Source organism: Paramisgurnus dabryanus, chromosome 17 (assembly GCF_030506205.2).
Source record: "Paramisgurnus dabryanus chromosome 17, PD_genome_1.1, whole genome shotgun sequence".
NCBI classification, from domain to species: Eukaryota; Metazoa; Chordata; class Actinopteri; order Cypriniformes; family Cobitidae; genus Paramisgurnus; species Paramisgurnus dabryanus.
Genome location: NC_133353.1, coordinates 1017031 through 1084256, shown reverse-complemented (window position 1 = coordinate 1084256; position 67226 = coordinate 1017031). Strand labels below are relative to the sequence as shown.

The following is a 67226-nucleotide window of genomic DNA, read 5'->3' as shown; positions in this document are numbered from 1 at the left end:
CAAACAAAATGTGAAAAAAACTTTCATACAATCTATATTTTGTATTCTGTTTATAAACTCTTAAATATCAGTATTTTTCTTCAAAAATATTTTTTTAACAAAAAGCTGAAATAATTGCATTTTTGTGAAGGAATTTTGTCAGAGATCAGATTCAGAATGATTATCAAAACATACACGGAGTGAAAAATTAACTCTTTCCCCGCCAGCGTTTTTAAAAAAAGTTGCCAGCCAGCGCCAGCATTTTTCATGATTTTCACAAAAGTTGAATGCCTTCCAGAAAATGTTTTTATTTAAATATATAAACAAACAATATATCAAATGAAAGAACAGACCCTCTGCTTTCAAAAAAAAAAAAAAAAAAAAAATCGTTTCATCCTACCTTCATTAGTTCTCTTTTTATCACCTCTCAAATATGGGTAGGTTTCTTCTAAAACACCCAATTTTGAGCAAAAAGCTGAGATAATTCAATTTTTGTGAAGGACTTTTGATAGAGATAAGATGCAGAGCGATCTTTAAAACATACACGGGGTTCTTTCTCTTTCGCGTGAGGCACTACTTCCGGGTTGTATAAGTTTTAGAAGTGCGCCACCTGGTTGATAATAGCGGTATTGTGGAAAGCCGAAAATTCTCGTCATTGGGAGGGAAGTGTTTTCTCTTAATTGAGGAGTTATCTCGTCAATGACGGGGAAAGAGTTAACAAATATTTTTTTGCTTTCGTTTTTGTTTTAATTGGGTAAGTGCGCCATCTAGTGGATTATCGCGGTATTATAGATAACCATAAAAACTCATCAGGAACACGACGAGATAACTCGTCAATGGCGGGGATAGAGTTAATGTTTGCTAATACATTACAACTGTTAATTGTTACTTAATTTTAGTTGTTCTACCTGATGTTAATGTTAAATTAAATATGTATTAGTAAATGTTGAAATTAACATGTATGAAGATTGATAAATGCTGCTACAGTACAATATTTTCAAGGAAAATATATATACAAGAAACAAAAGCAAACAGAAGTGTGGGTGATATAAAGCATTAAACTCTTTCTATATTTAAGCTTTCACATTAAGATGTGCATCTGTGTACATTTCTTTGTTTTCCAGCCTCGTGGTTTAACCGGCTCATCTCTGTCAGCATATGACTCACGCTGTCTGTTTTGTTCAGATACTTGCCTCTTCTACACAGCAATCATTTCTGTGAAAATCAAACACAGCTGCACAAAGGTGAGATAAGATACGTGGCCGAAATTGTTGCACCGGCAGAACGTTCCACATGAAAAAAGCTTTAAATGCCCTTTTATCCTGTGCTGATGTGTTAGCCAAAGATTCTTATGAAATGCCTCAAGACCCAAACTTACCATCTTGAACACATTGTATGACAAAATCAAGTTTTTATTGTTATTTATGTTTCCTGTCACAAACATGTAACCAATCACATTAACACAGTATGGATCAGAGTTCGAGGCATAGATATGTATGGATGCCACATAAACTCACCGCTGAAATGACATGGTTGACGTTGAAATGTTCAAAAGTTGTTGATGTCCCCAGGGCAACATTATGTTGAAAACATGCATTAAACATTCACAGGTGGAAAATGTAAGTGAACCCTTAGACTAATTACTTTATTGAAAACTAATTTGTGTCAGAAACTGGCAAACTGGAGTCAAATAATAAAATTTGTTTAAATGCGTGGTTTAGTGCTACTTTGATTGATTAAGAGACACTCAAACATTTTAAGATTGCTGTCCTTAAGAAGCATCAGCTCTTATAAACCATGCCTAGCAAGAAGGAGCTCTTTTAAGATATCTGATCAAGAGTTGTTGCACTCCATAAGGTTGAAAAGGGATACAAAACAATCCCAAAATGTTTAGACATCCATCAGTTGACAGTTAGACAAATTGTTTATAAATAGAGACAGTTTAATACTATAGCTACCCTTCTTAGAAGTGGGCGCACAGCCAAAATGACTCCTAAGGCACAATGCAGAATACGAAGTAAAGAAGAACCCACGAGTAACAACTTAAGGCTTGAAGACATCATTGGAACTGGCATACATCTCTGTTCATGAGTCTACCATACATAAATCTTGGAACAGGCAGGGTGTCTATGGCAGAACACCACGGAGGAAGCCTCTGCTCTCTCAAAAAAACATTGCTGTGAGCCTGAAGTGCACATTGGCAAACCCCAGTGCTACTGGGAAAATATTTGATTGACTGGTGCAACAAAAGTTGAATTACTATGGCACAAAAAGGGCACAGTTTACCAACAGTAAGCATAATCCCAACAGTGAACTATGGTGGGGGCAACATCATGATTTGGGCATGCTTTGCTGCCCCAGGGCCTGATCCACTTGCCAACATCGAGGGGAAAATGAATTCCCAGGTTTAACAAAGTATCCTACAGAACAATGTAAGGGTGGCTCTCCGCCAGTTGAGGCTCAGTAGAAGTTGGTTTATGGACAATGACCAAAAATGACCAATGACCAAATGACCAAAAGCATCAAAGTAAATCCACCACAAACTGGCTTAAGAAAAACAAAATGCGCCACTTGGAGTGGGCTAGTCCAAGCCCAGACCTTAACCTGTGGTCCGGTTCACACCAGAAATCATACAAATGTGTTTGAGTTTAACCGGTTTTGTAAAGGGGAATGGGTACAAATTTCTTCTGAACGATGTTCAGGTGTTGCTTGAAGTAATTGCTGCCAAAGGAGGTTCAACAAGCTATTAAATCCAAGGGTTCACTTACATTTTCCTGTGAATGTTTAATGGGTGTATTCAAAAAAGTATTCAAAAAAACGTCTCGGTTACGGATGTAACCCTCGTTCCCTGAAGGAGGGAACGGAGACGTCACGTCGTGACCGACGAATTGGGAACTTGCAGAGACCAATCTGCTTCGAATACTACTAAAACGCCAATGAACTTGGCATTGAGATATTTGCATAATGCTGGCGCCGCCCCGCCAGGTGCGTATATAAGCAGCAGGTGCAAATAGGGAAATTAGCTTCTTTTTCGCTGAGAAAGCCGGAAAGTGTGACCGGCCGTGACAGCAGGTGGCAGCACCTGTGGCGACGGGACGTGACGTCTCCATTCCCTCCTTCAGGGAACGAGGGTTACATCCGTAACCGAGACGTTCCCTTTCAGTCGGTCACTACGACGTCACGTCGTGACCGACGAATTGGGAATCCCTACCAAAACGCCACTAGGGGCTGACCTCTTCCAGTGTCTGCGTAAAGCCCTCCGGTTCCACTTAAGGAGGAGGAGATAGGTTTTAAGGCAGAAGGCCGGGCACTAGATGTTCCTTTAACCCCACAGAAGTGCCAGCGACTGGGAAGCGCCCTACCTGAGCGGGATAGGAACGCTGCGGAAGCCACCGCCCGTCTTAAGGGCTAATGGTGGGCGAAAGTCAACCGTAGTTGAGGAATAAAGACAGCAGTGGCTGTGTAAGCAAAGCAGTGCTCTGCTATGGGAAACGTGGGCTGGTAGGATTAACCCCACGGAAAAATACTCACAAAGGAACCCGGTGGGACACAATGTGGAGCCCGAGCCAGACACGTAGGTTCGCGAGGATACAGCTAGTGAAAGGCTGACAGCCAATGCTCCGCAACAAAGGCTGCCAAGGCAGCGGAGGAAGAACAATTCAAACCATTACGCATTTTTGTTCTGAAGGCCTTCCATACTGACACAGTTATGAAGCATCAGTTGGAGGCTGCAAGCCGACCTGCGAGACTGCTCTCCGTGCTCCCCCTGGTGAGGAAAGAACACGAGAGGATACAGGCTCGATACGAACACTGTAAAATCTAATGAACGTATTAGGTGTCGCCCAACCAGCAGCTCTACAGATGTCTGTTAGCGAGGAACCACGAGCTAAAGCCCAAGATGAGGCAACACTCCGTGGACGGAGCTCGTGCCGCGTCGATTGTGTTAGATACCGCTTGTGGTAAATCACCTAAACCTTGCGCGCGCTCAACGACCACACATGGAGATCCCACAGGTCGGGGCGCGGGTGCCATAATGTGCCCCCTCCTTGAGAAAGAAGGTCCTTCCTCAGGGGAATCCGCCAGGGAGGGGCTGTCGCGAGGAGCATTAATTCTGGAAACCAATTCTTGCTCGTCCAATATGGGGCGATCAATAAAAGGCTCTCCTCGTCCTGCCTGACTTTGCACAGTGTCTGTGCGATTAAGCTCACTGGGGGGAATGCGTATTTGCGCATCCCCCGAGGCCAGCTGTGTGCCAATGCGTCCACGCCGAGGCTGCCCTCGGTTAGTGAATAAAATAGGTGACAGTGGGTATCGTCCGGCGACGCAAACAGGTCTATCTGCGCACGACCGAACTTCTTCCAAATTAGCTGGACCGTCTGGGGGTGGAGTCGCCATTCGCCGGGGCGCGCAGCTCGAGAAAGCGCGTCCGCTGCTGTATTGAGCGAGCCCGGAATGTGAATGGCACGAAGGGACCTCAGATGCTTCTGACTCCAAAGGAGGAGATGACGAGCGAGATGCGACAGGTGACGAGAGCGCAAACCGCCTTGACGGTTGATATACGCAACGGTCGCAGTGTTGTCGGTGCGTACTAGTACATCCTTCCCTCGCAGCTCCGTAGCGAAGCGTACAAGTCCCAGATATACTGCCCACAACTCTCGGCAATTGATATGCCAGTGCAACTGGGGTGCTGTCCACACCCCTGAAGCCGTAAGCTCATCGTACGTGGCACCCCAGCCCGTGTCGGACGCATCTGTATGTACAACAGCATGCCGAGCGATCTGTCTCATGGACACACCGGACCTGAGAAACGCGGGGTCCGACCACGGGGGGAATGTTAGGCGACACGCAGGTGTAATAGCTACACGATGGATGCCGGCGCGCCACGCTGTCCTCGGGACTCGATCGTGAAGCCAACGCTGAAGCGGTCTCATATGGAGCAGCCCGAGCGGTGTCACAGCCACTGCTGCTGCCATATGCCCCAGGAGCTTTTGAAATTGTTTCAGCGGGATCGCATGCTTCCCTCGAAATGAACCGAGGCAAGTCAGAATTGACTGGACGCGCTCTTCTGTCAAACGCGCCAATAAATCGATCGAGTCCAGTTCCATCCCGAGAAAAGAGATCCTCTGCGTGGGGCAGAGTTTGCTCTTTTCCCAGTTGACCCGAAGACCCAAACGGGCGAGATGCCGAAGCGTTAAATCTCTGTGCTCACAAAGCGTCCGTCGAGAATGCGCTATTATAAGCCAATTGTCGAGGTAAGCCAATATGCGAACGCCGCTCTCTCTGAGGGGTTTTAACGCCGCCTCCACTACTTTCGTGAACACACGGGGAGAGAGGGATAGCCCGAACGGTAAAACTTTGTACTGGTATGCCCGTCCCTCGAATGCAAACCGGAGAAACGGTCTGTGACGAGGGAGAATTGTATATTTGCTTCGGTGTTATCATCCTGAAAGACCTCCTCTGCAGAGATTTGTTCAGAACGCGCAAATCCAAGATCGGTCGCAACCCCCCGCCCTTTTTGGGTACTATAAAATACGGGCTGTAGAAGCCCGACCTCATCTCTGTTGGAGGGACCGGCTCGATCGCGTCCTTCGCCAGCAGGACTTCGACCTCTGCACGCAGTACATGTGCATCGGACGCTTTCACCGTGGTGAAACGAATGCCCGAGAATTTGGGTGTGTGCCGGCTGAATTGTATTTCGTAACCGAGGCGGACAGTGCGTAAAACCCAACGAGACGGGCTGGGAAGCTGAAGCCAAGCCCCCAGGGACCGTACGAGGGGAATTAACGGCACTACCGGGGTACCCGCGGGGGGGCGGCGGAGCGGGACAGGTGGTACTGCCGGTACGTCTGCTGAGACAGCATAAGTATCTACAGTATGTGTGTGTGTGACACTGACCTGAGCCCGCTGAGGGTGACGGTCGTCTGGTCTCCTCAGCGGAGAGCACAGACTCCGATGAGGGTGCTGGTGGTCCCGTCTCCTCAGCGGAGAGCTGGAACTCCTCAGGACACCCGCTGGCGATAGAGGAGAGGGAGGAAGAGCATGTGAATGCCCGCTCACATCTCTCTCGATCCTCTGAAGACCTGGAGAAGGAATAGGAATGCACTCTTTTTGTGGTTTTGTGGGTGCCGGCTGAGAAGCCGGCGGAACAGAAACAAAACGAAACCAAAGATTCTCCATCCGGCCCTCTACCGGTGGAGGGAGCGATGCCGTCACCGTCTCCCGAAGAGTGATCCCATCCAATTCCAGGTCGCCCGTCTCAGGGCCGCTTCGATTTCCGTTTACCACGGGAAGCGGGTGGGGCGGGCGGGGCGGGCTGCCGACGGCTGTTCCCCCTCCGTGGCCTGGAAGATGTTCTAGTGGGGGGGGGGGGGTGGAGGCAGGCGAGTCGTGTCCTCCCTCGTGCAGATCCCTGAAAGGCCTTTGCTTGGTGAACCTGCAGCAACGCCATTGCGTGCAGGGCTGAAGCCGCCTCTCCACATGCCTGGTGGGCAGTGCCCGTTAAACCGGAGGACTGTCTGCAGGCACGAGAGGGGAGGGTTGGGCGGTCCTTCCAAGAGGGAGCGTGAGCCGGACACAGCTGCATCGCGACAGCGCGCTCCACGGGAGGGATCCCCGTGTAACCCTTAGCGGCTCCGCCGGTGAGGGAGGTGAGGGGGGAGGGCTGAAACGGCCGTAATCTTGTAGAAAACGGCGACTTCCAGGTTCTAGTCAGCTCCTCGTGCACCTCGGGGAAGAAAGGCACCGGTGGAGAGGGTTGTGACACCCGGGCAGCTCCAAAGAACCAATCATCCAGGCGGGACGGCTCGGGCTGAGGGGGGGGAACCCACTCTAAACCTACGGTCTCCGCCGCTCGAGCGAGCACGGCCACCATCTCTGGATCGAACTCCGGCGTCCCAACCCGACCAGAGGGAGGAAGGGCGTCGGGGTCCACGTCAGGGGGAGGAGGCCCACCCTCGGATGCTGCGGCGTCGGTGGACCCGGAGGGCGGCACGATGGATTCTAGAGACATCGTAGAACACGACGCTGAAGTCTCCATTGGCACATCAACCGGCTGTGGATGAGTAGGCTGAGAGCATGAGGACGAATCCCCCGACCGGCTCAGCACAGTGATGCGCAGGTCGTCCTTTGAGAGCTTCACGGCCGCAACGTGGCGGCGTTCAGCACTCGCATGACGAGGGTTGCGCTTTTCCCGGAGGAAAGACAACCGTCTGCGCAAATCCACAAGGGACATGTTCTCGCAGTGAGAACACTTACCCCCAGCGAACGCTGCCTCTGCGTGCTCGATGCCCAAACACGAAAGACAACACTCGTGACCGTCCTTCGGACCCATGTATTTGCCGCACCCAAGATCGCACGGACGAAAAGCCATCCTGAAAAGGACGCTGATGTCCGGATATACGAGAGAGTGGCTGCCTTTAACAAGGCACAAAGCTCTCTCGTATCACTCTTTTAGGGAAATTCACTCAGATGCTCAGTTGATGATGCGCACAGGGAAGGCAACGCACACACTAAACTCAAAACAACAAACAGGTGTAGAGCCGTGGAATTAAGCGAAGCGTCCGCTGTGGTACTGCTAGTCCAACCAACTTTAGCAATCGAATCCCAACAGAGTAAAGTAGCTTCTCAGTAGCAGATACTGCCGGCTTTCGAAGCGATAAAAAGCTAATTTCCCTATTTGCACCTGCTGCTTATATACGCACCTGGCGGGGCGGCGCCAGCATTATGCAAATATCTCAATGCCAAGTTTATTGGCGTTTTAGTAGTATTCGAAGCAGATTGGTCTCTCTAAGCGAGTTCCCAATTCGTCGGTCACGACGTGACGTCGTAGTGACCGACTGAAAGGGAACAACAATTGTTTGTGTCGGGCCGCACCAATGTGCTTCTGAGCAGATTCACCCCCTGCACACCACAGGAAAATCTGATAAGATAATAGGTGCAACCACAAAGACGATCAAGACTTTACCTAGGATTGTCATAAGTGGGAAAATCGGCCCAAATCAGCCCTATTATCTTGTGGTGTGTACCCAGCTTTTCGCATACTTCCTACAGATGGTCTGAGAAACCATGGCTGCTTTGAATGGCCAAGGACCACCCAAGTGGCCGTATGACTGACATGTAAAGCAACCAATCACGTTTCGCTTTGTGCCGCATTATGTTTAGGGGCTTGGAGATGTCGGCACAATAACAGACCGGTGTGCAACCATCATTCACGAACATCTCTAAAGTTTATAACAACAATAGCAAACATGTTAAATTACTTTGCATACTTCTAAACATACAGCGTTTATTCGATCTTGATGAAGCATATTGTCACAGATGTAAACATGAAAGCTTTCTTTTGTTTCCAACATGACGGCTTTACTGTATGTTGTTTCCATGCTGATCCTTAAAGATTCCAATACATACATCTCCTGGAAACCCTGTATAATTCAACCATTCAGAGGACGACTTCAAAATCTGCTAAAGTGTTTTCAGAAATGTGTTTCACATGCATTAGACATTCAGCCAATAATGGCCTGTGACATCTGAGGCTGAGACTGTGTTGTTTAAAGCAGGCAGATTTAACAGCAGCTAGTTACAAGTGGTCCCAAAGATAAAAACACAGTATTATGATTGTTATTATTATTATATGTGCATAACAGCAAGCCGGCCCACATTGCACAGCGGTCCACCAGGAAAACTACAGATGCTTTAGATGGCCGGTCCTCTCCTGACCGCACACTTGTCGAACTGCCACTGGTACATCTCTGCTGTTTCAAATATGTCCAGATAAGCTCCATCCTGACAAAAAGAGAGTCATACGAGCAGATTTCTGGCTATGCTATATTTTCTACAGGCTGGATTGTTATTTGCCGTAAGATTTATTTCAGCAGAGTGAGAGCGTGAGATGGAGCCCAAAAGCGTGTGTCTCACAGTAAATGCGTGAGAGTTGGCAACCCTGTGTTAAAGGTTCTTAATGAAACCATACAGACAAAAATGCTTCTTCTATTGAATTGTTTACAATCAAACCTCTCCAACTGGTTAAGAACAGCAGCAGCTGGCTCATCTTCCAGGAGCCCAAAAGGGCATATGTAATGCCGCTCTTCATCTCTTTCCACTGGATACCGATTGAAACCTGTGTCAGGTGTAGTCACCTACAGAACTTTCATTGGTACTGCAATGACATACTTTCACACTTTCCTTCATTCCCACACCCCATCTAGAACCTTACGCTCAGAAAATGAGCGGCGCTTTGTCATACCTTCACAAAAGGGCACTAAATCACATTCCCGCTCATTTTCCTTCACTACTCTCTGCTGGTAGGATGATCTTCCTATAGGAGTCCGGTCAGCCACATCTCTTGCAACGTTCAAAAAACAACTAAAAACTAATTTCTTCCAAAAATACTTGACAAATTGATATTGACTGCATTTTCCCCTCTTCTATCTTTCTCTGTCAAGAGGTACTGTTTCAAAGCAATGAAGCACTTTTTGTATTATTGCCTCCCTATGACAAATCGCTTTATTGTTTCCTAATCTTTGTAAGTCCCTTTGGATAAAAGCATCTGCTAAATGCCTAAATGTAAAGAGCACATAGGTGACAGGTTAACAAAGGTGAATCGTAGTGCATGAGTTTGTATAATGATTTGCTAAAGCTCTGGGGAAACACAGCAACAAACTTCACCTCCCACCTAAACAAATCCCAGAGGGCAGCCAGCTACCACGCACAACACCACCAATTTACTGCATAATGTCTCTGGACGCAAGAGAGGCGTTCCTGAGGAGAGCAAACTGCATCACCCAAACAATGTGTTTTGGAGTAATTTACTGCAAATCTATTTGCAGACGAACCACAGTGGAATTCATAAAGACAAAACTGTCACTGTCAAAACCAAGATACATAAAACAAACAAACTATCACAAACTGGAATGTCAGACATAGACGCATACAATCAGAGCCTCCACACTTGTTAAAACATGTAAACAAATATATATTTGTAATAAGGTTTTTTTTTATTAAATGTGCAACAGTTGCCAATGAATAAGGTTGATGACCAGTGGCGGCCAGTGACTTCCGGGGCACAAATAAAAAATATGTTTTCGGAGTGTCGTGTGTTGCTCGTAATGTCAAAATATGTGTTCGTTGCGTCATGTGAACCTGTATGCATCATGCCTCGTCAAAATATGTGCCTGCTGCACAAGCATCGAAAGGGTTTATGATAAAAGAGACGCTCACATATAGAAAATACACTAACTTAACACTAAACTCTGATTAAGCATGAGATTAAGCTAGTATCTGGCAAACGCAAGCGTCTCTTTTACATAAATCCATTCGAAGCGTCTGCAGCAGACACTTTTTTTTAAATGACGAGTGATGCACATAAGTTTACATGACGCGCCAAACATATATTTTGAAATTGTGAGACACACACATGACGGGCTAAATACATATTGTGACGAGCTTCGCATCGTGCACCCTCGAAAAAGAAGTCACCGGCTGCCACTGTTTATGACAGTATTGAATGAAAGGTTCAATCTGAAAGAGAGATGGTTAAATTAATTTATTTTAATTTAAAATTTATTAGAAAAATCCTGCATACTGTATCTTATGGTCTCTCTGTAACAGACTGATCTCATGCAAAGTCACGTTATCACTGTAAAAAAATTCCGTAGAAATTGCAGCTGGGTTGCCGGTAATTTACCGTAGATTTAAATGTATGTTTGTTATTGGCAACATTTTGTTCAAAGTTAAATGAACATTAAACATTTACAAGTCTTTGTCTTTTCAGAGTAAAACTAAAAAAAACAGCATCAAGCAAAACATTCTGGGAAACAAAATCTGAAGGAAAAAACAGAAAAAGGTTGATGATGATTTCTGGTTCCCAGAATGCTTTGCATGAGGCTGTTATTGTATAGTTTTATTCTGTAAAGATAAAGACTTGTTAATATTTAAAACTTATTTAACTTTGAACAAACTCTTGCCAGTAAATAACATAAATTTAAATCTACGGTAAATTACCGGCAACCCAGCTGCAATAACATTGCAATTTCTACAGAATTTTTTTACAGTGTAGTCACAAAATGTTTTATTCATTTATTCGTGTCAATGGGCGAAATTCTGCTTTTATTCATTTCACTTGCACGATTTCTATAAATAGTTTTTCTTGTCCGTGGCATGACTTTCTTTTTCGTGGCATTTTATGTATTGTTCAGTCCTTGCAGAAAAACGCAGAGTCAAATCCTTGATCTTGCAGCACGTTTTCTTAAAAAATGCGATGGAATATGCAGGATATTTATGCAATTTTATGCGATGAAATTGCGGGAACTTGCAAAAATTGCGGGAACTTTCAAAAACTGTGGGAAAAAAACGTTTTCAGCTTTTGCCGCTTTTTAACTCTTTCCCCGCCATTGACGAGATATCTCGTCAATTAAGAGAAAACGCTTCCCCGCCAATGACGAGATTTTCCGTCTTTCCGCAATACCGCTATTATCCACCAGGTGGCGCCCTTCCACAACTTTTTAAACCCAGAAGTATTGCCCTATGGCAAGTGGCTGCATGTCCGTGTCTGTTTTAAAGATCACTCTGAATGGGATCTCTATGAAAAGTCAAAATGGGTCTGTTCTTTCAATTGGTATATTGTATGTTTATATATTTAAAGAAGAAAATTTTCTGGAAGGCATTAAACTTTGGTGAAAATCATGAAAACGATTTTTTTAAAAACGCTGGCGGTGAAAGAGTTAATGATGTTCACGTCACATAATCACATCACTGAAACATGCAAGCCCCGCATATTTTGCGCACGGATATCTGCAATTTATGCTGCGAAAGTGCGGCATTTTTTTTTAAAAATGCGTTCCCCACATAAGTATGCAGCCTTTGGCTGATTATGCATTAAATCATGCAATCGCATAATCGCGTTTTTCTGGAGGGACAGACTTTTTTCTCATAGTTTTTTTTTCCCTATTTTCTTACCACGTTCACTTGGGGTTGAGTTAGAATCACTTTCTGTTACATTTTTAGACATCCAAACCCCAACTCCAGGTGAGAATAGTTTTTAAAAGCAGAAGAAAAACATGTAGAAACCAATACATAAAAGTACATCCTAACCCAAACCCCAAATCTAAACCCAAACCCAAGTGACAATAAAAAATAGGGGAAAAAATGAGAAAACAATACATAAAATGACACGAAAAAGAAAGTCATGCCACGGACACGAAAAAAGCTGATTTTCGTGGCATGTACACGAATAAATTAATAAAAATGATTGTGACCATAACACGACTTTCCGTGAGATAATGTTGCTCTGTAACTTTTTTATGAGGGGGAAAGATTTGTATGCATTCTAATGCATTCTTTGTACATTTTACAACAATCTGCTTTTGTGACACTGACAAATAGGTTTGGGCTAGGTTACGGGTGGGGAGTAATTATTGCTTTTTTCTAATAATTCTAATCATTTTTTGTACGATTCACATCATACAAATTCATAAAGATAAGCCACCTTGTAAAATAATCTCCAGTGAGATCAGGCTAAAAAATATCAGGCTGCGAGGAAACATTGTTTATTTGGTATAATGAATCCATCTATATTTCTTTGCACTCAGAGTTTGCGGAGATGACGAACAGGCACCCCTGTAAAACATGACATTTTTTAGCTGTCTGACAGTCTGCATATGCATTTTAAAATTATACAGCTGAGCTCAAATGTAGCTGCTCTTCCTGCAGGCCCTGTAAGCGATAATCCGATTGGGAAGATTACACAAACACATTTCTCAAACCTTTCATTTCAACCAAAAGCACACAGAAGCCGAGCAGCACATCTGTCTGGAAAATACTGTTTTATTTCCTTCGCTCATAACATCCAATATTGTCTGTGAAAATTCATGAAAGTTCAGCTTAGTGTTGAAATTCTGCACAGAATCGCTTACAGAAACAAGATAAGTGTCTACCCTGTTTTACATTGAACTGGTTTAAAGTCAGTGCTGAAGGATGGTTTTGATCAGTGCTGGGGAGAAATTAAAAGTAGTAATGCATTTGATTTTTTTAAGTTGCAGTGTAGCGTGAACAAATGCTACATTGCCATTTTTAATGTCTATAACACTTGCTCAGCTTTTTAGCCAAGTATGCTGAAGAAATAATGTAATATACTGTAATATTATACAGTATAATGTTACCCAGCTAAAGTCATTTGAGATAATGCAAAAACATTATTTGTATAAATATAACCTTGATATCTTTAATATTGACTGAGTATGTGAAAAAATTTTATCAGAGTGAAATCAGTAATTGAAATCACTCGTGTATGACCGAAATTTGTCAAAGAGACGTGACGTGGAGCAGAGTTGTCTGGTGGCTGAAACCACGCTCGCCTAGCTCTACGGTAGTGACAGCAGTGGCAGTTTACCTGTCACTCAAATGGTCATGCCCTTAATTATGCAAAACTCTTTCCCCACCAGCGTTTAAAAAAAGGTTGCCAGCCCCACAAATTGTTTCATGTTTAATGCCTTCCAGAAAATGTTCTTCTTTAAAGTGCCCATCTTATGATGCTTTTCCACAAGTTAAATAGGTGTATGAGTTCCATAAAACATGTTTTAAAAGTTGTTTGCTCAAAATAGCTTGTAGGAAAAGATTCTTACCCATCTCTAGTAGCCTCTATTTTAGTGCATTTGAGAGGTTTTCTACACCTGGTCACTTCATGCATTTTCTCTGATCGGATAGCCATCCGATCGTTAAAAGACCAGGTGTAAATGCCCTCCGAAACGTTTTCGAGACAGATTTAAATCCAATCGCTCAAACCACGAGGTGGTCTGGGACGCATTTCAGAAGAAACTGGAAAAGTGTAAATACATCTAGTTGATGAAACCACATTTTTCAGTGCTTAACTCCTCCCAAACGTAAGCACGTCACCCGAAAGTTAGCCGTCAAAGAGGTAAACAAACAAAGACGACACGCTCATTGCTTTGGAGCGACAACAGTGGGCAAAAAAAGCTTCCTAGAACCAATAAAAGAGTCTAATGACAAACTCGTAAAAGTAAAGTTAAACTTTGAAAGAGAGTTTTGTGAACGATTTTCCCGTCATGGACCGCTTCGTCACTCTCCTGCTGCGCTGTACTGTGAGCTTCAGCTCATGCCGAGCAAGGAGACGCACATCCTCTGCTCAACATACAGCACAACATACAGTAAGTTTTTAGGCGGAGTAATAAATAGTGAATTTGCATTTTGGGCGGGAGTAAAAGATCAGATTCAAATCCGTTTTGCCAAGACGCATTTATGCGGCCAAATGTAAATGGAACAGTTTTAACAAATCAGATAGCTATCTGATTAGAGAAAACACATGAAGTGACCAGGTGTAAAAATGCCCTCAGATTGTGCCGTTTTGAGGTGGTCATTACATATTTATGAACTGCTGCTCCTTTGGCCACGCCCCACTACTAATGTCATGTGCGCATGCGCTATGGTATCGTGAGCAGACCATACTGTGTTATTATTTTTATAAATTATATATGTTATTATTAACGGTTTATGTTGCCAACAGACAAATCAAGCAAAAAAAGAATCACTAATAAGTACATTCCAGGAGAAGAATCTCATGACACATAATGATTCGAGAGTATATTGTGATGTAGCAGTCTTAACAATACACTCGTTTTGCCCTGGACAACGTTAACATATTCCCATTATAAAACATTTTTAAAACGCATTATTTTCGCAAATTACAGAAATTAAGACCCGGGGTGTATACAGCTTGTGGACTGTGTGCTAATTGCTAGAAGCTAGCGGCAGGTCCAGACCCTATCTTGGGAAAGTGATAAGAGACTGGGGGATACGTTAGGCTCGTCGGAAAAGCTGGGTCGGTAAGGCCTTACCTTTGTGTTGATATAACGATCGCAAATCGAATCCAGTCTGTTTCAGATGTGTGAATAACCCATGAAAACTGTCTAGAATACATCCAGTGACCATTTTTGTCCACAAATGCGAATAATCCATGAAATATAGATATATATTCTGTTGATTACATCAGATTTCGCATAAACGTCTTGTAGTAGAATATAATATACAACCAGATGACTATTTACGTCATAACAATGAGATTACACTTTAGGTTTCAATAAACACGCGGTAAAACTTTGTTATTAAAAGTAGGCAGGAGAATAATACATAATATCCAAATAGCGGCTGTTATTTCTGTGAGACATGATAACAGTATAGAGCAGTGTTTCTCAACCCTGGTCCTCAAGGACCCCCTTCCAGAAAGTTTAAGATGTCTCCTAATTTAAAACACCTGAACTAACTCATCAGCCTCCTTCCAGAATGTCTCCCTAACAAGCTAATAATTTAAATCAGGTGTGTTAATTAAGGAGACACCTAAAACATTCTGGAAGGGGGTCCTTGAGGACCAGGGTTGAGAAACAATGGTATAGAGGATATCAGCGAAGTGACTGCTCTCTACTTACCTGGTGGGTGGAGACCTACGAGTGGGGTGGTGGGCGGGAAAATTCAATCGGAATGTGACGACAAGGCTAGTTAGGTCACAACGGAGCTGATTTTGAAACATTCAGAAACCCGTATCTCACTCAAAACAGCATGGATGGATTTTTTTCCAAGTTTGTATGCGTGTGGAAGCACCAGAGACACAAAAGAACACCCCAAAACCCAGAGAAAGGGAGTTTTTCATAATATGGGCACTTTAAATATATAACCGTACAATATATCAAATGAAAAAAAAGCTTTCTGCTTCCAAAAAAAAACCATCCTTCTACCTTCATTTATCACCTCTCAAATATGGGTAGGTTAAAAATTGAGCAAAAAGCTGAGATAATTGCATTTTTGTGAAGGACTTTTGATAGAGATCAGATTCAGAGCGATGATCAAAACATACACGGATTCTTACTGTTTGCCCTAACGGGTTGTTTACAGGTTCTATAAGTTGGGTAATATGGTATAATACAATATGTTTGCGTGGTTTATGGTAAAAAAACCCTGTTATTTTCCACATACCGTACATTTTTGTAGATCCAAATTTCACTCCCTTCCTGAAACATACAGATTTGAAAAGCTCTGTGTCCGTGATTGGCCAGCTAATTTGTAGGTTGGGATAGGCCTAAATACCTCTGACGTCAGCCAGAAATGTGACGGAAAGTTGGCCCTTGGAATTCTTTCTTTAGCTGAACACAAGGTAATAATTTTATATTGAAATGCCATTATGCTATCTTCTTACATGGGGCTTAACATGACAAAGCCCTATAAAGCACACACATCTATCAAATAGTCATCCAAATGACTCCAGTGGGTTAATATGAATGAGAATTCTTAACTATTCCTTTAAGCTTCAGTGAAGTTAACTATGTTCAGTGTAGCTTATAAAAAGGAACTAGATTGAATTGACCTACTATATATTGCGAGTAGTTTGTAGCCTGGCAAACTACAGTCCTAAAATAACTGGTTTCAGTCCATTAATTTTACTAATGTTTTTTACGGGTATTTGTATCGGTCATAAAACTATAAGCACTGATTATAGACTGATTGTTACTGGTTGGTTAAACTGTGTGCGGTGCAACAGTTTTGGACTGTGATCAGCTAATCATGAGCTTTGATTGCACAGCAGACACCATTATTTGCTCTCTCTCTCTCTCTCTCTCTCTCTCTCTCTCTCTCTCTCTCTCTCTCTCTCTCTCTCTCTCTCTCTCTCTCTCTCTCACACACACACACACACACACACACACACATACCTACTTATCTACCAAGTGGGGACGTATGACTGAACACCCTACCTTTGGGTACACCCCTTTCTGAAGGGTCTAGAGACAAAATAAAGATATCCCTGCACTACTGGAAATGCCCTCATTACAGATATCAGTTGATATTTTCAATAAAAGCTGTCTTTCCAGACCTGACATTTTGCCTTCACTTTGGGGACAGTATTTTTTATGTCCAATTTGAGGACAAACACAAACTCTGATCTAGTCGACTTTTGAGGACAATGGTGATACACAAACTCTGATTATGTTAACCTTTGAGGACTCTAAGATTATGATGTATATGACTCACTCTAATAAGCAACATTACAATTCAAAGTTCAAATACTGACTTGAAAACAGCCTAGTGCAGATATACAGCGGTTACAGTTAAGTTCTTCTATTATTTAGTGATTATTGATTGGTAAGCTGATTTTATGAATATATACTACTTCAACATACATAAGACAGGAATTGCCTAGTTCAGTGGTTCTCAACTACATTCTTGGAGACCCACTGCTCTGCACATTTTGTATGTCTCTCTTATCTGACAGACTTAGTTTAGTTCATGGTGATCTCTACTAATGAGCTAATGATTTGAATCAGGTGTGTTAAATAAGGGAGACTTAGAAAATGTGCAGAGCAGTGGGCCTCCAGGAATAACGTTGAGAACCACTGGCCTAGTTAATGTCAATAGACCAAAATGATTGCTTTCTTGAAATCCAAGACTCTGGTGATACACAAATTCATATTTTAAGTCACTTTGGGCAGTCTGGTCATACACAACTCAATTCATACACAACAACATAATATAAATTCACTTTGGTTGAAACACAAACTCGGATTTTAACTCACTTTGGGGACTTTGGTTGATACACAAACTCAGATTTTAACTCACTTTGGGGACTTTGGTTGATACACAAACTCAGATTTTAAGTCACTTTGGGGACTTTGGTTGATACACAAACTCAGATTTTAACTCACTTTGGGGACTTTGGTTGATACACAAACTCAGATTTTAACTCACTTTGGGGACTTTGGTTGATACACAAACTCAGATTTTAAGTCACTTTGGGGACTTTGGTTGATACACAAACTCAGATTTTAACTCACTTTGGGGACTGTGGTTGATACACAAACTCAGATTTTAAGTCACTTTGGGGACTTTGGTTGATACACAAACTCAGATTTTAAGTCACTTTGGGGACTTCGGTTGATACACAAACTCAGATTTTAAGTCACTTTGAGGACTTCGGTTGATACACAAACTCAGATTTTAAGTCACTTTGAGGACTTCGGTTGATACACAAACTCAGATTTTAAGTCACTTTGGGGACTTTGGTTGATACACAAACTCAGGTTTTAAGTCACTTTGAGGACTTTGGTTGATACACAAACTCAGGTTTTAAGTCACTTTGAGGACTTTGGTTGATACACAAACTCAGGTTTTAAGTCACTTTGAGGACTTTGGTTGATACACAAACTCAGGTTTTAAGTCACTTTGGGGACTTTGGTTGATACACAAACTCAGATTTTAGGTCACTTCTGGGTCTCTAGTCATACACAAACTCAGATTTTAAGTCACTTTGAGGACTACAAGAAAACAAGGAAAAATGACTTCCAAACCATTTATTTAACATGCAAATGCATGCTATAAATGTCAGAAGTTTTAGGCAATACCGGTAACAGCACTTAACCATAAACACAGTTACTTAAAAGTTAAGTGCATTTTAGTTTGCCAATAAAAGTGTCAGTATAAAATATAGGACAGTATAATCAATGAAACTGATATGAACTCTTTCACTCTTTTCTTCACCTTTACTTTCTTGCCTTCTACCTTGCTCCTCCCACTTCACTTTCCTTTTGCTCCTCCCTCTTCTCTTTAACCTTTGCTCCTCCTTTTATCTCTTTACTTTCAGTTCACTCAATTAACTTCTGTCTACATTGAACAATTGTAATTACAATTAAAGGAAATAAACAATACTGACATATTTTAAAAGTGCATATAGAACAGAATATGTTGACAGAAAAAATAGCAACATGTAAACATATAACAACATGTAAACATGCATGTAAACAAAGAATGAAAATGAGACATTTGTCAGTGCAGCTTGTTCTTTTTGCTTTCCTCAGCTTTTTACAGAAATTATCGTCTTACCATTACATTCAATCCTCTCTCTTCTCCTGTCTTGCTTACCTCATTAATATTCTGTTTCCTCCTGTACTCAAACAAATTCTCCCTCTTCATACACCTTTACTCTTCCTTACTATTTTCACTCATTTTTAAAAAACAGAGCATGATGTGTAAAGTATAAAGACAGTTTGTCTGAAAGGAACCTATTATATATTACAAACATACAAAATGATGAATCGTTTGCAGAAGAAAAGCTTTTGTTTACATCATATATGTGTGTACTGTGTATAATAATTATGTAGCTCATACACACACATGAATGTATAATTTGAAGAAACAAAATCTATTTATATTTTAAGTGTTTATATAATATAAATTACATATAAACATAAAAATGTATATACACATGTAAATATTTATTAAATATAAACATGCATGTGTGTGTATTTATATATAGATAATTATTATACACAGTATACACACATATGATGTAAAAAAAAACTTTTATTCTGCAAACGATTAGTCATAATTCATCATTTTGCAGCCCTAAACATGTTAAAAAGTTATTCTAGAAAAGGATACATTATTTTATGTTTTTGTAACATGGCAACTTTTCCTCACCATGCTCTGTTTATTACAGTAAAAAGAAAAAAAGTGTTTTTAATTTGCTCCCCTATAATCCACCCTGTTTTTTTAAAGTGGTGATCCTGTTTCGCACATAATTTTTCACACCAGTCCACGTACGTTCCTTCAAGGCTTCTGGCTCTGCGTGAATGCATCTCTCGCAGTCTTGCTTACCAGGAACTTTGCATGTCTTTATGAACTTCATCATGTGTTTTTCAACAGCTTTTACCTCAACTTCTTCCCATTTTCTTTTCGAAGGTATTGATGAACCTATAAAGTGAAAAATCATATCCTTATTACAACTAAATTCAATGGGATTTATTTATCAATCAAATGTAGAAACAAGCGCAGATCCATGCGCAAACATAATCTTACAACACCACTCATGTGTGATTCATTAAACTTTCATCTGGCCAATTCCATCACACAAATGAAGGGGTGTTGATAAATGTGGCGAATGAAAACTATAGTAATTTAAATATTATACCCATATTAATGAAGCCCCTTGAGAATATGACATGAGGAAACATAACCTGGCCACACAGAGGAACATCTACATAGATATTGAACTTTGACATTTCAAGTTCAAACAAAGTAGCTTGAAAAGCAAATTTCATGCAGTTGGGAGCCAGATCACTAAAAAGTAGAGCTGCAACTAACGACTATTTCTTCTGTCGACTAATCTAGCGATTATTTTTCCGATTAGTCGACTACTCTAACGATTATTTTTTTTATTAATAAAGTGTTCTTTTTTTGATTTGCTATTTAATCTGTTGGATAATCTGTTTTCTTCTCTCTGTCTGATCTGACAGTCATTGTTTGTTTTATTGTATTTTAACACAACTGAATTCTATTTTCACATATTATCTGTTGTCAGACATATTGAGGCGTTTTCGCAGACAGGGATTAGACTAGTCCTAGACTAAAATAAATATAAGAGCTGTCCAAACTGAAAACATCTTCCACTGACATATCTTTAAATACATCAGTGCCCTTAGTTTGGCCTCAAAGTGCACACAAGTAATGTTTTTAGTAAGGCATGTTTGTTTAAACTAATTATATTTCCTAATTAAACTGAGGTCTAGTCCTGGCTTAAACTAATCTCTGTCCAGGAAACCACCCCAAAGACTATTAAAATAGTGACAAAACATGACCCAATAACCTTGTGTTTAATTCAACCAGCTGTTACTTTAACTACTAAGTTACTAAAATTTTTATTTATAAACGCGACATCGCAGACAATTTGGCGCAAATTAAAAAAATTGCCATTACACAGAGTTACTACAGAAGACATGCGCGGGCATAGGAGAGAGCTCGCACACAAGCACATAGAGAACCAGTGTGTGTGGGAAAACACTGCTAACCTTTCATGATAAACTCGAATCAGTCGTCTTCTCTGTCAGTAACATCTGATGTTTACGTGAAAATGCAAGTACACAGAGGAATCCGCACGGAAAACACAGCCAACTTTTAATTCTTTCACTCAGTGTCATGTATGAGAGGCGCTGTCTAGGGGCTTCACGCAGAGAAAGAGAGAGAGCGCACGTGCACAAGAGAGGCACCACTGAGCGCTCACAACAATAAATTAAGCCGTTTTAAATGAAAATAAAAATGTAAATGTTGCGACCATTGTTGATTTTGTGGCGCACACAAACAAATCAATGTATGGAAAACACTTCGAGGAGCAGAAGCAGCCATTACGCGAGATGAATGTAAACAGCGTGACGCGTCGACGCTTTCTACCCATGTCGACGTATTTTCGTAGTCGATGTAATCGATGACGTCGATGCGTCGTTGCAGCACTACTAAAAAGAAATTGATATTACACCAAAACGCCAACATTGTAATTTTTAGATATGTGACCGAACACGGAAAGTAGGGACACAAGTCTGGTGATCTCAACAGATTCTGCAAAAAATATAAAAATGCTTTTCTATCATTAGCTCAAAAGTTGTTCTGCCGACTTGTGTCACTGGTTTCCGTGACGGGGCACATATTACTGTTTCTAAGACTTGTATATACCCAATTTACCATATTACAGCTGTATAGTAAAATCCTTTTTATAATTAAATATTCTGCATTGATGCATTAAAATATAACAATGTAAATAAAAATCATACTGTGTATGTGAATTTCATTGCAGGTTTTTACAGTGTAGGCAGAATTAGTGAATAAATGACAAATCACATAATATATGTTTATCTATTTCTTCAAACTGACTGTACAACAAACTCAAATTTTGAAAAGCTCCTGTCTTGCTACTGTTGCCTATAGGTATTGTATTTAGTAATTCAGGGTTTGTCATTTCTTGCTGTTTGTGTAGTTTAAAGATTTTTTTTACCTTGATCTTTCTGTGAAGCAGATGGTTGATCAGTCTCTGCTGGTACTGGTGATGTTGTCTGAGGTAGGTCACTACAATCCTCTTCATCACTTGACATTGTATCACCTTCAGCCTCAAGTTGCTCTATAACAATAAAAGGAATCTGTCAATGTATTTTTTGCAAAAGATGATGAAAGATAAATACAGATTTGCAAATATATAAAGCACAGACTCGCACAAAAATCTAATTTCATACATACCATTTGGGTCGATTTCAATGTCATCAAGTCTCTTTCCTTTAAAGCTGGACAGTGTTCCTTTCTCCATTGCCATTAAGACCTTACTCATTTTTGCCAGCTGCAATGTCCCCTCTGGTAACCGGTAATACTGTCTGTGGATCCTTATATCGTGACCGAGAAAATCAGCCAGTTGATCTGCTTCATTTTCATCAAGGTTGAGAATCTTTGACATGGTAGCTATGTGTTTCCTGAGCCTGGTTGAGGAAAGAGCTTCAGGATTCTTAATGCCACATTCACGAGCAGCTTTACTTATGCACTCTCCTCCTCTGTAGGCAGACATTGCACCAGATCTGGCAAACATAAAAGGATTCTCATTTGGGACACCACAAGCCTCACGTGTTTCAACAAGCAGCTCCATGGCAGAAACCAATGAAGGTTTGAGGAGGACAGGGACCTTTCTCCCTCGCTTACCACGGATCTCTACTCTGGTAAAGTGTTTACACAGCTTCCTCTCGAACTCAGAAAGACAGATGGCTATGTCTTCATGCAGCTCAGAAGAATCCCGGCTTTGAAAAGCTGACAAAAGCATCCGTGACACCTCACCTTCTCTTCGTCTATTGAACATGATAACTTGGGAGAGTGTGACTTTGGCCAAAGCAGCATAGCTGTCTGCAGAGGGGCAGTTTTTAAGTTTATTAAGGAATTTATCCCGTTTCTTTTCTAGATGTGCGTGCAGGACTTTGACATCCTGAGTGAAAGGAATGATCTGTGGTGCATTCCACTTGGCTTCCTTCAATGTAGTTATAGCACCAGCAGAAATGTATTCATTCCACCTTGCTTCGTGTACTTTTCTGAAGTCTCGAGCACACTCCGCACGCTCATGGTCTCCATACATCATCGCATTACTTTCAACAATGCTACAGATCTTTTTTAAAGAATGTCCAAGTTTGAGGGCTAAAGAGGGAATGCGGTAAGAGTTCTTCTCTTCGTCAAAGCCAGACACAACTTTCACAGCTGATATGACATGTTTGAAGTTTGCTGGTATCATGAAGTCCTCCATTGTTTTCAGTGGGGTTATCCTTCTTGCTTCAAGAAGAAGTCTGCCAACTTCTCTCATTTTCTGTCGGATGTAGTCATGTTTGGTCACATCAGATCCCATCCTGTTAAACATGTGCTCTCCCAGTTGCATGATGCATCTGTCACTATGAATCACCCGTGAAACTTCGTCATAGTTCATCAGGGAAAGTACTTTCTTGAAACCTTTACTCACCTCTAAGCCAACAGGTGTTTTTAAGGCACAAAGAGATCTTACTCTTTTTCTGCCCTGAGCTTCATCATCCTTCGGTTTAAGTGGACAGTTTTTAATGTGTTTCCATAGGCTGAGCTTGTTGTAAAGGCCTTGACAGTGAATACAGTGGATAAATTCTTTGGGGTTTTTGCACTTTTTTGGACGGTAGCAGGCAATCATCTCACCTTCCCCTTTTCTCACCACATCTGTGTTGTGGGCAAAGTTGCCCCTTTTTCTAAGAAGGTTTAACTGGACTCTTCGTTCTTTGGAACGTTTTGGGAAAGCTACAGCCTTTGCAACCTCTACTTCATTGCGATGTACAAACTCAAGGTGTCTTGCCATTTTTGCATATGGCTTAGAGCAATAAAGGCAATACTGTTTTTTGTTATATGACCTGCTCTTTTTTTGTGGTGATGGCATTGACTGAACCAAAGTCTTTTTGTCAGAGGAGGTTTCGGTCTCTTCAGTTTGGCATTTCATCCTTTTTGATGACATTGCTGTCATACAATTGGCAGATGAAATACCTGCCTCTTCAGCTTTCCTTTTTGAAAGGGGTGATTTAGTATGTCTTAAACGTTTGTTGGGTCTAGGATCACTACATTCAGACTTATTGTTTGATCCATCTGAACTCCTTTCAGCCTTGCTTTGTCCAGAAGCACTTCCATCTGATTCATCTGAGCTGAACTGGGGTATGTAGTCAACATCACTGTAATCCGTAACATCTGAATCACTGTAGGCACTCCCAGAATACTAAATGAGAAAAATGTTACACTTTCTTAAATCATGCAAAATTATTTCTTTAACTAAATGTTTAAAAACTTCTAGACAACTGCCAGAATCCAACTGATTTTCAACAAGAGGAACTCATTTAAGCATATAAAGTGCATGGTTAATTACAAACCTGTCTTTTTCTTGATTGCCTTAATGAGTGCATCTGGAAAAAGAAAAAACAAAACTAATGTACATAAAATTGTATATAATAATTAAATGTAAATAATAATAATTAAAAAAATAAAACACTTAAGAGTAAAAAAACAGTTATTTCAACTAGATATATTTCAAACTGTAGCTCAGCAAATAAGGCCTTAGTAGATGGCACACTTGGCACGGTTTGATAATCACAAACAGAAACGCTGTACAATACAACTGTATCATAAAATCTTTTTACACCATGACATAGATGATAATAATATTCTGTGAATTCACATTAAACCGTCTTTACTAATCTCAATTACCCACCTCCATTAAAGACAGTGTCTCAGACACCTTTGATGAGGAAATCACAGGGGTGGAAGCAGCACAGGGCAAGGGTGTAGAGGGCTGCACAGGAGAAGAGGACGATGATGTGGTCTTCACAGGTGATGAGGGCTGCACAGGAGAAGAGGACGATGATGTGGTCATCACAGGTGATGAGGGCTGCACAAAGGCAGAGGAAGATGATGTGGTCTTCACAGGTGATGAGGGCTGCACAGGAGAAGAGGACGATGATGTGGTCTTCACAGGTGATGAGGGCTGCACAGGAGAAGAGGACGATGATGTGGTCTTCACAGGTGATGAGGGCTGCACAGGAGAAGAGGACGATGATGTGGTCATCACAGGTGATGAGGGCTGCACAAAGGCAGAGGAAGATGATGTGGTCTTCACAGGTGATGAGGGCTGCACAGGAGAAGAGGACGATGATGTGGTCTTCACAGGTGATGAGGGCTGCACAGGAGAAGAGGACGATGATGTGGTCTTCACAGGTGATGAGGGCTGCACAGGAGAAGAGGACGAGGATGTGGTCTTCACAGGTGATGAGGGCTGCACAGGAGAAGGAGAAGGGTATGAGGGCAATAAGGCTTTTACAGAGGTAGACATAGCACATGGTGCCTAAGACGGTGCATTAAATGTGTATGCTATAATACTGTCTGTAACTTTAAAAGTATAATTGAAAAAAAGTTAAAAATAAAAGCAGCATGGAAACTGTTCAACGACTATTAACACTTTAAATAATAAAGTCTTAATTGACTGAGGTGCTAATCAAGTAATGTGATGATCATATCCAAATATTACTCACCATGAAATATTCTTGTGATTGCTCTATGGCAGTCTTTTTCGTTTTAATTTGTGCTCTGTTAAAGCGCTCATGGCAATCTTTGAGTTTCTGAGGATATATGAAAAGGTATTTAACTTAAAATAAAAGTAAAATGTACATAATGTTAAAAGCTGTGACACTCAAAGACATTAGGCAAAACCAATCAAAAATATAGAAAATAAAAGGTAAATATAAAATATCGCTTAATTTCAAGTGCTCTGGTTTAGATTAAAGGAATAGTCTACTCATTTTCAATATTAAACTATGTTATTACCTTTACTAAGAATTGTTGATACATTCCTCTATCATTTGAGTGTGTGCACGTAAGCGCTGGAGCGCGCTGCGACACTTCGATAGCATTTAGCTTAGCCCCATTCATTCAAATGGTACCACTCAGAGATAAAGTTATATATAGTAGTTATAAGAGCAAGTTTGGTGGTACAAAATAAAACGTAGCGCTTTTCTAAGCGGATTTAATAGAGGAATATTGTATGGCGGAAGAGCACTTTTGGGAGTACTTCGACTCGCCTGAAAAATGCGCTCCCCTTCTCCCTCTCATAATGGGAGAGGGAGAGTGTTACTGCGCCGAGTTGAAGTACTCCCAAAAGTGCTCTTCCGCCATACAATATAGTTACTCTATTAAATCCGCTTAGAAAAGCGCTACGTTTTATTTTGTACCACCAAACTTGGTCTTATAACTACTCGTCTTAAATAGGAAAAACGTTGATGTGTTTGGTCACTTCTAACTTTATCTCTGATTGGTACCATTGAATGAATGGGGCTAAGCTAAATGCTATCGAAGTGTCGCAGCGCGCTCCAGCGCTTACGTGCACGCACACAGATGATAAAGGGATGTATCAACAATTCTTAGTTAAGGTAATAACAGTTTAATATTGAAAATGAGTAGATTATTCCTTTAAGAGTCTTCCATAAATCTGTTAGAAAAGATATAGCACATAAAGTAAGAAGAGTCTATGGGCCAGATTTACTAACAGCTTGTGCCAGCTCAAACCATCATTTTGTTAAATAACGACTGTTGTGATTTACTAAAGACTTGAATGTCTTTAAAACACAAAATCGATTGTGGGACCATTGTCATGTTTGAATAGAAAAGAGCTCTGCCCGAACTGCTGCTATAAAATTAAACGCACACAATTTTGGAAAATATCATTATATGCTGTAGCATTAAAGGAACACGCCCACATTTTGGGAATTTAGCTTATTCACCGTATCCCCCAGAGTTAGATAAGTGCATAAATACCTTTTTCATCTTCGTGCGTGCCATAACTTTGTTGGACGCAGCCCCCGCTAGCTTAGTTTAGCACAAAGACTGGAAGTAAATGGCTCCAGCTAGCATACTACAAGTGACAAAATAATGCCAACATTTTCCTATTTATATGTTTAAATAGGAACATGGGCGGAGTGACTCTGAGGGAACTCTCTGCTCCTCACCACTAGATTTCTGTGAGCAAATCACTCAAGTAGCAGTGCTTTGTCTTCTGAGAATATAGTTACCAGTATGTAAATGATTAAAAGATGGCTGTGTCTCATATGACCAAGTTATTTGTACACGGTGTGACTATACAAATCACAACATATAAATAGGAAAATGTTCGCATTATTTTGTACCTTATTGGGAGCAGTATGCTAGCCGGAGCCATTTACTTCCAGTCTTTGTGCTAAGCTAAGCTAGCGGGGGTGCGTCAGACAGAGTTAGGGCAAGCGCGGGGATGAAAAAGGTATGTATGGACTTATCTAACTCTGGGGAATACAGTGAATAAGCTAAATTCCCAAAATGTGGGCATGTTCCTTTAAGATTTGTGCTCACAGAAATGAGTAGTTAAATATGTTCACTAGAATTTGCCGTCCCATACTTTTGTCCATATAGTGTTACTAGTTATCTGATGAAGTAAACAGCCTAAGATACTTTCTGCATGTATAGAATGGTTACCATTTTATCCTCTGATGTTCTTGCTTTGCCTGACTGTTGTGGCTCAACTTGCTTATGTGGTTCATTGATGTACACCTTATACAGGGCAGATGAGGAAACAGGAGGAGCCTGATGGAACTGAAAGTCAGAAAAGAAGAGTTAGGGGGTAAATTTTGTACTGTATTTGCTAAGCTTTTGTATGGTTTTGTTTTATACTGTGATGTATAAAAGACAGTGAGATGCAGTAATATAAGGTACACGTTCATCTGTCCTAAAGTAACTTTAGCTGAACCTACTTTTTAAATCTGTCAGTATTCCTCCGTTTAAAAAAAACAAACAAGAATAAGTTTACTAAAAAAATGCACGATTTAGAAGTTGTGGCATTGTTTCACAGAGGATTAAATGCTTGTCCAATATGTCAAAAACCTCTCAAATTGCTAGTTTCCCACATGACTGTATAGAACCCGAATATAGGTGTTTTGTGTACTTACCAATTTCTGCAAATCCAAACTGCTGACTGGACTTTTATCACTGGATTCTGTTGATGATACCTAAATGAAAGATTTGAGAAATATGAGAACACAATCATATGGTATCAAATCAGCATAAGAGAAAAATGTCATCATGAAATATTGTTAAAGATTCTTAGGATATACTTGACAGTACCTTAGCTCGCCAAGGCCAATCTGAATCTCCATAACTGTAAGTGATTTCTTCTCCTGGTTGAATATCTCGTACAGCAAAAAGACACAGATGAGGTTTTTTGTTCACTTCAACAGTTCTTATTTTGCATGTAGGATTTCTGTGCTCATCATTTACAAGTCTTCCCAAGGACCCATCTTCCTTGGATGCATCCATGCTATAAATACATAAAAATACCACCAAGCATAAGAGACTGATTTGTAATCTTGTACAGCAGTTGTTTCCTTTATGCCTGTACCTCGTAAGAGTAACTTCTGTAAACATATCTTAACAACTACATGAAATCAAAATGAGTTTTTTGGGCTTTAAGGCATTTTACATCAGTGGGTCTGGTTATATGGTCTGCTCTACACATTTTGGGGCAGATTCCTGAACAGGGCTAAAGTCTATTCCCAGACTTAAATACAAGTTTGAATTGTCTGAACAGAAAACAGCTTGCACCGAGATATCTTAGAGAGCGCCTTTTTCATTGCTAAAAACAATATTATTTTGTGTATTTGGTATAATATAATGTGTTCATGTGGTTTATGGTTAAAAAACACATTATTTTAAACATAAGGTTTATTTTTGTATTTCCAGATTTCACTCTCTTCCTGAAACGCACGGATTTGAAGAGCTGTGTGCCTAATTGATCAACTAATCTGTATGTTGTGATTGGTCTGATTAGCTCTGTCAGCTGGAAACGTGAGACTTCTTACCATGATTGAAAGATTCAGTTACTAACAGGAGTTAACTTACAGGCTGAGTTCGAAGCAGGATGAATTATGATAATTTCTACATCACCAATCCCAGGAAGTAAACCTTTTGCCTACAATCCGTGTGTTTGTTGTAATCCAAGAAAAGAGATTTACGTTGGAGACGATAACTCGCGTCATGGTTTACTTTGGGGTTTGTAACTTTTGCATATTGTTAACATGAACTAATACACACTTACACACCAAAGGAAATTTAAAAACAATAGGTGCTCTTTAACATATCAGTGCCACTGTTTTTATCACAAGATGCACAGCAATGTTTTTTTTTTGTAAAATGTCCTAATATTACTAAGCCCTAGTCCTGGATTAATCTAAACCCTGTATGGTAAACTGCCCCTTTGTGTCTGCTTTTTTACACACAATAAAAATCATCAGCTGGGTACTGAGTGCGTCATACCAAATGTGCAGAGACGAGGATAACCAGGACCCAGGAGTTTTGGTGAACTAACCCTTAACCGCCCTATTACTTCAAGACAATAACTCTATACTCACCACCAATTTTTGCCATGCCACTGAAAATCAAACAAGAATGTGTTCTCAACGTCATTGTAGAGTTTAGATCGATCAAGGCTCTCCTCTGAAGTCAGAAGTTCACCTCTGTATTCAAGGACAAAATCACCTCTAAAAAATGCTTCAGTGGTGAAAACTCCACGTCCTAAAAAGAAAAAAATACGAGTAAGTTCTGCTGTTCCTTTAAAGTGAATTATTATTTTCATGAGCTCTTATCCAAAAACAATAATAAAAATAGCTAGATCTAAAGTTTTATCTGTGGTATCCAACAATTTTGGACATAGCCCTAGTTGGATCTTTCATTTTGTTGTTGTCGGCTGGATTAAAAGGAGCGGTGAATCAAACAATAAATTTTACCTTGATAATTTATTATATAAGAGGTCATCATACTTAAATGAACATCCTGCAAGTTTCAAAACTGAAACCGTCTGTGCTATTGAAATATAACATTTTTTTGCACCAAGCCAGGAAAATGGTCTATTCAGGAATGTGCTGAAATATGATGTCAGAGTAGAATTGAAACACCTCCCCAAACCCATATACAATGACCACTTTTGTAGCCCCGTCCACAGCTTTGCGTGACATGTGTGGGTCAGGGGTAAAGCAAACCATGCAGTGTCTCAACAATCATAAGGGGTGGCACGGTTCTTGAAAAAAATCCGAACCGTTCAGTTCGGAGCGTGTGCGTTGCACGGTTCATGGCATGCGCAATAGCCTCGTGCCCTGTATGTGACCTTGCCTCAGATGGCGTGTTTCCCTTTCGCGAAAGAAAAGTTGACTGGTGTGGAGAGTGAGTGCTGCAGGTTATGTTACATGTAGAAATGGCAAGTTGGAGAGAAAAGGAAGTCTGCCCGGAGTTGGATGACGCGCCAGTTTGGTGTGTGGAAACTTTTTATTTCATGTTCCCTACGATGACAGTGGAAAAAAACAATAGATAGAACTGCAGTCTATGGGTTGAATGTGTTCGAACAGCCACAGAAGATTGCCTTCTCTCCGCCCATTTATCAAAGCTAAGGTACTGAACGACTTTTCTGACTTCTGCCACGAAAACACAGTGAACGTGCGCTATTTTTAGCCTTTTATTGATAAAACTAAAGCGGCTGATTTCCGCGTAGTTTCATTTTGCTAGCGTGAGAAAGTTGCGCGATCTTATTTCATAAATTGCCTCTCAAAGTAATCAGGACAGAAGTGGTCAAAAGTGGACAAGAGAGACGGATTTAAATATTACAGGTGTAAACGTTATGTTTCTCTCTCCTGCACATATACTCTCTGCAGTATTTAAGCAGCCTCTCAGTAATAAATCTAAGAGCTACACTGAAGTTGGCAGTTTGATAAATGCAAGTTATCTTTGTGTGATAAAAAGGCACATAAGATGGATATACACATTCTCCTTTTTTTGCCAAATAAATGAAAAGCATGTTGAAATCATCAATGTCTTACCTCTTGCTGTATCAAAATCTCACCTGGCTTTCCTCAGAGAGGGTCTCAATAATGTGCTTAAAGTCAAATTCAGTTTGTGCATGATTACATGATATAACTTTTTTAATAAAGTATCCTAAATTATGGATAATTACTACATTAATAAGATAATACATTTCTGGAGTGTTAAAAATTAAAAGTAAAAATAACAACAAGAACCATACAGAACCGTGAACTGTGGCCAATAAACCGTGATACGAACCGAACCGAGGGTTTTGTGAACCGTGCCACCCCTAGTAAACATGTCTTTAAAGATTGCCAAATGTAACCAAAATGACTTTTGAAAACATGTTTCCTAAGAGACTTTTATTTTGACGCGGTGATCTGTTATAAGTGCCCAACAGAGTGTTCGGTTGTGGAAGAACCGTCTATGGGAAGAACACAGACGCTGTTTAACGGAGGCTTGGAACATAACATTAGGAATGCGTGGTTAAAGTTTGTTTTTGAAGAAGTTCCAGCTCGGGTGGGGAGTGTTTGTTTACTTTGTGTACCACGGATTCATTTGTAAAGAAGCCATGAGTCGGTGCTGGATTTGCAGAGAAACTGTGATTAAAAGCACCACTAATATTGCATCTGGCAGGAATGACACAACAGTATACACAGTGAGTAAAACATTTTACTTTATTTAAGTTACTACGCGTCACTACTGTTTAGTAAAAGATCGCTTGATATGTCCTGTTGTAACATCAGTGTCTAAACACGTATATTTGACTGTTTTAATTTACTAAAAACATTAAACCATTAATAAAGGTGCAACACTTAACAATATGACTGTAATATAACGATAGAAATATACAAAGTTAGTCATAAGGATTTATCAGCCGCGGTTTAGATTCTGATGCGTGCTTACTTGTGTTGTTTACGGTAATTTAGTCACGTTGAGTTTAAAGTTCTTTTATACTTTACTATACGTATTGTCATTTATGGGTATCATCTTTAGCACCCAGAATCTTTTGTAGCTCAAACATTTGTGTTCGGCTGCTATTTTTACACATCAATGTTTTTAAAACATTTCCCCACATGTAATGACAGGGATCATAGCAGTGGGCGTTTACGTCCAGGTCTTCACTGCGGGCCGCCCCTTCAAACAAACCATTATCCAGAGAGCAACTAATCCATGTTACAAAATAACCTATTATTTATTGCCTTTGATGTTTTTGAATGGAAAAACCACTTGAATCAGACAACAGTATAAAACAATAAAATCGACAGATTCATTGCCCCTTTAAGTCAGCAGGATCTATCACAAAAGTCCACGTAGAGTGCACGTGACACAATTTCCATCATGCATGCACAGACGGATTTTGAAGTAGGTAGCCCAGGCGATGTGTTGCATTTTGTCGCAATGCGCATGCATCAAAAGTTTGTATGCACATACAAATAAACTATGCTTTGCAACTTACATTTGCGTACATGAAAGAAAACGATCTATACTACAGAATTTATCTTACCTTTATATTTGCTGATAACTTGCTCATAAAGCTCAGGCTTGTCTGTTTTACAAGTAATGTGATGCTCAGCATCCTGTTGAGGTCTTTTTCGTTTTTTCTGCCTTGGTATACCCAGCATCATAGCGACTGCAGTGACATGCAATGACTGAAAATAATCAAATGAATCAATCGATTAATCAAGCATAATATTAAGGTTGCTAAAATTGTTTACCCAAATAGCAAACAAATGGTATAACATATGTATCTAACTTATGTATATGCATGCATGTATACTTTTGTAAATATACATATAGCTTAGATATACACACACATACACAACTCTAGATAACTTATACATACACAATTTAAAATCTTTAAAAGATATCTGTGGCTATTCGTGCCACTGTTTGCATGATAAGAAAATCGCATGATTGAAACTCAGATTAAACAATAAGAATTAATTACTAATTACCCAATCTATTACTGCTATTTCACATAATTTTACTAAGCACTTAGTCGTTTATGGACAACATTAATAGATCAGTAAAGTAAGTTATGTTACTCTGTAACCGAATGTTTGTTTACTGAACAATGCCAATATCGATATGGGCTACTCGGGAAGATAATATTTTTGACCACAAACCGTCAAATAAGATAAAATATTTCACAAATCGTATGTTACTCCAGCTTATCTTTCATATTTTGCACAAATATGTTATTATACATAGGACTGAACTCACCTTTCCTCCTTTAATGGGCGCGTGTAGTCTGTTTCGCGGGAAATTGGGGCTAACAGCGGTGATGTCATTATCACGTGTCTGCATTTCCGGGGAAACGAATCCACTGCTGCTGACTTGCGTAGTAAAAGTGTCGTTGATAGGAAGGCCGAAAGCATGTCACGTTGAAGTATCGCGTGAGCGATTAGAGCACGTATTGAGAAAGTTTGATCTCGCGGTACTGTGATGTCATATCTTGTTCGATCTGCGCAGCGCTGTATGAACACAGCTTAGTGTTGTTGCTGTTACGCCACAGACAAGGGGATCAGCACAGCACCTCGTGCTACTGTCCAAAACAACTGCTATTTACAGAGAGATTCCTCTAAATGTAGACAAATCCACATGGAAATTAATTGATGGAAGGTGCTTTTAAAAACATTTAATACATACAACAAAACAGCTTAATGAAAGCTCTGTTTCTTGAGAACATTTACTGCTCCACCTACAATATCTTATTGGACTGTCTTTTTTATTACCTAATAAAAATTAAACATGCAACAAAGCTTTTTTAAACAAATAAAGTAAAAAATATAATATAATAACTTTTGACCCAAATTAAACACAGCTGAAACAGCTAATCAAGGTGTTCAGGGTTGCTTGATAATTACAGACAGGTGTATGAGCAGGGTTTAAGACACCTGACCTAGGGTTTAGGAATACACAATGTGTAACTTCAGATTATGAATACCCAGGGTTATCTCTTAACCCCTGGTTAAGCACGAACAGTGTGACACGTGAAACAGATAACCCAGGATTCCGTTAACCCGGGGTTTAGAATAACCTGGTGTTAACTTTTCCAGTGTGAAAAGCATGTTTATATGTTGATAACCTCAAATGACACAAAATCTCCTGTTCATTTCTTCTGGTTGTGAAGTTAGCAGTTTGATGTGCTGCTGTGATGTGGAGCATCAGTGGCTAAAACAAGTGGGTTTCAATGTTTACATGCACAACAATATTCAAATAACAATACTGCGAAACTATGATGTAAACAGTGGTTTTTAATTACTCTTATTTGGCTAAAGTCATAATCAAAGTAAACACAAATCAAATTCATATTCATATTTTAGCTTCATTATCAAAGTGCATCATGACCTACACGCATTTCAAATACAATATGTGGGAGTTTTGTGACAGGACACATATACACACACAGTGGTCAACCGTTTGGCTGTAAACAGATGGCTTCAAGCAGAAAAGGCCCTCTAGCTAGGTTTCCAACTGTCCCGTATTAGTCGGGATGTCCGTATTTTGGGTCTCATTGATTTTGTCCTGTATGTGACCTCCCATGTCTTGTTTTTGACTGCTACGTTGATCTAAACAGTGACTGATACAACAGGCTTGCTCGACTTCATGTGGCTCCACAACAACTGAGAAGCAGATGACAACAAAATCCAACAAGAGTGATTTGAGAATTCAGACAAAGTGGACTGCTATCGAAATGCTCTCGCGGTCATTCACCTGTCTGTTCATGCGGCACCGCATGAAGTCAAACAAGTAGCAAGCAGTGCTGAACACTTGAGAATAATCTCAAACACAATCAGTATACGCTAAAGGGGGTCATATAATATGATTTCATGTTATCCTTTTATTATTTGTGCAAAGATCTTCATAATTAAAATGCTCAGTCTCAATTACAAAGAGATCACTGATCCAGACCTGCATAATAAATCGATCTTAAAGGCCCCAACCATACATTTCCAACTTTGCTTGGACATTCTCACACTTCTAATTCACATCCTGTGTGTTTTAATTAAAGTATTTGAAGTTGACTCTGCAAAACTACAGCTCACAGAATCATTGAATCTATGTTAGTTTTAGTTTGTCACATGTAAGATGAACATGAAGGGGATAACGTTTAACTACCCTTAGTGCAGGAGTCACAAGTGTTTTGTCTTATAAGGTAATGGTTCAATTTAAATACTGTGTTAAACGTACCTGCTGTACCAACAAACTGTTAATAAACCTATTGTATGTTGCCAAGGCATAAGAGTTATTATACAATTTTAATTAAGAGATTAGCTATCATTTGGACAAAATACACTGTATACACACAAAACCATGCCTGCACTGCTGCAGCAGACCACCTTTTGTCCTGTATTTGGTGAGGGTGACAAAGTTAGCAACCCTACATCTAACACATATAACAAATAATTAACTGCACTTTAAGCTTTCGTAATATTTAAAAAAATAATAATAATATACTATCACAACAACGATGAACTTTATGTTGTTCAGGAGTAACATGGGGATTTAATGATGTCTGCAATTAATGGATTTATTCTATAACATGTAAAATGGGAACATGAAGGCATTAAAAGCAACTTATGTAAACACCTTAATTTGAATACTGTATTATTTAGAATAAGGTCAGTAATTAGATTATACTGTCCATGTAAACATAATCACTGGCTGACCCTGCTAACTTTACTTCAGTGGACTGCACCTTTTAAATTAAATGATAAAGTTCTCTAAACAAACAGCTTATATGACTTTATTTCTGAATGAGAATTGTATATGTGTTGTAAAAGTCTGATGTGCTACTGTGATGTCGGTGGAAGGGTGCTTAGACATGTGAGGCCTGAAATCACTGACTGAACTGCTAACTTTACTTCAGTGGACTACACCTTTTAAATTAAATGATAAAGTTCTCTAAACAAACAGCTTATATGACTTTATTTCTGAATGAGAATTGAATATGTGTTGTAAATTCTGATGTGCTACTGTGATGTCGGGGGAAGGGTGCTTAGACATGTGAGGCCTGAAATCACTGACTGAACTGCTAACTTTACTTCAGTGGACTACACCTTTTAAATTAAATGATAAAGTTCTCTGAACAAACAGCTTATATGACTTTATTTCTGAATGAGAATTGAATATGTGTTGTAAAAGTCTGATGTGCTACTGTGATGTCGGGGGAAGGGTGCTTAGACATGTGAGGCCTGAAATCACTGACTGACAAACTCTTAACTTTACTTCAGTGGACTACACCTTTTAAATTAAATGATAAAGTTCTCTAAACAAACAGCTTATATGACTTTATTTCTGAATGAGAATTGTATATGTGTTGTAAATTCTGATGTGCTACTGTGATGTCGGGGGAAGGGTGCTTAGACATGTGAGGCCTGAAATCACTGACTGACAAACTGCTAGCTTTACTTCAGTGGACTACACCTTTTAAATTAAATGATAAAGTTCTCTAAACAAACAGCTTATATGACTTTATTTCTGAATGAGAATTGTATATGTGTTGTAAAAGTCTGATGTGCTACTGTGATGTCGGGGGAAGGGTGCTTAGACATGTGAGGCCTGAAATCACTGACTGACAAACTGCTAGCTTTACTTCAGTGGACTACACCTTTTAAATTAAATGATAAAGTTCTCTAAACAAACAGCTTATATGACTTTATTTCTGAATGAGAATTGAATATGTGTTGTAAAAGTCTGATGTGCTACTGTGATGTCGGGGGAAGGGTGCTTAGACATGTGAGGCCTGAAATCACTGACTGACAAACTGCTAGCTTTACTTCAGTGGACTACACCTTTTAAATTAAATGATAAAGTTCTCTAAACAAACAGCTTATATGACTTTATTTCTGAATGAGAATTGTATATGTGTTGTAAATTCTGATGTGCTACTGTGATGTCGGGGGAAGGGTGCTTAGACATGTGAGGCCTGAAATCACTGACTGACAAACTGCTAGCTTTACTTCAGTGGACTACACCTTTTAAATTAAATGATAAAGTTCTCTAAACAAACAGCTTATATGACTTTATTTCTGAATGAGAATTGTATATGTGTTGTAAAAGTCTGATGTGCTACTGTGATGTCGGGGGAAGGGTGCTTAGACATGTGAGGCCTGAAATCACTGACTGACAAACTGCTAGCTTTACTTCAGTGGACTACACCTTTTAAATTAAATGATAAAGTTCTCTAAACAAACAGCTTATATGACTTTATTTCTGAATGAGAATTGTATATGTGTTGTAAAGTCTGATGTGCTACTGTGATGTCGGGGGAAGGGTGCTTAGACATGTGAGGCCTGAAATCACTGACTGACAAACTCTTAACTTTACTTCAGTGGACTACACCTTTTAAATTAAATGATACAGTTCTCTAAACAAACAGCTTATATGACTTTATTTCTGAATGAGAATTGAATATGTGTTGTAAAAGTCTGATGTGCTACTGTGATGTCGGGGGAAGGGTGCTTAGACATGTGAGGCCTGAAATCACTGACTGACAAACTCTTAACTTTACTTCAGTGGACTACACCTTTTAAATTAAATGATAAAGTTCTCTAAACAAACAGCTTATATGACTTTATTTCTGAATGAGAATTGAATATGTGTTGTAAAAGTCTGATGTGCTACTGTGATGTCGGGGGAAGGGTGCTTAGACATGTGAGGCCTGAAATCACTGACTGACAAACTCTTAACTTTACTTCAGTGGACTACACCTTTTAAATTAAATGATAAAGTTCTCTAAACAAACAGCTTATATGACTTTATTTCTGAATGAGAATTGAATATGTGTTGTAAAAGTCTGATGTGCTACTGTGATGTCGGGGGAAGGGTGCTTAGACATGTGAGGCCTGAAATCACTGACTGACAAACTCTTAACTTTACTTCAGTGGACTACACCTTTTAAATTAAATGATAAAGTTCTCTAAACAAACAGCTTATATGACTTTATTTCTGAATGAGAATTGAATATGTGTTGTAAAAGTCTGATGTGCTACTGTGATGTCGGGGGAAGGGTGCTTAGACATGTGAGGCCTGAAATCACTGACTGACAAACTCTTAACTTTACTTCAGTGGACTACACCTTTTAAATTAAATGATAAAGTTCTCTAAACAAACAGCTTATATGACTTTATTTCTGAATGAGAATTGAATATGTGTTGTAAAAGTCTGATGTGCTACTGTGATGTCGGGGGAAGGGTGCTTAGACATGTGAGGCCTGAAATCACTGACTGAACTGCTAACTTTACTTCAGTGGACTACACCTTTTAAATTAAATGATACAGTTCTCTAAACAAACAGCTTATATGACTTTATTTCTGAATGAGAATTGTATATGTGTTGTAAAAGTCTGATGTGCTACTGTGATGTCGGGGGAAGGGTGCTTAGACATGTGAGGCCTGAAATCACTGACTGACAAACTGCTAGCTTTACTTCAGTGGACTACACCTTTTAAATTAAATGATAAAGTTCTCTAAACAAACAGCTTATATGACTTTATTTCTGAATGAGAATTGTATATGTGTTGTAAAGTCTGATGTGCTACTGTGATGTCGGGGGAAGGGTGCTTAGACATGTGAGGCCTGAAATCACTGACTGACAAACTCTTAACTTTACTTCAGTGGACTACACCTTTTAAATTAAATGATACAGTTCTCTAAACAAACAGCTTATATGACTTTATTTCTGAATGAGAATTGAATATGTGTTGTAAAAGTCTGATGTGCTACTGTGATGTCGGGGGAAGGGTGCTTAGACATGTGAGGCCTGAAATCACTGACTGACAAACTCTTAACTTTACTTCAGTGGACTACACCTTTTAAATTAAATGATAAAGTTCTCTAAACAAACAGCTTATATGACTTTATTACGAATGAGAATTGTATATGTGTTGTAAAAGTCTGATGTGCTACTGTGATGTCGGGGGAAGGGTGCTTAGACATGTGAGGCCTGAAATCACTGACTGACAAACTCTTAACTTTACTTCAGTGGACTACACCTTTTAAATTAAATGATAAAGTTCTCTAAACAAACAGCTTATATGACTTTATTTCTGAATGAGAATTGAATATGTGTTGTAAAAGTCTGATGTGCTACTGTGATGTCGGGGGAAGGGTGCTTAGACATGTGAGGCCTGAAATCACTGACTGACAAACTCTTAACTTTACTTCAGTGGACTACACCTTTTAAATTAAATGATAAAGTTCTCTAAACAAACAGCTTATATGACTTTATTTCTGAATGAGAATTGAATATGTGTTGTAAAAGTCTGATGTGCTACTGTGATGTCGGGGGAAGGGTGCTTAGACATGTGAGGCCTGAAATCACTGACTGACAAACTCTTAACTTTACTTCAGTGGACTACACCTTTTAAATTAAATGATAAAGTTCTCTAAACAAACAGCTTATATGACTTTATTTCTGAATGAGAATTGAATATGTGTTGTAAAAGTCTGATGTGCTACTGTGATGTCGGGGGAAGGGTGCTTAGACATGTGAGGCCTGAAATCACTGACTGACAAACTGCTAACTTTACTTCAGTGGACTACACCTTTTAAATTAAATGATACAGTTCTCTGAACAAACAGCTTATATGACTTTATTTCTGAATGAGAATTGTATATGTGTTGTAAAAGTCTGATGTGCTACTGTGATGTCGGGGGAAGGGTGCTTAGACATGTGAGGCCTGAAATCACTGACTGAACTGCTAACTTTACTTCAGTGGACTGCACCTTTTAAATTAAATGATAAAGTTCTCTAAACAAACAGCTTATATGACTTTATTTCTGAATGAGAATTGAATATGTGTTGTAAATTCTGATGTGCTACTGTGATGTCGGGGGAAGGGTGCTTAGACATGTGAGGCCTGAAATCACTGACTGAACTGCTAACTTTACTTCAGTGGACTACACCTTTTAAATTAAATGATAAAGTTCTCTAAACAAACAGCTTATATGACTTTATTTCTGAATGAGAATTGAATATGTGTTGTAAAAGTCTGATGTGCTACTGTGATGTCGGGGGAAGGGTGCTTAGACATGTGAGGCCTGAAATCACTGACTGAACTGCTAACTTTACTTCAGTGGACTACACCTTTTAAATTAAATGATAAAGTTCTCTAAACAAACAGCTTATATGACTTTATTTCTGAATGAGAATTGTATATGTGTTGTAAAAGTCTGATGTGCTACTGTGATGTCGGGGGAAGGGTGCTTAGACATGTGAGGCCTGAAATCACTGACTGACAAACTGCTAACTTTACTTCAGTGGACTACACCTTTTAAATTAAATGATACAGTTCTCTAAACAAACAGCTTATATGACTTTATTTCTGAATGAGAATTGAATATGTGTTGTAAAAGTCTGATGTGCTACTGTGATGTCGGGGGAAGGGTGCTTAGACATCCCAGATAGCACACGTACGTCTCAGATACGTCTTGTAAAGATCTTTACATCTGCGGACGATCGTCTTTGAATAATACGTCTTCCATATCTCTTCAAGACGTAGTTAAGATCTTAAAAAAATTCTAAATCCTACGTGCCTGCAATGCATCTCCGTTTGGTCTTGAATCCGATCAAACGCAGACGAATCAGCAAAGACCTCCAACTCATTTCATTTTTTAAATAAATGTCTTGTTTAATTGTTTAAAAAGTATAGTCAACATGTTTTTTAGGGTTGGCATTAATTTTGAAACAAAAAATATAATTAAATATAATTAATAAAAGCCCATATCACGTATAATAAAAAACAATGTAGACATTTTGCGTTTAATGTGACTGTTTTATCAGTCTGAAATGAAAAAAGTTATACATTTAATTAAATAAAACAATTGCCAACAAGCTGATTATCTTAAGGTGACCCTGCTTTAATGGTTACTGCAATTCCTGCTTATTATAATTACTGGGTGTGACTCACATTAAGTGTTTGTCAACAGTTATATATCTAAGCTTGAAACTTTTGATAGTTTTTGACCCCACGCCATCCATTGAAATTGTGTAACACACCTTGCATTTTCACAACATTTAGTTTTAAAAATCATCTGAACAAACTCTGAGCAAACCAAAGGTGATATTGAGAATGTTTAAATAGATGAAGAAACCTCATAAAAAATTGAAAACACAATACACAATCATTTGACCAGGTTTAATCCAGCATCACAGCATGAATTATATTGACTAGTTTGTTTACCAAATTTGAATAAAATGTTTAACCTATGTGTTAATATGATTACAGCCACAGTGTAACAAAATACTGCAAAGCTATTGATCACGTTCTCATTACATTACTTCACAAGACCCAAAGCTGATCAGGACACTTTAAGAGCACTGTAACATAGTAACTGCTGAAAGAACCATGTAATACTGTGAATATAATGACAAACTGCTCCATAACACTTAGATGTGACTTTAATTACAATACAACATACTCTTTCTCATTCTCAGGGTTTTTAAACTGTGGGTGAAGACCCACTTGTGGGTCGCACCGTAAGATAGTGAGTGTTGCATTGTAGTGATGGTTTGTCCAATTAATTATTAGCAATGGTTTTGATATACTATAAGATTACACCTGTCTAAAGCCCATAATACACGGCACGATTTTTGGCTGTCCCAGATGAAAGATTACCAATCGTGAAACAATCGTGGAGATTTCTGTGATCGTGGCTCTTAATTGGTGGTCCTATCTCATACAGTGTGAGAGGTTTAAAGACGTCTGTTTTCCCAGTCCTGGGACCAAAGACACCTATGATAGTTTTATGACAGTGTAAGAAGTTCAGCATGATCATCGCACATCAACAATGTGTTTGCTTCTACGACCTGCATACCTGTATTTGTTTACCACTAGCGCATGTTGATGACAGATGTCGCAGCTTCAGATGCAATAGGTGTCTTCATCGACAGTCTACTGCTGAAGTTTAAACCATCCTTGTCACACAGTGTGATAAGGTCTTATTGGATTGCAAAAATCCTGCTGTGTATCCTGGGCTTAATATGTTGTGGAATGAAAAGTTTGGAAACCCCTGCTTAACACAAAGTCTCATTTAAAGTAAGAACTTTTGCAATAGACCAACACTAAACGAAACTGATGGCAGATGAGGTGTTGGGATGACAATGGGCCAGAGTTGAATCTGTGCATCTTAGCAGATCACAGGCAGGTTTCTCCTGAAGTGCTGCATTAAGAAAAGAAAGGAAAAGATGTTAGAACATTTTTAAGGAAATTTAAATAATTCTCACAATCAATATTGGACTATAAACAATAAATTATTACCAATGCAATAACATGCAAACAGACCTGTCAACCACCTTAATAATAGATACTACGCGGTAGGCATGGGCTGGTTACCAGTTTTAAGGTACACCGTGGTTTTAAACAGTCAAGGTTACAAAACCACTAAAATGGTCTGTGATTGATTTGATGTTTACATGTAATATACATTTCGAAAATATTATATATAATATAATTTAAAGGCTTTATTTTTACCTGCCATTTAAAAATAAAAAAAATTAGTGTAGCAATGGGAATACCGGAACACTGTGAAACCGTGGTATTTTTGCTAAAGGTAATCATACCGCCAGAATCTTATACTGGCCCATGCCTACTAAGCGGTTGTACCATGTGTTAGAAACATCAAGATTCTCAAATTTTTAGGGCTAGCGCAATACCACAGTTTTGGCTATTCTTCATGTTCTCTAGGGCAGTTATTTTGCCCCAGTGACAGAAACAGCGACAGTAATCAAATAATTCATTACCTTATCTACATGTGGGTAGAGGCCCACAGGTGAAGGAAGATTTTTGGCCTGCACTTTCACAGCTGGTAAACATGGATTGTGGTGGGCTAGTGACAGAATGAAGAAGATCAGTTTAAAATGTGCTTTACAACCAGAGGTTGCATTATTTTGACAGACAAGGGCTGTAAGAAAATTGTCAAAATCAATAATAATATGAGCCAACAGCCAAACAATAACTAAACTCAATCAACTATCTTAATCTGCCCGAACTCAAATCTTGTGGTCTATAAAGTCTGAGTTTATCTGTGTGTAATTCAACCATCATGTTAGACTGAAGGAATTGCAGTTATCATTAGATTTCCAGACAGCACTGGACAAATGACTTCTCACACTCAGTGTGACTTGAGACAAAGGATAAACAAAGACATTGCGTATGTTTACATGCACATAATAAGAGGACAATTATCTTATTATGATATTATAAAAATCAGCTTATTACATTAACATGTTTCAAGCGTTTTAATTTACTTTTATTTGTGAAGTTTATCTATCACAGGTGGAGACATACGCACATACGAAACGGCAAAAAAGACGTTAAAATCTGGTTTAAGAGCAAAAAAACTACCTGTGCCAATCAGTTTTTGCCATTTATGGGCTTTACCCTATAAAAGAAAACCATTTTATGCATTTAAATGACCTTACACGTTATCAGTTTATTAAGCGTTTAGACTATGTAGTCACACTCACTGTGCACTAAAATTAAAAAAAATTGGTTAACACGACCACTCGTGGTGGCTTCACTCAGAGGTTGGAGAAGACAACCGGTGGACTAAACATCAAGCCTCTGCACGATTCAGGTAAGTGGAATAAAATACATTGTAAATAAACATTATTAAAACAGATTGTGAAGTCATTCATTCAAAACTTGCTATGACCTAAGCCTAAATGACTTATTTTCTTTTTAGAATTAAGACAACCTTAGCAGGAGAGCCCCAGCAGTAACTTTCTCTCAAGCAGATGAGCAATAAGTTGCTTTGTATGAACACCACCCTTACAATCAAGGTAAAAGAGCATTAAACATTAAAGGTATTGCGGAGAATTTAGGTTTTCCGGGTGGATCATCAAGACTATTGGTCCTCCTAGTTGTCAATCTGGAGTGTTGCGCAATTGCATTTTTTTTTAAAGCGGAGACGGCGTTTTTTTTAAAATTCGAGAAAATCCTCCGCTACACCTTTAAGTGGAACATTTATATAGCATGCTGCTTATAGCTAGTGAGAAAGATAATCTAATTGATCTACCATGCATATCCTTCAAATAACTTAACAGAACAACTGAACATGTATAATATAATTTAATATGTACATTATTAATAATAATTGTTAATAATATTTAATATTTGTGAAATTATATACTTGTATAAACATTGCAAATATAATGAATTCACATTACCTGTTTTTAGGTAAACAGATTATCCATCAGTGGGTGACTCAAGGTCGGCTCTGTAAATACTGTAATCTGCATGTTTCCGAGCACACGTTTACCAGGACACACTAATATTAAACAGAAAAACAACATAAATCAGTGTTAAACACAAACAAATTTTAGGTAAATTAAATAAGGTTTTCATTTTCAATCAATATAAAAGAAATAAACGCAATAAAAAACAATGTCAGTGACTTAATAAATATGTGTAAATTTACACGCATCATTTATTAACCATTATAAAAAATCCAGCAATATTAAACTTTGGTTATTTGTTATTATCCCTGCATTCAAATGGTTGCAGGTTGGAGCAGGAAGTTAACCCTTCTGTCGCGCAAGCGCGAGGCCATTCGTACGTCACGTGAGCGCCATTTTCATCATATGACCGTTTTCCCTCAGGCACACTTCAACATTTTCTTCGCATTTAACATCATTATTAACATGTAAATAATATAATTCGTAAACATAACGTTTATGTTAATTTATAATGTTTTTTTTTTTTAATTGTTGGCTTTAAGTTAATTTGTCTGTCAGACTCAGTTTGTTCGTGTTGGTAAGTAACTTAACGTACGTTATTAACGTTACGCTAGCCTTTTGTCATGTACGTGTTGTTAGAAACTGATAAAAATACGAATTAATTCACAGATATAAATAACTTTATAGCTAATACAACTGATAAAATGTATTAACTTAATTATCAAACCACTTCGCTATAAAGCTTTAAGGCTTCTTGTGAATACCGGTCGTTTACATAACGTTAACTTACTCCAAGCAAGTCGGGCGGGAAGATTGATACATTTTATAACTCAAGTAACTTTAAGTTAAACAGGGGCTGGTCTAGGCTAACTTAGCAAATGTTTACCCCACCACCGCTGAGAAAACGGTTACATGTTCAACGTGCCTTGCCTTCAGGATTTGCAGATCGATTTTGGCTTGCATTGATAAACGTTACAAACAAACAAACCAAAAAAAGAATGATCATATACGACAATCAATCTTTAGATCCACTACATGCATAACATAATGTTGGTTACTTACCTCTACTGATGAAACTCCTTCGTCAGCGTTGTAACTTCACATGTTGGTTTTGGTAAATCACACGAGGCCAAAGATCGAGGTGAAAAAGAGAAATAAATCGTTCTGCGATCGTTTAACGCGATGAGACACGAAGCCTTAAAAACCACAGGCTACTCCAGCCCAAAGATTAGTGTAGCCCTTGTGTCCGGCTTCACGTGGCTTAGCGTTAACCAGTATGACATCACAGTACCGCGTGATTACACTGTTTCGTGGGCTTTTGAATCACTCTCGCGGTACTTCAATGTCTGCGCATGTCTGCATGAAGTCAACCACTCATGCTTGTAACAGGGGTAGCGTTTGTGCGCTCAGTGATTAAGGGTGTTACAAAACAATATTATTACATTAATATTATCAATAAGTATTGTAATAAAGCTTTTTAAATGTTTGTTAATGATTAAGTGTCATTAACAAACTCCGATTTAAAACATCAATATATATGCTACGTAAATTTTCCTTAAATCATCAAAACATCCAAATTCAATGAAACAAAAACAACAACAATGTATTTAAGATGAGACACATTCAGCATTTATAATTTTTTCTCTCTTTTTTGTTTGACTTTGTTTTCTACAGTAGCCTGTTAACAGTAGACCAAAGGTATGATGATCAATTATAAATGCAATATGGTTGAAAGGTCAGTAAACAAACAACAAAAAGGTAATTTCTTAATAGAATGTCTATACATTTTTTGCTTTTGCTACATATTTCATACATCAAAATCATTAAACGTTAATAATTATGTATTCCAACTTGTTGCAGCTTGACAAAAATGTAGCTTGAAGGAGAAGGGACAGCTGAGTAACAAAGTCCTGGTACGCAGACGACGATACTATTACACTGACAAGAGTGTAATGATGATGGAGACACAAGCCAGAGAAAGGGGGGACCAAACACCAGGCCAGAATTCTGCATGAGTCAGGTAAGCATAATGAGTTACAGCAGTGGTTCTCAACTCTGTTCATGGAGTCCCACTGCTCTGTGCATTCTGTATGTCTCTTTGATTTGACAGACTGAGGCTGCGTCCAAATATCACTTTGTGCATCCTATCGTGCATCATGTTCTGGATGTAAAGCATGAGACTTTTAATTGTATGTTAACATTTCTATGGTGTTCACTGCATTATTGTTATGCATTTTGTGAAACATCTGCAACATTGTGTCGTTTATTTAGGGACTACTGAATAAATAATACACTTTAATAAAGCTACATACTCAAAACAAAGAGCTTTTTTACAGGAGCAAAGAATTCTGCATCTAAAAGTTTGATATAAGCAAATGTTCATTTCAGAGTGTTCATTTTATTTACAGAAAAACTTAAAAATGTTAAATATAAATTAAAAGTAGTAAATAAAACACAAATACGTTTTGGTGCAAATTGCTGGCACTACCTGGATTGAAATTTTTACACATGCTAAGTGTGTCCCATCGGATGAATAATTCTACATGCACGCTTGGGATCTTTACGCCCACTAGAATACTTAGGCCAAATACAAAAAAAAAAAACATAATGTAAGTAGTCTAGTGCAAAGACAACAAGTGTGAACATTTGGTCACAGCCTCAGTTCAGTTCATGAAGATCTCTACTAATGAGCTGATGATTTGAATAAGGTGTGTTAAATAAGGAAGACATACAAAATGTGAATAGCAGAGGACCTCGAGGAACAATGTTTAGGAACAGTTACACTCTATAAAACATTAACTAAACAGACAAATTATTTGTCATAGCTTCAATAAACAAAAGAATGTCACCTGCATTTTAGTTTCCAGCATTTTTCCACAATGAAGCCAAACTGTAAGAAAATAAGCTTCTGCTTTGCATCTGACATCAATTCAGAAACCTGCAAAAATAATCACAAGAGAATGAAGAATGTTTTAAATATACAAAGAAATAAGCTCTAAGGAGCGGCATGGTTTACAGTAAAATTATGGGGTACTCACACTATGCATACTGTATCATACCAAAGTATGTTTTACCTCCAAAGTTTGGTGTGATTAGTGTGAGCGCTCCGTACCCTACTACACTTGTTCTCTGCAACAGTCCAGTTTAGTTCATGGTAGGGGGGCATATTTTGAAACATAAATATTTTCAAATTATCTGCGACCCTTACAAAGACACTAATTTCCCACAGCCAGCAACAGCACAATGTTTGTCTGACATCACAATCTTACTGTTATTACAACTTTATGATTGTCAACAACTACTACTTTAGACTGAACACCAGTGGGCGGAGCCTACGATATAATGATGTGCTGTGTCTTTCTGTGGGGGAGGTCAAATGAAAATTAATTTAGCTGGTGACATCACTACTCCAGCCATTTTACATTCGTAAAAGAAGAATGCTGTCTGCGATTCACTTATGTTTCCATGATTGCAAAAACCTTTATCGAAGTACATATACAATTGTTTAAGTGTCATAATTAAAACATGCCTAAATTGGCAGTGACCCTGGCTTAAGTCGATACAAAACTCAAGTGCAAATCATGACACTCATATTAACTGTAGTTTTGCAAATTATTGTAACACCGATATCAGATATGAATAGTGTCTTATGTAAATATAAAAAGAGCAGAACAAAAAATGAATATAGTCAAAAAAATGTGATCTGTGCATTAAGATTTGCATTGTAAATGCAGTCTTATTGTTACGAAAAAACTTGGTTTTGCTGGAATCATGAATGGTCTGAATAGGATTTGAGTTTGTTTACTTGTGAAACTTACCTGCACCACCATTTACAGATCCAGTGGGTGCAGATCATCATACAGATGGTTCAAGTGTGGATCCACCTAATATTCAAGGTAAAAGAGCATTTGTTCAAAGCATTATCTAAGAAAACATATCACTAGATATTACATATTAGATGTTAATGTCTGACTCTGATCCATACGAAACAGATTTTCTGTCCTGGGACACTTGGCTAACCATCAAGAAAGAACACAGTAGGTTACAGGAATCTGACCTCACGTTTGATCATTACAAAATTATTGCAGTACATTACACATTTAAGGACTGTTATTCCTCTGGCTGATTTAAAAATACCCAAAAGTTCTTAAAAAGAAGCAGCCCTAGTTATTTTGGCTTGTTAAACATAAACTATATAGACATAACTATTGCGACACCTCCTTCTAATAAACAGGTTTAAATACTTTACTTATTTCCATGAGCACAAATCTTAATGCTACAGCATATGATATTATAGAAAAACCGTTTGATGCTAAATTTATAGCAAGAGTTTTGGCAGGGCCCTTTTCAATACCAACTTAAGAATGACCCTACAGACAAAGTAAGGTTCAAACAGAAAATTAGTGATTCAGTCTGGTGTGGAAGAACTTTGACTGGTCTGAATAAACCCCAGACCTTAACTCAGCTAACACCTTTGATATGACTCAAAGGTTTTTAGCCAAAAACTCATCACCTAAACCTATCAATGACTTGTACAAGAAGCTGTAGTCATTTCGGAACAGAAAAAGGCACTTACAAAACTGTTGCAACAAAAATCAAAATCAAAATTCTTTGTAGTGGTATTATATGGTATAGCATTTATATTTGTTTTGATTGGACATACTGGAATAAATAAACATGTTTATTAGAATGAGGCCTCCCAATACTTTTGTCTAGTGTATTTGTCACAGAAAGGGTAACGCAATCCTTAGAGTGTGCTTCTTTGTAAATGTGACAAATGAAAATGACCTGATCCATCATTTCCAGCTCCAGTGGGCATCCTTTATCCATCCAGACCCTCATACAGATGGTTGGAGTTTTGATTAATCTAAAGTACCATGCAAGGTAAGAGAGCATTTGTTGACATAATTAGGAAGAAAACATAAACGCATTGTTCATGGCATTTAAATACAACATAACACTGTTTAATACTACCTTTTTCTGTTCAATCCATAGAGCACTCATTTTCCCTCTTGAGACCATGGTGTGACCTGCAAGGTCGAATGGAGAGTAAGTTGCCTAAAAAAAAAAAAAAAAAAATGTATTTAAAATCGTCATTAGCTAAACAGCAACATGTCTGAGGCAGATGCAGGTCTGATAATCTGTCCAACATTCAAAACCTCACAGTAAATCTACAGTCTTGAGTACTGTTTTAAATCAATGTATTATGAATTTTAATAAAAAATACTAAATGTATATAAAAAGCCTCAATTCAATTATTTTTTTGATATTGCAGCTGTAAACGAGACAATCTTGGAGTCACCTGCATTCACTGGTCCAGTTGTTAGTCCAATTACAGATGGAGATTATAGAAGAGGATGATGTCTTTTCTCCAACATCTTTCTAGACTGATAAAAGATCTAGACAGGCTTGAACAAAAGTTAACAGAGGGGCTTATATAGAGAATGGAACCATTTTATCCGTCAAACTTTTTACCAATTATTGTAAACATAAACAATATTATAGGGCTTAATTTGTTTTAACATTACTTCAATGTACTGTATCTGTTTAAGGTGAGCAGCTACACATAAAAGAAGAACATGGAGAATCTGCCCAGAGGTGTTAACCAGCAATGCAGCTATACAACTAAATTGATGCAGGCTGAAACAATGTGTGTATGTTATGTCCAAATGTTGTTATGTTCAAATGTTTTACAATATACTTAAACAGGTGGACCTGTCATTATTGCATTAGTCAAGTACAACTGAGTACTTTACATATCAACGTCAATAAATATATATAAATAAATATCAGTCTTGACAGCAAACATAATAATGTTAAATACAATAATAATTACAGCTTTTTAAGAAATTTACACGGGCTCAAACTATCAGTGAAATTAACTATCAAAAACCTAAAATAACAGACACGTGAATAAAATATCTAACGTGAACTAGCTAGTTACTGTACATACATTGCTTATTATCAACGAAATTTCTAGTTAACTGATCCCACACCCAGCATTATTAAAATGTATTATTACTACATACCTTAAACAAATGTTCCCTTAAATCGCCAGACCAGGACAGGTTTCTTTCTTGCCCTTCTTCTTTTGCATTGCGACGTCGATATAAATGCATGGTGTGGTGTAGCACGAATTTAACGCAAAGACGCTCATATTAATAATATACACAATATTGACGATTAATACGGATGATTTTATCTTTGTTTGACATTCTAATCAGAGTTATATTGAGGAAACAAAGAAAACATATGACATAGTTTGTAAAATTAATTTTTCCTTATTTTTGTAATGGTTTCTTTTAGAATGCAGCTGCTGCAGATGAAGAATCCATCCGTCTACCACTGAAGGAGACGCGGAAAATCGGGAAAAGATGTTCTTTGCCCGAGGAAGCATTTGATTAATTTAAAGATATTGTGTTTCTTTGTATGTTATAGAAAAACGTTGCTTTTTTGCATACACTCGTGTAAATATGCATCTTATGAATGTTTTCCTTTGTCTAATTTTAATAAATGTTACGCAATCAACTGCCTGTTTTATTGAAAATACTGTTTTAATTGTTGTCAATGATATATTGTAATAATATGTGTGTATAACTGTGTAGAATATGTAGTTTAGAGCAATTTATTTTTAATGATCTTTTAATCGTCTTTTAAAGCTCTCAGAAACATCTTAGAAAGAGCTCGATTAAAGCTCTTATAAAGATCTTTTAAAGATCTAAGAAACATCTTGGAAATATCTTAGAAACATCTGCTAACCATCATTCTAAATATCAAGCGTCTTGAAAAGATCTTAAAAGCGTCTTCAAAACGGCTGGGCTCGTACGTCTCAGATACGTAATTCATATGGGCAAACGACCTTTATAATACGTTTTCCAGACGGAATGGAAATCTGAGTGATTACCTCGCAGATACGTATCTGAGACGTACGTGTGCTATCTGGGATGTGAGGCCTGAAATCACTGACTGACAAACTGCTAACTTTACTTCAGTGGACTGCACCTTTTAAATTAAATGATAAAGATCTCTAAACAAACAGCTTATATGACTTTATTTCTGAATGAGAATTGTATATGTGTTGTAAAAGTCTGATGTGCTACTGTGATGTCGGGGGAAGGGTGCTTAGACATGTGAGGCCTGAAATCACTGACTGAACTGCTAACTTTACTTCAGTGGACTACACCTTTTAAATTAAATGATACAGTTCTCTAAACAAACAGCTTATATGACTTTATTTCTGAATGAGAATTGAATATGTGTTGTAAAAGTCTGATGTGCTACTGTGATGTCGGGGGAAGGGTGCTTAGACATGTGAGGCCTGAAATCACTGACTGACAAACTGCTAACTTTACTTCAGTGGACTACACCTTTTAAATTAAATGATAAAGTTCTCTAAACAAACAGCTTATATGACTTTATTTCTGAATGAGAATTGAATATGTGTTGTAAAAGTCTGATGTGCTACTGTGATGTCGGGGGAAGGGTCCTTAGACATGTGAGGCCTGAAATCACTGACTGAACTGCTAACTTTACTTCAGTGGACTACACCTTTTAAATTAAATGATAAAGTTCTCTAAACAAACAGCTTATATGACTTTATTTCTGAATGAGAATTGTATATGTGTTGTAAAAGTCTGATGTGCTACTGTGATGTCGGGGGAAGGGTGCTTAGACATGTGAGGCCTGAAATCACTGACTGACAAACTGCTAACTTTACTTCAGTGGACTGCACCTTTTAAATTAAATGATAAAGATCTCTAAACAAACAGCTTATATGACTTTATTTCTGAATGAGAATTGTATATGTGTTGTAAAAGTCTGATGTGCTACTGTGATGTCGGGGGAAGGGTGCTTAGACATGTGAGGCCTGAAATCACTGACTGACAAACTGCTAACTTTACTTCAGTGGACTGCACCTTTTAAATTAAATGATAAAGATCTCTAAACAAACAGCTTATATGACTTTATTTCTGAATGAGAATTGTATATGTGTTGTAAAAGTCTGATGTGCTACTGTGATGTCGGGGGAAGGGTGCTTAGACATGTGAGGCCTGAAATCACTGACTGACAAACTGCTAACTTTACTTCAGTGGACTGCACCTTTTAAATTAAATGATAAAGATCTCTAAACAAACAGCTTATATGACTTTATTTCTGAATGAGAATTGAATATGTGTTGTAAATTCTGATGTGCTACTGTGATGTCGGGGGAAGGGTGCTTAGACATGTGAGGCCTGAAATCACTGACTGACAAACTGCTAACTTTACTTCAGTGGACTGCACCTTTTAAATTAAATGATAAAGATCTCTAAACAAACAGCTTATATGACTTTATTTCTGAATGAGAATTGAATATGTGTTGTAAATTCTGATGTGCTACTGTGATGTCGGGGGAAGGGTGCTTAGACATGTGAGGCCTGAAATCACTGACTGACAAACTCTTAACTTTACTTCAGTGGACTACACCTTTTAAATTAAATGATACAGTTCTCTAAACAAACAGCTTATATGACTTTATTTCTGAATGAGAATTGTATATGTGCTGTAAAGTCTGATGTGCTACTGTGATGTCGGGGGAAGGGTGCTTAGACATGTGGTGGAAAGCATGAAATCACTGACTGAACTGCTAACTTTACTTCTTTGAATTCCAGCTATATAATTATAAAAATCATATAAACTTCATCTTGATTTGTGATTGTTTTTAGAGCTTTTAGTTAATAAACTGAAAATACACATTTAATATTCGATTCTAGAAACTGAATAAAATAATTAATGATGAAATATGGCATGAGGATTATGATTGTTTCTATGATTATATTATAAATCACTATCTGATGCCATGAGGTGTTTGCTGTGCTTACTGTGTGGAGTGGGGGTTGGGCTACAGTCCGCTTAGCCATCTGAACTTAAACAGAATGGTCAGAGATCGATTTTATTCAAACTAAACATAAAGAAGGAAAAAACATTCAAACCAATCAAACTGCAACAAAAAGCACGCAATTCCTCGTGTTTTAACATATTTCCCTTACGAAAATGAACCATGGTTTTATTGTGGTAAAAGTATAAAAACCATGTTTTTTGGGGTAATGCTACTATCAGCAAAAGCATGGTTTTACTACACTAACCAATTATAGTTTTTAGTTATCAACAACCATGGTTATTTTGTAGTTACCATGGTTTACTATTTGTTTTTGTTTAACTGTAGTAAAACCATGGTTAATTTTCGTAAGGGTTGTGTCATATATATTTGATTAAATAAACAAAAAACATTGTAATGACACCTACTGCATTAAATGTAAACATACCACTTTACTTTTAGAAAGAAATGTTTCCTTTAAAGCCTAATGTCCTTCTCCCCTGTATTAAACTGTTCCTGCACCATTAATAAACAACTGTTATCGATTTTATACAGCGCTGCGCATATTGGTCCGGATATGAAATCAAACTACCGCGAGCACAGACGGTTGAGTGTGCTTTTGAATTGCTTTCGTAAAACTGTGATGTCACAAACCGATCGATCTGCGCAGCACAAACACACGTGCTGCCTGCATTACTGTACCGCGGGTCCTGTCAGTCACTGGATGAGTGAGTCGAGGGAGAGGCTGCACGGGTCATCTTTACACAGACGCGACAGAGAAACCGAGTATACGATGCAAAGTTGAGAAACACATCATAAGAGATCCTGATTCTTAATACAGGTTAGTCTGTTTTGAATTGATAGGGTTTATTTTAAACAACTGTAACTAATGTGTCCATTCTTTCATATAATATCTTCCGCAATCTCTACTGATCGCGTATTTGGCCTCTGATTGGTCAGATTATCATTATATTTAAAATGTGCAGTTCATTTAATGGCCGATTGGGGCGATATGGGGTCCTAATCTTCCTGACCTGTGATTGGTCAGAATCTCCCGAGTGTGTATCTTTCAGGAAGTGCAGTTCTCCTAGAGGGCGCTGCATTATACACAAATTAGTGGGGGGGCATACACACTTTGAGTACACAAATCATGTAAAAGTGCATTTTTGGGACAAGTGAGATTTTAAGTTAGGACACCATTTTAGGACATGCTGAATGCCATTATATAGTCAAACAAATGAGGACATCAAAAAAGTCCTAAATTGTCAAGGTGGTCCTCAGTTTACTGGTGTGTACTCTGGTGAATGTCCCCAAAAGTGACATAAGTAAGTGCACACACACACACACACACACACACACACACACACACACGCACACACACACACACACACACACACATACACTGTTATACTGTATCTGTGGGAACAAAGGCCCACATAGATGGGCTGAAAGTCTAGTGGTGAGAAAATCAGATAATCCCTCCAGCATGGTGTAACAGATAGGAGCATTGCTCGCTAGAACTTGCGGTGATTTTGCTTGAAACAGAAACCTCAAAAAGCTACGGACCACAGAGAGTGCAAATGCTTGTGCTTACTTTATGGCATAGATTTAGATGACTATTCTCAACAACATTACAAAAAATGTGTGGGAAACCACCTGAAAACAGAACCAAGTTGATTGACAGAACCAACTCTATATCATTTGAATTCGACTGGTAAGATTGCATATGCAAAATGCTCAGCAGCGCCAGCATCCAAACTGACTACATGTCTAATGAATCATTTTAAATACTTAAATCTCACTTTCAGAGGTTTGAAAAATAAACATTCTCCTGCCATATATACTTCCCTAAAATATGATATTTGGGATAATGTAGGATTATGTATATAATGTAAAAGGGATAATGTATAAAATGTAACGGGGTCATGTAGATCAAATAATGTTTAAAGAGCTTCTTTGATAGTAGTGCAACAGGGTTTTATACACTTTCAAGTGTGAGCTCAAACACACTTTCTTATCAACAACTCGGCTCTGAGGTTGCTGAGCTCTTCCTAAGAATAGAGTAAAAAAACATCAAACTCTCAATCTTTACTGCTTCTGCTAATGGGATTAAATGGTAAAGGTGAAAGTTGTAACTTCTCTGAGGTTAAAATACTTTAGTTTAATGTGTAGAGACAACTGTAAGCCATTCACTGGTTGATTTTTCTGAAGAGAGTAAACACATTTTCTCGGTGATTCACTTTTAAAAAATGTCTCTGTTTATTTGAGCAGGCAAGCAGGTTGACTTTTGGCTTAACCAGTGGCTTACACTTGGGGCTAAAATAAGAATCACTATAACTACTGGTTACACTTGTGGTTAAACAAATCTATTGTGTGTTCATATGTGGTTCATAACTCCTCCCACGGCAATGCTACAGACATGAATGACACAGGTCAAAATGTAAAAGTTATTGGCTTTTTTACAATATTTCATCTGGTGGAAGCAAGTGAAAAATATCTCAGACAAACTGAGACTTTCTCGTTGTGTGTCGCCCATCTCTATTAATGAGGTCATTAGGTGGCATTCCTATTCTGATTGTTATAAACAAATAAGTACCTTCCACTGCAGTAACTGACAGTGTTGGGGAAAGTTACTTTTAAAAGTAATCCATTACAATATTTAGTTACTCCCCACTAATTCCGTTACTTCATTACTTTACATGAAAAGTAACTCTTACATTACTTTTGCCTTACTTTTTCTTACTTGGCTGAGGCTTGATCTCTTTCAGGTGTTTTTTTATGATCGCAAAAATGTCAAGCTCTGGCCTGCCATCTCCGTTTCTGACTCAAACTGTTCCTGCTCATGCGCACGGAGTACGTAATTCTACGTTAATATGTTCAGTTTCATTTAGTACATTATTTTATTTTTAAATTGAATTAATTAAACTGAAAAGTAACTCGCATTACTTTTTTTTTAAAGTAACTCAAATATTAATGTGTACATTTAAAAAGTAATTCGTTACTTTACTCGTTACTTCAGAAAAGTAATATTATTACGCAATGCGCGTTACTTGTAATGCGGTACCCCCAACACTGGTAACTGACAAGTTTCATTTACATATAATTTAACTCTTCTCAACTTTTTTGAGTTGCTGGACATGTCCACTTCCTGGAAAAAGAACGTGTCACACTTTGTGCGCATAACAACCATTTGCGCGCCACGAGCGCATGTGCGTCACAACCACGTCACTCTCTATTTGATCGCGCTTGTTGCGCATCTACATAAAAAATAACGTATTTGAAATGCCCCTTAATCCTATCGGATGTCCATTGACAGTAAAGTTAGATGATAACTCCCATTATTCCACGCTCCCTTACAGCGTCAAAAAACTACACCAGTTTTGTTGTTTTGCAACCTCTAACAGCAAAAATTACATACTGTGCCTTTAATTAAATTTCAATTACTTCTGCCCTTGAATGCTTACAGTATAACTTTGCAGTCACAGCAGAACTATTGTATAGTAATATAGAAAATTAGATTATATCTAAAAGCATTGCTCCTTTGAGTTTTTCATCAATAAATGCCTGGTTATAATATAATAACCACATCACAAATTAATGCTTAATAGTGATTCAAATGAATCCTGTCACCTATTAATCAAAAGCTGGCTTATATCAATAATGATGTAATGCTAATGTCATACAACAGATTGTGAGTGTGTGTGTGGTCTGTTATTGATGGACACTAAAAGGAGCAGAATAAAGCCAACGTTTGAAAAAATTGGGTATAATAAGTAGGGATGTAACGGTATCAACAATTCACGGTACGGTAGTATTCCGGTATGGTGCCCACGGTACAGTAATTATTAAAACTTTGCAGGAAGGAAAAAACAGACTTGGAAAAGCTGCCATAAGTGTTTATTAAACAAGACTGAATATTACAATGTACAAAGTGTAGTGTAGTGTTTACAATTTTCATAAAAAGGACAAGAATAATTGGACCATGTAATAAAATTAAAAAAATAGTTTCAGTTTAGTTTGTTCACTTTAAACAACTCCCAATCAGTCAGGTTTTAAGAATTTAAAATAAGTTTTTTATTTATTATTATTATTATTAATGCTAATGCTTGGTAATGCTAAGCAACAGTTGTGATTGTAGAATCAAGAAAAGATGATGGGTTTTAAGATGGGTCAACTCCTGAAAACAAAAACAACCCAGTAAAAATAAAAATAGCAGCTTACTTGTAGCTGGACCTAGAACTGAGGTCAGCTCACTCCATACAGGGGTGCATTTTTCAAGTGGAAGTCTGCAGCCTCCACATTTGTAGGCCACATACGTCATGAAGACCGTCTTATTTCAGAATATTAACATTTTTCAAGTTGACTATTATTCTAATTTAATCGTATATTTTTGTTATGACTTGAGAATGTAATACTCAGTTACCTTAAATACACCAGGCATGTAATGACAGATGCAGCCAGCATATGCGACCTAAGGAGAAACTGCATACACACTCTCCTCATTCACGGATTTACTCGCACTCGGTTTTTGTATGTCTATCACATTTTGTTCTTTTCTCGTTTCTTGTCACAGCGAACGCGAAATTTTCCACATATCAGATTTAAAATGTGCGTTTCCTTTGCTTCGCCACTAGCCGTATATCCACCATTGTCGCTCCACTTGTAGAGAGAGGCATCAGAGTGGCACGCATGGGATTATGGGAATTTTAGTTCCCGCGTCCCTCCACTCGCTCCAATTGGCTAGAAAAAACCTACACGTGTTGCCCGGAAGACCTAACGTTTAATCGAATCATGTGGCCATGGTGGTACCGGGAAAATCTGATACCGCAATACCACGAAATGTATAATACCGTTACATCCCTAATAATAAGGTAACTGTATACTCGGAATTAAGGCACAAAAGCTGTACCCTTTAACAAGGTCCTAAAACAATATATACCATTTAGGTACAGATATACATTTGGTAACAATTTTGTATGCACCTTTGAGGAATACAACTAATGCTGTATTAGTGTACTTTTTGAAAAAGGGTTCCACCTGGTTACCACATTTGTACCTTTGTCAGTCTGACATAAGCGATATTAAGTTTCTTAAGAAGTATATTTATTATTTATTTCTCACTCTTTTTGGAGTAATATGTAATTTCATGCCTCTCAGATCAGTTGAAAACTGAAGATAGCATGAAGTTCTCAGGATAGTTCACGTCGTCTTGTCCACTCATACCCTCTTCACTTCACCAGGCTCTGCACCTCTTCAGCCTACTTTTCATTGGTTGATGCTTCTTCTCTGATTGGCCGTTTCATCTGAATCCTAATCACGTTAGAAACACTAAACGCTGAGTGTCTCCTCCATTCTCTTAATTGCAGAGTTCTCTCTTCAGATTTGCTCTCATCAAACACAGACAATTACTGAACAAGCTGAGCATGCGTGACTCCTCGAAATTGGAGGTTGTGTATGCAATTCCCAATTTTCTGTCCCTCTTCATGATCTCACACAATCAGTGAGTTGTTCAGATGCTGTTTTGCTGCTGCCCCAATCAGATATTCAGAGATGTAAAGACATTAAGATTCAACGGCTGTTATAAGCTATAATGATTCTTTTCGCCAAGACTCGGTACAAAAAAATTCCTCCGCCCAAAAAACCCATTTATTTATAATAAAGCAAAAACAACTTGTTCAACTTCTGAAACTTTCTTATGTGAAAAAGATGAATACATTAAAACAGATCTACTTATTCTTAAGTGTCCTGTATACTGTAAAAATTATTTGTTGCACTTTTTTGTTTTAAGTTTAATCAACTTGAATTCATAACCAATGTCAACTTTCTTGACTAGTGAGGAGTTGCTTGAAATAACTTAATTGATAGCTAATTAAATTTTATTTTTATAATTTATGGCGTGTAGTTGGATCACTCTTGATTCACATTTTCAGCCATGTAACTGCCTTTGAGATGAATAGGAATGCTAACAGATTTTTTTCAGGTATTTTAGACCTCCTTGGACCCTACAGAAATCCCAAAACCTATGAATAACCATACTGTGCCAAGAGCTAAGAGCTCACTTACGAAAGTCAACCTCTGCGTGTCATATACTCTACAAGCCTGGTGCAAGTAAAGCCTGCATTGTAGATAGGATAAGATGGTCATATGCAGACATGGGGACTTGTGACTTGGTGACTTGGACTCGAGTCGACTCGAGTCGCTATTTTTGTGACTTGTGACTTGACTTGACAAAAAATAAAATACTTGAGACTCGACTCGGACTTGGAAGTTAAAGACTCGGGACTTGACTTGACTTGAGACACGATGACTTGAATGACTTGAGTGTTAATCACATCATGTTTTCAGTTTAAATATAAAATATATAAATTATTTAAAAAAATAAAGTTGACCCAGCTGGAGCGCAGGCTGAGAATGGCGTTGTCATGACTGAATCACGACACTATCATTCGTCATGCCCTCTCGTACCTTACGCACACCACGCCCACTTAGATCAGATATCAACATGTCAGCCGGAGGGGTACGGAGGGTAATCGCTTTTGGCTTCAACAAGATTGCAAAAGACGAACAGTGCTTTGCAAGACATGCAACATTAAAATCACAAGCAGCCAGAAGGCAACCTCCAATTTTGGTCGTCATTTAAAGAGCCATTATGCCCAGTAAGTGCTTGTCAATTTGTTAATATCTGGTTAGTTGGTAGTTAGCTAATGTAATAATCAGTGTTGGGAGTAACGCATTACAAAATATAATATATTACAGTAATATATTAGTTTTTGCTGTAACGCAGTAATATAACGCATTACTAATAAAATTTTAGTAATATTTTACTCGTTACAGTCTTAGTAACGAGCGCGTTACAACAATGCATTTCAAAATTAGACGTGTTATTTTATTTTTTTTATTTTTGACCAATGCGAATGACCAGCATCCACACAGGAAAAAGCTGCGGGTAAAATAGTAATGGCTGCGTCCCAAACAGCATACTTCCATACTATATAGTAGACGAAAAGCCCTACTTCTCGTACTCTTTGCCTACTATATAGTATGGAAGTAGGCGGTTTGGGACGCAGCGTATGTCTGTTTCCAGGTGCTGTATGCAGCATGTTCATTTTTACTTTAATTTTGTATTTGACGCGTTTCTTAAAGAGCCGAATCTGGGAAGTCCGCGGCTGTATAAGCATTGACTAAAGTGGTCGCAATCAGGTCCGGTAGCGCGGCACACGCAAAATTCTGCGAATGAGAGCACTAAGTAAAAGCAACAGAAAGTTTCTATCGGTCTCCTGTGCTGCTTGAACCTCAGAAGTAAAGAGACTTTTAAAAATCTTGCCAGTAAAATCCATTTCACCACATCAGCAATGACAAGGTAAGCTAACGTTGCTATGGTTACAGTCCATATGCATAATAGATTGCTAGGCTATTCCTATGTTATCTACAGTTTTATTACAAACAGCAACCTAAACTACAACATAACATTAATGTAGACTTAAACATGGTTATTTAAATAGTATATTTAAACATCACTGTTTAAAGTTTTTACCAGCCTTTGTATGGGAGCCTATATGCAATGTTTGGCAAAAAGCAGTGTTCCTCTGTTTGTCTATGTTTTATATGTTAGTCTACATGTAATCCTTATATTGTACTGAAATGAGCTGTTTTCCTTGAGGCCTGATCCTCCAATAGCACTTTTTGATAAGTTGTGTCGACCCAATGCATGCCAGGTTTGTGCTGTGAATCTGAATTAAAAGTGAATTAAAGAATAGAAATGAAAAGAGGTTGCGTGTCTTGCAATGTAATTAGTCTATAGTTTGCATTATAGTGGGCTCTAGCTTTATTGTGTTTGGTATGTCTACCATCATTTACCAGACTTTTACCAGATCATTTGTCTATGTTTATGACTCTGACAGTCATTGTTACTGTTTTTTTGCCATAAGTCTTCACTGTGCCTATTCAAAGCTCGAAGGCCAACACATAACTTCTAGATTTATAAGCATCAATAAACTGCATTTTAACATTTTATAATGCCTAGTCATACTTCTGTTATTTTGATGAAAGTAACTCAAAAGTAACGCAAAAGTAGTGTAACTCATTACAGTTCAGAGTCAGTAATATTGTAATGTAACTAATTACTTTCAAATGACAGTAATTTGTAATATATAATGTATTACACTTTGGAAGTAACTTGCCCAACACTGGTAATAATAGCTAATGTAGCCCTGTGTAACGTAGCATACTGTGTTGGGGACATGTGTGGGCAAAAAAATTTTGATTTATTTTTTAAATACTTATTTTTGAATACTTCTTTTTCAAGTTTGCCACCTGAACACACACACAGAGAAAAATTACTTGATTCTACAATGTTAGGGGCGGTTCACATGTCGCGTCTTTTGTGCGCTCAAGTTCGTTATTTCAAATTTAGGCGCGCGAACGGAAGAGGTGTGACGCGCTCGTTTTTTCTGGGCACATGTTTGAGAGAGAGAGAGAGAAAGAGAGAGAGAGGAGAAATGTAACAAAGTTTAATGTTGTAGGTGAACTGTGTTTGAGAGAGAGGGAGGTGTTCAGAGAGGGGTCTGTTGGATGTTAAGCTGTTATTTGTTTTATTTGTTAAATAATTTATGAAGTTACAATTTTGTTTGATTCCAAGATGTATTTTACTGAACATGAGTATTTACAATGCAAATCCAAATTATTGTAATTTACTGATAGTTACTTACTGTATATCTTGTCACTTTATTAAGATCAGATTCTGCAGGTAAAATTACAATAATAAGGTGACTTGACTTGGACTTGACTTGACCTACTACAGAACTTGACTTGACTTGACTTGACATAGCCTGTGACTCGACTTGACTTGACTTGCCCAAGAAAAAAAATACTTGGGACTTACTTGAGACTTGAAGGTTCAGACTTGAGACTTACTTGAGACTTGCACATGTGTGACTTGGTCCCATCTCTGGTCATATGAGATGTGTGTGTGCTTAGCCTCTCACTGAATGCATTTGAATAGCGAGTTAGCCGTAGAAAGTGCAGGGTAATGGGAACCATATACACTTTACTCACGCCAGGGCTTTTATTATATCTTTCACCCAAGACTCAACAGAGGTGCACAAATCTATAAAGCACAACTCGGCAGATGCTTGAGCTTGATGGTGTGCTTCAAAATTGTGAAAATGAAGATAAAAAGACAGGTTGGGTAAGTGGAAGAGAGCGTGTGTGTGCATAAAAGGCATACTTATGATAAAGCTACAGATGTCACAAGGGTAAAGTGGCCATTACTCTGTAATCCATGTCTATGAATACATAAAAAGCAGTAAATGAGAAACGGCAGGCTGAGGGTCCAGCAAAAACACTCTTTGAAATAACTCTTTGGCTTGCAACTTATTTGAACTCAACTTGATTTAGAGCTTCAAAACAAAGAGGACACTTATGGTTGAGCTAATGCTGTGGTCTCTCGCCATGGGTCATTTTTTAAAAACAACCTACAAGTAAGTCATTAGACAAGCTTACTGTCATTACATTACAAATTCATCAGTACTTGTATAGATTGCATGGTCGCATGTGTCATGACTGCTGGGTGATCGATGGCTGTGTGATCTGTGTGTGTGTGTGTGTGTGTGTGTGTGTGTGTGTGTGTGTTGTTTACCTGTGGTGCCGGTTCCTCGTGTGTTCACTAACTCCGCCCCCTTGTTTCGGTAATTGTTCACCGGTGGTGTCTCGTTTACCTTTTCCTTTATATTGCACGTAGTCCTGTCCTTCGTTGCGCGCTCATTGTTTTATCACAGTCCTGCTGCCCTGCCTTGTCTTGTCAGTCGCTCTCTGTCTCCTCCTCTGTTACCCCAGGTTTGGTTTCGGCGTTCGGGGACTCGTCTTCACCCGGCCCGCTCGCTTGTGGAGTACTGGATCATATGGACTTTGTTTGTCTCTCGGTACAGCTGGTTCGCTTCGTTTCAAGGCGGTATACCAGCTGTCTCTCTCTCTCTCTCCGGTTTGCATCATCACCCGTGAGTGGAGTACACCTATTTTCCATTGTGGATTATATTGACTCTATCGACTGTTGTTTCTCGGAACCACTGGTTCGCTTCGTTTTTAGGCGGTGACCAGTGGTTTTCCGGGTGGCTCTTCTACACCAGGATTTCACAGTGGATTACCCGTCTGAGAACTTGGATCTTCCATCTCCCATCTCCGCCTGTCATCCCTCTGTTGCGTGTGGTGACGGGCTGGTGTTCTCGACGGAGTGCGTGGGTGGCTCTCTCTCTCTCTTCGGATCTGTACTGGATTATTGTGTAGCGCCGACTCACTCTCTCCTACTGTGGGAGTGCTTCATTCCCACAGTAGTGTTTTCACCAGAGTGAGTCAACGGGTGTGCGCCGTGTGTGGATCTACCAGTGACTTTGCTCTCCAGCTCTCTATCTCCTTTTTTCTAAATAAATTGTTAAACTTGCACTTGACTCTGAGTTCATTTCCTGACAGATGAGCGCGCCACGTATGGAGTCAGCAAGTTTAGAGAGTCTGGAGGTGCAGACCGCCCTTCACCAGCAGGGGGCGGCCATCGACCAACATTCGTCGTTATTGTCTGCTGCTGCCAGAGATTTCAGCATCTTGTCTGAGCAACTGAAAGAGCTCAGCAATCGCTTGGACCAAGTGACTCCTCACCATGAAGCCCCAACCTCATCCGGAGGAGCCGCTTCATTTGAACGGGAGCCACACACGGCAACACCTCCCACCTACAATGGCGACCCCAACACCTGCAGATCCTTTTTACAACAGTGCTCTCTCGTCTTTGCGCTCCAACCCCGTCGATTTTCTTCATCCACTTCCAAGGTGGCCTATGTCCTGACGTTACTCACGGGAAGGGCGAGAGACTGGGGTATGGCCGCCTGGGGGGCTAAAGCTCCTTTTACATTTTCGTTCGAGGCTCTTGAGGAGGAAATGTTAAAGTTGTTTGACCGCTCACTCAAGGGAGACATGGCAGCGGCTGAGTTGGTGAGATTACGGCAACGTAATGACTCTGTTACAGATTTTGCTATACGATTTAAGACGATCGCTATTTGCTGCAACTGGAACGACGCGGCATTAAGAGCGCAATTCCTCGAGGGTCTCACACCGGGCATTCAAGACGAGATTGCACTGAGGGAGCCACCCACGTCCCTGGAAGCTGCCATCGATCTGGCTCTGAGGGTTGAGTCTCGCCATCGGCAGAGAGATCTGCGTCGCTCATTTCGCCAGCTGATGTCGGAACCAGGAGAGATCGCTTCAGAGACGCCCTCCGAGGAGCCTATGCAGCTGGGCAAGTTTCGTATCTCTGCTGGGGAGAGAAATCGTCGGCTGTCTAATGGCCTCTGCTTGTATTGTGGCAAGCCGGGGCATCTGGCGGCCACCTGTCCGGTAAAAGCTCACGCCCGCCGATGAACCTGGGAGTCTCGGTGGGCGCATCGTCATTTAAATCTCCCGTAAGCAGCACCACACTACCTGTTATTATTAACTCTTTCCCGTCACAGGCGTTGCTGGATTCCGGTGCGGAGGCGTGTCTTTTGGATGCTGGGTTGGCCAAGTCCTGGGGTATTCCACTCATCCCTCTCTCCTCTCCTTTGTCTGCCTGGACATTGAAGGGCCAGCATATGGCTGTGATCACGCACCGCACACCCCCTGTGAGTTTGTTTGTTTCTGGCAATCATCGTGAGGAGATTGAATTTTACATCTTAGAGGATTCACAATCACCAGTCATTTTAGGTCATGACTGGCTATCCAAACATAATCCTCACGTTGATTGGCAGAACAATGTTGTGTTATCTTGGAAGTCTTAGTGTTATGTTTCTTGTCTTGGTCCTGCTCCTTCTCTTGTCTCTTGTTCTGTCTCGCAGGTTCCAGCTATCGATATCTCAGGAGTCCCGGCGGAGTACTCGGATCTGTATCAGGTTTTCAGTAAGTCCCGGGCTACTTCTCTGCCTCCTCATCGGTCGTATGATTGCGAGATCAAACTACTTCCCAACACTTCTCCGCCTAAGGGTCGTATATTTTCCCTAGCTAAACCAGAAAGAGAGGCTATGGATAAATACATTAATGACGCTCTTAAAGCCGGTCTCATTCGCCGCTCCTAGTCTCCAGCTGGTGCTGGATTTTTCTTTGGAAAGAAGAAAGACGGGTCTCTTCGTCCGTGCATTGATTATCGAGGGCTGAATGACATTACTGTTAAGAATAAGTACCCCTTGCCATTAATGTCATCAGCATTCGAATTATTACAGGGAGCGCGCGTATTTACCAAGCTAGATCTGCGCAACGCTTATCACTTGGTACGTATTAGAGAGGGCGATGAGTGGAAGACAGCCTTTAACACACCCTCAGGACACTGGGAATATTCCGTTCTGCCGTTCGGTCTTTGTAACGCTCCAGCTGTCTTCCAGACCATGGTCAATGAAGTGCTGGGTGACATGATTAACAGATTTGTCTTTGTGTATCTCGATGACATTCTCATCTTTTCTCCCTCCATGCAGATACACACTCAGCACGTTCGCATGGTTTTACAAAGGCTTTTAGAGAATCAGCTATTCGTTAAGGCGGAGAAGTGCGAGTTCCACAGGAAGTCGGTTTCGTTTCTGGGTTTTGTTATTGCCGAGGGAGAAATTCGTCCCGATCCCGCTAAGGTTAAGACGGTTGCCGATTGGCCAGTACCCGACACTCGGAAGGAGCTTCAGCGATTTCTGGGGTTCGCCAATTTTTATCGGCGTTTCATCAGAAATTTTGGTCAGATCGCTAAGCCTCTTACTGCTCTCACTTCACCTAATGTATGTTTCCGTTGGAATAGAGAGGCTCAGGAGGCCTTTGATGTGTTAAAGTCCCGGTTCATCTCTGCGCCTGTCCTCTCTATTCCCGATCCGGCTAAACAATTTATAGTGGAGGTGGATGCATCTGATGTCGGGGTAGGCGCCGTTTTATCACAGCGATCGTCTATTGATGGGAATGTACATCCTTGTGCTTTTTTCTCTCACCGGTTAAACCCAGCAGAACGTAATTACGACATAGGAAATCGGGAGCTGTTGGCGGTTAGACTCGCTTTGGGTGAATGGCGTCACTGGTTGGAGGGAACCTCGGAGCCCTTTCTGGTCTGGACGGATCATAAAAATCTTGAATATATCCGTTCGGCCAGAAGACTAACATCTAGGCAGGCTCGTTGGGCACTCTTCTTTGATCGTTTCAACTTCACCCTCTCGTACCGGCCTGGCTCGAAAAATACCAAACCTGATGCTCTCTCCCGTCTGTTCGAAAAGTCCGATTCGGAGGGGACATAGACCATTCTCCCGGAGGGGAAGGTGGTCGGCGCCCTCGTATGGGGAATCGAACAGCGGGTGAGAGAGGCCGGCCGGGAGGGGGAAGTTCCGGAGGGGTGTCCAGCGGGTCGTCTATGGGTTCCTGAGCGGTTACGTTCCGATGTCATCCGGTGGGGTCACGAGTCCAAATTTGTCGGCCATCCAGGTATTCGGAGAACGTTGGCTGCCGTCCGTCAGCGTTTTTGGTGGCCTTCTATGTCCACTGACGTCAGACAGTTTGTACTAGCCTGTTCGGTTTGTGCTCGTAATAAAGCATCTAATTTACCACCCGCTGGTCTGCTTAAATCTTTGCCCGTGCCCTCCCGCCCCTGGTCTCATATAGCCCTTGATTTTGTCACTGGCTTACCGGCATCTAATGGTAACACTGTTGTTCTAACTGTGGTGGATCGTTTTTCGAAGGCGGTTCATTTCATTCCCCTGCCCAAGCTACCTTCTGCAAAAGAGATGGCTCAGGTTTTGATTAATCACGTCTTTCGGTTACATGGTATTCCGACAGACGTTGTGTCAGATAGGGGTCCTCAGTTCATCTCAAAATGGTCGGGTTCACCCTGTTTTTCATGTATCCAAGGTTAAACCTGTGATGTTTGCTCGCTATAACCCCCCTGTCTCTGCCCCTAATCCCCCCGCCCCTCGTCTAGTGGATGGTGCCCCTGTCTACACTGTTAAGAGGTTACTAGACTCCCGCCGCAGGGGCAGAGGATTTCAGTATTTAGTGGATTGGGAAGGATACGGTCCTGATGAGAGGAGCTGGGTTCCGGGTCGGGATTTGCTGGATCCTGGGCTGATCGAGGACCTCCGTCGGCGACAGGGTGAGTCTCCCGGTCCGTCTGGTGCCGGTCGTGGAGGGGGGGCTACTGTCATGACTGCTGGGTGATCGATGGCTGTGTGATCTGTGTGTGTGTGTGTGTGTGTGTTGTTTACCTGTGGTGCCGGTTCCTCGTGTGTTCACTAACTCCGCCCCCTTGTTTTGGTAATTGTTCACCGGTGGTGTCTCGTTTACCTTTTCCTTTATATTGCACGTAGTCCTGTCCTTCGTTGCGCGCTCATTGTTTTATCACAGTCCTGCTGCCCTGCCTTGTCTTGTCAGTCGCTCTCTGTCTCCTCCTCTGTTACCCCAGGTTTGGTTTCGGCGTTCGGGGACTTGTCTTCACCCGGACCGATCGCTTGTG

General features: G+C 39.3%; 1 protein-coding gene and 3 long non-coding RNA genes across 6 annotated transcripts; 1 reads left to right on the top strand and 3 right to left on the bottom strand.

The window, feature by feature from the left end:
- Positions 1 to 18251: 18251 nt before the first annotated feature.
- On the bottom strand, positions 18252 to 35387 carry LOC135737639 (uncharacterized). The gene is made up of 12 exons (XM_065255441.2): positions 32920 to 35387; positions 32201 to 32345; positions 29253 to 29415; positions 27970 to 28162; positions 27795 to 27854; positions 27325 to 27441; positions 25356 to 25442; positions 24539 to 25099; positions 24201 to 24233; positions 22033 to 24049; positions 21794 to 21916; positions 18252 to 19722 (listed from the first exon to the last, which is right to left on the bottom strand). Exons 1-12 carry the CDS (start codon positions 33001 to 33003, stop codon positions 19502 to 19504), a joined length of 3804 nt encoding a protein of 1267 aa, XP_065111513.1. The 5' UTR covers positions 33004 to 35387; the 3' UTR covers positions 18252 to 19501.
- A 5438-nt stretch (positions 35388 to 40825) lies between these two features.
- On the bottom strand, positions 40826 to 45283 carry LOC135733349 (uncharacterized). Its single transcript, XR_010526937.2, has 4 exons — positions 44944 to 45283; positions 43873 to 43973; positions 42445 to 42530; positions 40826 to 41864 (listed from the first exon to the last, which is right to left on the bottom strand). It is a non-coding gene; the product is annotated as an uncharacterized lncRNA (long non-coding RNA).
- On the top strand, positions 44082 to 49293 carry LOC135733353 (uncharacterized). 2 transcript variants are annotated; one of them, XR_010526940.2, is made up of 8 exons: positions 44082 to 44458; positions 45556 to 45639; positions 45742 to 45901; positions 47718 to 47777; positions 47874 to 47918; positions 48688 to 48765; positions 48877 to 48930; positions 49157 to 49293. It is a non-coding gene; the product is annotated as an uncharacterized lncRNA (long non-coding RNA). The 2 variants fall into 2 exon arrangements; XR_010526939.2 differs by lacking the exon at positions 44082 to 44458 and having other exon boundaries at positions 45506 to 45616.
- On the bottom strand, positions 45763 to 50063 carry LOC141280958 (uncharacterized). Of its 2 annotated transcripts, none has more exons than XR_012335324.1 (6): positions 49184 to 49309; positions 48856 to 48939; positions 48670 to 48748; positions 47700 to 47765; positions 46731 to 46819; positions 45763 to 45888 (listed from the first exon to the last, which is right to left on the bottom strand). It is a non-coding gene; the product is annotated as an uncharacterized lncRNA (long non-coding RNA). The 2 variants fall into 2 exon arrangements; XR_012335325.1 differs by lacking the exon at positions 46731 to 46819 and adding an exon at positions 49911 to 50063 and having other exon boundaries at positions 45771 to 45888; positions 49184 to 49289.
- Positions 50064 to 67226: the final 17163 nt, after the last annotated feature.

What these genes read in the sequence shown, in the direction of transcription:
- LOC135737639 (XM_065255441.2), bottom strand. Translation starts at nt 33,003, where the DNA reads ATGCAGACACGTGATAATGACATCACCGCTGTTAGCCCCAATTTCCCG. An exon ending in CGCCCATTAAAGGAGGAAAG is followed by an intron (nt 32,346 to 32,919) that starts GTGAGTTCAGTC and finishes GATTATTTTCAG; the next exon opens with TCATTGCATGTCACTGCAGT. An exon ending in GAACATCAGAGGATAAAATG is followed by an intron (nt 25,443 to 27,324) that starts GTAACCATTCTA and finishes ATATATCCTCAG; the next exon opens with AAACTCAAAGATTGCCATGA.